Consider the following 72,089-nt stretch of genomic DNA (forward strand, 5'->3'; position numbering starts at 1 on the left):
CTGTGTTGAACCTGAAACTAATGACAGGCAATGGCTGCAACGCAACTTTGGCCACTACTATGTTCAAGCCTCCTTCAAGGATCTTGTGTCCTTAAAAAAGAATTTCAACGGAGTAAGTGATTAGTATTTGTACATCCATGAATTTAGACTTAATTAAAAATGCACCATATGGTGCTGATAATTTGATTTAAAAAAAAGTACATTTCAAAGTTGAAAATGGAAAAGTTAAACCCTTCTCTTTTGACTTTCACACTGGTAAACAATTTTCATTGCCATAAGTGCATCTCCATTAGAAGCAAAATATCCTAAGAAAAGTGTACACTCAGGTTTGATGTATCTTTGACAAGGAATATAATACAATTAATCAAATTAATCAGGAACAAAACTCATGTCAAGATAAATGGGTGAAAAATACATTGACAACTGGATTTTACAGTTAGGGATTCACCTAAATGCAACTTCCAACCTCACCATGTCCACAATAACACAAAAACTCCCTTATAAAACCCAATGTCCATCAGTTTAAGAGCATCTCCACAACTCAATATTCCAATGTTCTCAGTCTTTAGACATTTTTATCCATAAATTCAATTACAAGCATGATGTGTTTTAAAAGGTTTAAATCTGCTTTAGACAGACTTTATAATGTGTGGGACAGCTTTGACAGTAACTGTATTCATGTCCTAATGGTAATCTTTCTAAAACAAATTTAAAATGTGGGATGCCTGCGTGTGTTTAGTTGTAAACGAGTCATTATGTTTAGTCATTATAACACTTACCTTTATATATTCAAGAGTAAATGATGTTGTAATGTGGGAAGTTTGCAGCTGAACAAAATCTTAAGGTTGCACTTTTTATCACGTTATATTGTTGGTGTTTACTAACTGAACTGGTCCTGGTCACTTCTAGGTGGAAGTTGCAGATATTCTCACTCTCAGCCAGCTCAGCCAGCTGGCAGCAATCCCCACAGAGCTGAACGGGGCACAAGATGTGACAAAAATCATGGCAGTCATCAACCCTGCTGACTTTGCTGCTTTCTTTGACAAAGTATCAGCAGCAATTGAGGTAAACACACTCAGCACTGTATTTTTTATTTTTTTGTTTTTATTTTTTTACAATACTACTTGTTTTGACTCTATATTGTAACATTTCACCTGACATGGTTTGTTCACTTGTGATCATGGTCTTAAAAGAATCCCGCCACCAGCTCTGATGGACTGTTGGAAATATGATAAAGGGCCATTTCACTTTTTCATTTTAACATATTTAAGCCACCTTTAGCCAGGTGAAGATAGAATAAAAATATTGCAGTACTTTAATGAGCTCCATTTTTTCTGTTTGTGAATGTATGAAATAGGTCATTTCACAGCTTTTTTGTTTTGTTTTAAAAAATATCTACAATTACATTTCACTTGTGATAATGTAATATGGGGCAATTTCTCTGCTCTTTTTGTACATTATGCCTTTCATTATTAATAGTTCTTAAAATATAAAGTGTAATTTTTCTTAAACTTTTATTCTACTTGTCAAAATACAAAACAGATTTTTATTGTACCCATAACAAAATGTCCCCCAAATGTTCTTTCTTCATCATATTTCCCCAGTCCACTATTATAAACTGTGACTTTACCGTTATTTAGTTCCTCTAAACAAGCCAGTAACATTTTCACATTGTCACTTAAATTTGGACTTTTCGACAATTAAGAGTAAGCATCATGAAATTAAGAACATACATCTTCTTCTTTTTTTCTTTTTTTTTTTTTTTTTAAAGTAGTGAGTGTTTACACTAAAACGCATACTGTCTGATTAAAAAGAAATCTTATGTGGATATAATTAACAGTAGCCGCAGAAAAGATATACGTTTTCCAAATTATAGTCGCTTAAGATTATAAACACACACAGTTGCATACGTGATCATTAGCTGTGTACTAATAAAGTACACAGTTGAATTTACAATTTAGTAAAAAGACAATAAAATGCTTTGATAACGATACAAAATGGAAAAAATGTTGATTAAAAAGAAATGCCAAGGGACAAATAAAGTCTTTAAAATAGAAAACGTCTAACTAATAAGTGATATTGTGAAGACCATTCATTTAGATAATGTATTTACTAGTTTAATTTTCTGTCCGCGTCTAACATTTTTGCCTTGTAGTCTTCAAGTAGGCTCTTAGTCAAAGGTTCACAAAGAAATGTCTTCTCAGTGGCTTCAAACTGAGGGAATTTTATTTAGTGTTTAGGAAACCAAGACGTTTTGTATTGCGGCTGAATCTTTGAAGCTAGATTTAAACATATTTGTTTTGCTGTCTGCAGTCACCAAAAACTATCATATCGACAGCATGTAATGATATTATTCTGCTTCATACTTGACCTAATGTATATTTCTCCACAGGTACAGTCACCCAACTACACACAGGAGGAGAAATCTGCCTTCCTACAGGCAGTTTTGGACAAAGGGGGTCTCTCCTCTTCAGCTGTGAGCGACAATGATTTTCTGCTTTGGCTCAATGTGCGACTGAGGCCTTTGTTAGTTGACCTTTCTCCCAAACTGGTATCGGCGTTATTCAGCGTGGGGACAAACCGGACCTGCAACAGCAGCCAAGAGATGTAAGAGTTTTCAAAGCGCCCACATCAACAGTTTGTTATGAAAGAGCGAAATATTCAGTTTCTTATTAAATCAATCAGAACCATATTTGGATTTTGCTTTAAGTGAATTGACTAATGTGTATTTTAATATTTTGTCATTTAGGATTACGTTACTTAACACACTACAGAATACATTGAGCAACACCACCCAAAAGGAGATCTACAGAAACATTGTCCTGTTCCTCCAAGGTTTGTGATGCAACTAACACTTCATTTGAACGATAAAAAAATCAAATTAGGATCTATAAAATGAATTTCTTTTATATCTTTTTTTCCCCCCTTTGTATTATTTGAACCCAAATTGATGTGCATCGATCCATAAAACAGGTCCAGTGCCGCTGAAATGTTACAGAGGTGGAAGCTTCTATGTCTATCTCAGAAGCGTTTTCCTCAGTTTCGGCTTTCCAGATTTACCAACCTTCTTATCACTTCTGCCACCTGCGCGAAAGTCAGAGGTAAATGAAAAGAAATCAGCAACATTCACACAGAGATGGATGGGAAATTACAAAAGTGAAACTTCCCATCAGTGAAACAAAAGACCAAAGTGCTGACTGCTTTTTCTTCTTTCCAGCTCATGAATACCTTCAGCACCTCCGAACTGCGGCAGTTTCTCATTCAGTCCAGTGGGATTAATAACAGTTTGGGCATTTGTGATATTTTCAGCAACTACAACAGCACTGCCCCCTTCCTTGAAACTGTATGTCCCTCATTTAAATTACTGACCATATTTACATGTTGGAATTAGCATCCAAGTGGGAATCTGTTCATGTTTGTTAATGCCATTGCCTGTGTATTTGCATGTGTCGTAAACCCGCATTTAGGAGGTCGTTCCCGATGATCTGAAGGTTGTGATCCTCCGCTGTGTCTGGCCCTTGGCCTTGAGGAGCAAAATTGAGGTTAACTTGTGGTTTAACCTGCGGTTGAAGAGCTATTTAAGATTCCTCAACAAAGACCTCATCAGCTTCACTGAAGTACAGAATGCCTCATGTGTCGCCTTCCAGGAACTGTAAGACTACTCGCAGGGTCACCACCTTTACTGGAAAGTTTGGATGAAACTCATTTTGTATTGTCCATTTAACAGGGTCAGTTTCATGGGAAACAGATTCACATACACCAACTCAGACTTTGGACAAGCTGATGTGTACACATCCATCAACAGCTACTTAAGAGTTGGTAAGCTGCTTAAGAGTTGAAGCAAATGAAATGTTTTATATGTTTTGTTAAGCTTTGTTAAGGTTTATAATATGAGCTATCAGTCTGTTGCACACAGTTGCAGTGATGTATATTTAGACCAGAGGTGGGCAACTCCAGTCCTCTCGGCCCGCAGGCCTGCCAGTGTTTAGAGTTTCCCTGCTACAACACACTTGACACAAATCAGTGGGTAATTAGTAGACTTGTCTAGACTAAAGACTTTATTTTGCATTTTAATCCTTGTAGGAGCCGTTAGTGTTAAACTTTCTGCCAGGGGGAGCTTTGAACCGAATGGTTTTAGGTGTATCTGGAGCTGTTTATAAGTTGGGATTCAGGGTAGGCAAGTTCAGTTATGCAGAGCCGTAGTCCTGCAGGTTTTCAGGGTTTCCCGGTTTAAACACACCAGATATAAATGAATGAGTCACTGAGCAGAACTTGATAAGAAGTTGGATCAGTTCGATCTGAATTGGGTGTGATGCAGCATGGAAACCTGCAGGACTGAACTTATCAACCTCTGGGATAGGTGGATGGTGAGGATGACACAGCAACTGCACCAGCTGTGAGAAACTCACTGACAACAGTACATTCACAATAAAAGCTTTAAAGGGACTCACTTTAATCATTTAACCAGCAGATTTAGATTTAGCTTTATATAAGCTTTGAATTTTCTGGTAAATGGGAACACCTCCCAAAGAAGGCAAAATGTTCGGACATTTTTTCAGTGGGACACATCCCTGCCGTGGCTTAGATAGCCTACAATCCTGCTTTTGATGGATAAGAATACAAATATAAAATTTACTACAGCTTTTTACTATCAAATATTTTTTGAGTATTTTGCTGACATCTTGAATATCTGCTTTGGCCGCAGGGTCTGGAGCCAGATGTTACAATTCCAGCGATCCAGAACTAAACTCCACTTCCTGGTTTGCCAACTACATCGGCAGCTTTGTGACATTTATCACTCTGGATGATCTCACTGCCTTTCTCTCCACAACTCAGGTATTTCCTAATGTCATGTCTGTGGACTTTATTTAAAGCTTTAAGAACAGTTCAGAAGTCAAATTGAATAAGGTATTTACTGTATTTTACTACTGCAAATGTGAATCTTGTTTCAATTTTCTTCCTTTTGTCCAATCACTATTTTACCAATTTCTATCTACACTCATGTTCAGGTTAAATAGTTCATCTGGTTTATATTAAAATTAATCTTAGCTGAGTAAAATGGCCCTGAAATATTTGAAAGATGTCAACTTGGCATCTGTAATCAACAGATTTTATGTCTTGATCCTTTTTGAAAAGTGAAAAACAGATGTTTCATTTTTATTTTTAAAGTTGAATCTCTTCTTGGAGGACCAAACCAATCTGCAGCTCTTTAACAACACAGAGATCCCAGCAAATGTAACCAGCTACTACCTCTCACAGCTTTTTACTTTCAACCCATCCTTCAGTCTTGTGAAGTGAGTACCCACAAAAAGCCCAACACGACTTCATCAGTGAGGCAAACCAATGTGTTTCTGTCTTTAAACGATTTATGTACATTTTTAAACATTTGATAGGGCTTTAAAGTGTTTTAACTATTTCTTTCAGGCTTCCAGGATCTTTATTGTGCTTGTCTGACATCCCGACTTTGGCGTATTCATCTTTGAGTCCAGCTGATGCCACAATTATCTTGAATGAGCGGAAGAATTTCTGTAATGGAACAAATGATCCTGAGGTACCAGCTCCCATATGTACCCCCCTCCCGTCCACTTTTCTTCTATTTCATTTAAGATGTACCTTGGCTTTGATTTAACACAGAAAAATGTGGCAAATTAGTTGTTTTTTTTTTTTTTTTAATGTTTTACTGTTTATTAAACTATCTTGTTATTGGTTAGTCTAATATTACTGCTTCACATCTCTGTCCAAATTTGACAGAAACACGAACAGTGATGCAATAAATTTACCTTAAAACTCTGTTTAAAACTATCATAACGCTGTTCCATCATGTTAAATCAAAGAAATTCCCAAAGTCGATCCCTGTTAACAAGGGATTTTACAAAGCAAGGATTGATTATTTAACCCTTTAAAGCCTGAACTATGAAAAAAGGCAAGAAAAGTCTTTTTATTTGGCTCTTCAACAAAATAAACAAAACAAAAACATTTTTAGGGGGAGTAGTTATTATATTTTACCATGTGATTTGTTAACATTATTATAATCTTTTTGCTTCCTGGTATCTATAAGGGGCAGAAGGCAAGTATCAGACTGTGTTTAACAGAATTTTTCACCATAAAATGGTGCAAAATGTCTCAAACTGTTTGTATAAGATTTGTCACACTGGCCTTCATAGGATTAATATTTTGTTGACAATTTTACTGTAATCTTAAATTGGTGAACATGTAAAATCTTAAAATATGTGTAAATAATCTAGTATTTGTAATTTTGATGTCTTATATGAGGAAGATTGATGCTGTATATTTCTGCTGTAAATTACGTAATGAATGAAAAACTTAAACTGCCTGTTTTATTTGATTCTATAGATATCTGCTGCTCTGGCATCCACCATCCAGACCATCTCAACGCAGACATTTTTCAACCTTGGCAGCGCTAGTTCAGGCCTGACCACCAGCCAGATCACTTCTGTGTCGTCATCAGTACTGACGTCCTCTTTGTCCGTCCTGAGCTCAGTGACCACCTGGAGCCAGGGCCAAGCTAACATCATCATACAAAGCATTTCCTCAAGCTTCCAAGTAAAGACCATATCAATTTAACTTGTTTGTTAACCACTTTCTTCCAATGTTTCATGCACTTTTAGACAAAAAGTCAGTTGCCAGATTACAGAATATTTTACGGATTCTAATGTAATTGGCAGATCAACAGCGCATCCGCACTGCAGTCCCTCGGCACACTGGTTGTTGGAGTTCCTGCAGAGAGCATAAATAATATCGCAGCTTCTGAACTTCTCACCGCCAGCAGCAGCACCACCTTTGTTTCCAACATGCTGGCAGCCCCGCTTGTTGTCCAGCAGACCTTCGTCAACAAGGTACAAGTTAATCGTTATAAAGACCAGCTGTTATTGGCTAAGTCAGGGATTTTTGCTTTAAACATCTTCGGAGGAAAAGAGAAGTCACAAAGATCCCTTTGATCACTTTTTAGAGTTTGCAGATATTACCTTATGTTCGATTGCACAATACCCCAATGGCACATACATGTATGTAACATTTTACGTTGATGTGTAAAACTTTAGGTTTATATAAAGGAACTTAAATAAATTGTACAGCAAGATTTAACAGCTTTATTTCTGCATTCCTCATCAACACCCTTGGAAGTTTGTACATAACATAAATACTTTTAACTTGTCGGCAGATTATTTCTCTGAATGCAAGTCCAGCTACAGTGGTGTCAAATGTCCCCGATGCCATGGCAACCCAGATCCCGCCATCTTTGTTGGTGTTTTCTGGCACAACTGCAAATATCAATGTGCTAAACAGGAAGACGTGGACACGAGATCAGGTCAGCATGTGCTTGTGTCCACAAAGTGGCAGCATTTAGTATTGCGCCTAATAGAACATTTCTACCAGCAGTTAAATCTCGCTGTTTCTGTCACATTTTGTTTCAACACCCTCTCTTGTTGCTCTGTAGTCCACCATGTTCTTTGGGAATCTCGGTGAAACAACCTTCGACACTGAGCAGTAAGTGAATATATCCTGAAACTATTCGTTATTAGACGTTTTGGGGATTTTTTTTCTGAGAGGCGATTTTTAAATATTATATTTACTCTTTTTGTGGTTTCATATTCTCTCCCCCCAAAAGGCTTTCTTCTTCTATACTGCAAGGCTTCACATGTACATCTGCTGATAAAATGACCAAAAGCAAGATCCGCCAACTGATCCGTGCTTGCAGACCCAGAAGAGGCAGATCCAAGGTGCAGCTGACGGAAGCACAGGTAAAATAATGTTACCAAACCATTTGGTGATCATCATGACTGTTTGATTTTTAAATCAAAAGTAGAGCATTAAGACTTAAGAGTTATCCTCCCAATTCATGAAATAGTTTTCCATTTGAGTGGCATGTACAGGAATCTACATAAAAATCGATGTTTTCCCATTTGTACTTACAGTTGACTTGTATGTACAACCTGATCCGAGGGGAACTTTCTCAGAACTTCATAGATTATCCCTCAGAAATGCTTCTCTACTTTGAGTAAGTTGATGGTATATCTGCTGCGCTGGCCTCATCGAATGTCTCTGAGTGGGGAAAGGGTCCAATCTGTTTGCTGATTCGGTTTTTTATTTTAATTTTTTTTTTTTTTTAATGAATTTATTACAGAAACACAGATGTCCAGAAGAACAACTGCAGGTCGTACTTTTCAGCTCTGGGTGCTGCAGATTTTTCTGTGGCCTCTGCAGTTTTGAACAAGTCTCCACAGCTATTCAGTGAAGCCAGGTCCTGCTTGGTGAGTGTCATTAAATTGGAGAACTAGTTGGGACATCTGCTCCTATGGCAACAGTTTGCAACATATGATATGTGCACATCTAAAATGTTTTTGCTAGTTACATGCTAGTTAAAGTGGTGGAGCAGCTAAACTTAATGTATGTTCTTTGATTGTTTAGGGTATAAATGGGACAAGTCTGAGCAGGGACAACATCGAAGTATTGGGGAACATGACCTGCAGCCTGGATGGATCTTACATCGTGAACTCTGATCCTTACATCTTAGAACAACTGAAAGTGTGCAAGGACTTCTCTGACAGCCAGGTGGCTGCCATGGAGTCACTGCTGCTGTCTGGGAAAACACAATACGGGTATAACAGCTAGAGAGTTCTTCAGTCTACATTGTAATGTGATTTATTTACACATAAGGGATGCGTTTGCCAAAGGCTGGTTATAGTTAATATGATGAGGAAAAAGCTACTTGCAGTACATGGTGAATTTTTTTGCTTTGTTTGGTCATATACAGTCGCTAAGCATCTTTAGATGCAACACATGCATTAACATAACAGGCTCTGTTAGACAGTGAAGCAACTCAAATATCCAACTTTACTTTTCACCAAATATATGTATTTTTAAACTAATTTGAAATATTTGCATAACAAGACAACATGTGGATTCAGGCTTTGAGAGCCTCTCACAGGAAATGGAGCTCAGTGCCAGTGTTGTTATTGTGTGAAAACATCTTTGATATTTCACAGGCGACATTTTCTTCCTTTTAATGTAGAATTCCAAACAATACAAGCTTACTGTCTTCAACTTTCAGAAATACCTCCACCTGGAACGAGCAAACACTGGAGAACCTTGGGAACCTTCCTCTATACTTCACAAGAAACATTTGGGGCCGCTTCAAAATTGTACGTCTTCAACTTATTTTCTTGTTCTCGATGCTTTTTAGTCTAATAAAACACTTTTGCAAATACATTATGGAGAAAGACATGTTGCAGTTTTTTTTTCCCCTGGCATGAAAGATGTCTGTAAATCCTTTTTTCTCTCTCTGCTTTTGCAGTCAACAAAGAGAAGGTTCCTTAAAGGCTTCATGGTCAACTTAAGGAAAGAAAACACAAAGAAAAGGGAGCTCAAGAAGCTGTTTAAACAGATTAGCTCACTGGTGGCAAAACGAGGAGCAGGTAAAATAATTCATAAAGTTGTTTTTAAAATGTATTTCTAAATCAAACACAGAATATATCAATTTATTCAGATAATTTGTGATTTTTTGCTGCACATTAGATGCAGCCCTGTGCTTAAACAGCGCTCTTATACGTTCTTTCATTCCTGTAAGGCTGCAATGTGGGCAACATCACCCAGGTGACTGTCAGCGATCCTTCCTTCCCCTTTGGCTACGATCTAACACAATTTGACCTCTGCCTGGACGTCCCAGTTCTGAAGGACAACCTCAACTCTATCTGTGAGAAAGTTGATGACGATGACTTCCAGAAAGTCATCCTGCAGAAACTCAATCAGGTAATAATTAAGTTTTAGAACAACATGGTTTTTATGATATTTATGAAAATTATATGTTAAAACATCTGGGTCCCTAAAGCCTTAATGTTATCATGCAGTGGGAGTTGCTGCATGAGGGTGTAGGAGTTTTGGATGTATTTCAAAACGTTGTATGTATTACCACCGAGCATCAATCTCCGGCGATTAAAAGTGACGCCATGTGGAAGGGCCAGAAGTTGCAGTTCACCTCTCATCCACTAGGGGCTCCAAAACAATGCGAATTCCCAGAGGGTACTATGATAAGAAGGCCAGCTTCACAGCAGAAATAAACACGTTTACAGGCTGGTACAAAAAATATATCAAATCAAAAATGCTTTATTCATCTCTGAGGAGAAATTCAAGGTTCAAGCCAGCCTATCCAAGGTTAGACATACAGACATGTAACATTTATGACAAGTCTACAGAACTGAACTAAAGCTTAGGCTCCCACAGCCAGTTTTACCAGCGCTGCCTTATAACAGATAAGAACAGAGATACATTAGGATATGTTTAATAGTTCAGGTTGACCTTCATGACAACTGTGGGGGGGTGATTTTTCTTAACCCTCCCCCGTTTAGAAGTAAATTAATATTAAAATTTGGCATAATTGATGACCGGTGCAAGAAGGCAGAGTGTAGCATAATCGTTGTTTTTAGCCTTTTAACAGCATGATTTAGCTTTGTTCCACCTACCTCTTCTAGCTGGTTAGCTCCTGTTAGCTTTGGGTTAGCTCTTAGCAACAGGCAGGAATTTTGCTAGATGTTAGTCAATTACCCCCACACTCACAGTGTGTATTTTCCATGAGTGATGGCACGCGTGATGCTGCCAAGATGGCGAAGGTGGGAACCGCCCAATGAGCTTCTGTTCAGCTCTTCAGAAACCTTCAGGTGACGCCGTGGAGACGCCATCCTTCCTTTATTTACAGTCTATGGTTACATCTCTATCTCTGCTCTTCTAGGCATACCCATCCAGAGTTCCTGATGAGCAGGTCCAGATGCTTGGTTCGGTGTCTCGTATGGCTTCACTTGATGACATCTCTAAGTGGAGCATCACTAAAATTGGCACCCTGGCAGCTCTCATGCAGACATCCGATGGGACCTGGCAGACAGCACAGGTAGGACGAGTGACATGATCATAATTACAAAACCCAAGTTACCAACACTTCTATATGAATGTTATTCAGAGACTTGATTTTTTCTTCCTTTAAAACTGTTTAGGCAAAAGAAATCATCGAAAAGTATCTGAGCACATCTGGCAAGTCCCTGGGCAGCACTGAGCTGACCATCATCGACTCCTACCTGTGCTCTTTAAACACCAGCACGCTGAAAACCATCAGCTCTGACAGTATCAGGTTTGTGTCAGCATGGAGCATTATAGGATAGACTTGGCCTCTGAGTGTTTGTCTAACGCTGCTCTCCTTTTATCTCTCGCCCTGTCAGAAACGCCAACCTTCTGAATGTGACGCCGTGTTCAGCTGAGCAGAAGAGGGTCCTCTATGAGCTCAGTAACTCTTCCTTCAGCTCAGTTCGATCCAGTTCCACTAACTTTTACAATTTAATCAAGGCCTATTTAGGTGAGAATCAGCGGTCTTTGTCTGTTTAGTCATTTATCAACGAACCTCCCTCTCATTTAACTCCTTCCTTTCCGCTTTGCCAGGTGGAGCACCTCTTGCGGACATCGTAGCTTTGTCAACACAGAACATCAGCATGGATGTTGATACTTTCAGGAGTCTGCAACCTGATGTGATCACTGTAAGGACATTTAAAGATTGTGAATCTTCATGTAATTTTGGTTGAACAAACTTTATACAGCTTTACAGAGACAATGCTGCATCCTAAGTTTAACTCTGCTTTCATAGTTTTATGTGTTTTTTTTTTAATAGTTGTAGCAGTGTTACTGCACAGTAGGAGCCTACGTCTGTCAGGAAGTAAACCTGTCATGCTTTATTTATGAAGCTTGTAGTTCTGTCATAGTAGTTTAAGCATTGGGCAAGACCCTGAGCCCCGCATTGCACTGCAATATAGCACAGCTAGTATGCTACTTTAGTGAAAAGTACTTGCTGTATGAATGCTATGTAGTAATTTACAAACTAAAATTTTATTACATATTGTGATTCTTGTTGAAATTCGCAGGCTTTAACTGTGACCAACGTGCTAGGCCTCATGGGAAGCCATTTACCTGATCTGAAGTTGTTTGAGAACGATACCTTGATTCAGACCTGGGTAAACCTGCAGCTACAGTCAGATCTGGACAGAATGGGTGTGGGCCTAATCAGCAACAGGACTACAACCGTTACAGCCTCCACCTCGAGTAGCACCACAGCTCCAGTTATCTCGAGCAGCACCACAGCTCCAGTTATCTCGAGCAGCACAACAGCTCCAGTTATCTCGAGCAGCACAACAGCTCCAGTTATCTCGAGCAGCACAACAGCTCCAGTTATCTCGAGCAGCACCACAGCTCCAGTTACCTCGAGCAGCACAACAGCTCCAGTTATCTCGAGCAGCACCACAGCTCCAGTTATCTCGAGCAGCACAACAGCTCCAGTTATCTCGAGCAGCACAACAGCTCCAGTTATCTCGAGCAGCACAACAGCTCCAGTTATCTCGAGCAGCACCACAGCTCCAGTTATCTCGAGCAGCACAACAGCTCCAGTTACCTCGAGCAGCACCACAGCTCCAGTTATCTCGAGCAGCACCACAGCTCCAGTTATCTCGAGCAGCACAACAGCTCCAGTTATCTCGAGCAGCACCACAGCTCCAGTTACCTCGAGCAGCACCACAGCTCCAGTTATCTCGAGCAGCACCACAGCTCCAGTTACCTCGAGCAGCACCACAGCTCCAGTTACCTCGAGCAGCACAACAGCTCCAGTTATCTCGAGCAGCACCACAGCTCCAGTTATCTCGAGCAGCACAACAGCTCCAGTTATCTCGAGCAGCACCACAGCTCCAGTTATCTCGAGCAGCACCACAGCTCCAGTTACCTCGAGCAGCACAACAGCTCCAGTTATCTCGAGCAGCACCACAGCTCCAGTTATCTCGAGCAGCACAACAGCTCCAGTTATCTCGAGCAGCACAACAGCTCCAGTTATCTCGAGCAGCACAACAGCTCCAGTTATCTCGAGCAGCACCACAGCTCCAGTTATCTCGAGCAGCACAACAGCTCCAGTTATCTCGAGCAGCACAACAGCTCCAGTTATCTCGAGCAGCACAACAGCTCCAGTTACCTCGAGCAGCACCACAGCTCCAGTTACCTCGAGCAGCACCACAGCTCCAGTTACCTCGAGCAGCACCACAGCTCCAGTTATCTCGAGCAGCACAACAGCTCCAGTTATCTCGAGCAGCACCACAGCTCCAGTTATCTCGAGCAGCACCACAGCTCCAGTTACCTCGAGCAGCACCACAGCTCCAGTTATCTCGAGCAGCACAACAGCTCCAGTTATCTCGAGCAGCACCACAGCTCCAGTTATCTCGAGCAGCACCACAGCTCCAGTTATCTCGAGCAGCACCACAGCTCCAGTTATCTCGAGCAGCACAACAGCTCCAGTTATCTCGAGCAGCACAACAGCTCCAGTTATCTCGAGCAGCACAACAGCTCCAGTTATCTCGAGCAGCACAACAGCTCCAGTTATCTCGAGCAGCACCACAGCTCCAGTTATCTCGAGCAGCACCACAGCTCCAGTTATCTCGAGCAGCACAACAGCTCCAGTTATCTCGAGCAGCACAACAGCTCCAGTTATCTCGAGCAGCACCACAGCTCCAGTTATCTCGAGCAGCACCACAGCTCCAGTTATCTCGAGCAGCACAACAGCTCCAGTTATCTCGAGCAGCACCACAGCTCCAGTTATCTCGAGCAGCACAACAGCTCCAGTTATCTCGAGCAGCACAACAGCTCCAGTTACCTCGAGCAGCACCACAGCTCCAGTTATCTCGAGCAGCACAACAGCTCCAGTTATCTCGAGCAGCACAACAGCTCCAGTTACCTCGAGCAGCACCACAGCTCCAGTTACCTCGAGCAGCACCACAGCTCCAGTTATCTCGAGCAGCACCACAGCTCCAGTTATCTCGAGCAGCACAACAGCTCCAGTTATCTCGAGCAGCACAACAGCTCCAGTTACCTCGAGCAGCACCACAGCTCCAGTTATCTCGAGCAGCACAACAGCTCCAGTTATCTCGAGCAGCACAACAGCTCCAGTTATCTCGAGCAGCACAACAGCTCCAGTTATCTCGAGCAGCAGCACAGCTCCAGTTATCTCGAGCAGCACCACAGCTCCAGTTACCTCGAGCAGCACCACAGCTCCAGTTACCTCGAGCAGCACAACAGCTCCAGTTATCTCGAGCAGCACCACAGCTCCAGTTACCTCGAGCAGCACCACAGCTCCGGTTATCTCGAGCAGCACCACAGCTCCAGTTACCTCGAGCAGCACCACAGCTCCGGTTATCTCGAGCAGCACCACAGCTCCGGTTATCTCGAGCAGCACAACAGCTCCAGTTACCTCGAGCAGCACCACAGCTCCAGTTATCTCGAGCAGCACAACAGCTCCAGTTATCTCGAGCAGCACCACAGCTCCAGTTATCTCGAGCAGCACCACAGCTCCAGTTACCTCGAGCAGCACAACAGCTCCAGTTATCTCGAGCAGCACCACAGCTACAGTTATCTCGAGCAGCACAACAGCTCCAGTTATCTCGAGCAGCACCACAGCTCCAGTTATCTCGAGCAGCACAACAGCTCCAGTTACCTCGAGCAGCACCACAGCTCCAGTTACCTCGAGCAGCACAACAGCTCCAGTTATCTCGAGCAGCACCACAGCTCCAGTTACCAGTACATCAAATGGCACCGTGACAGCAGCACAGAACACCACAACTGGACCTGTGACCACTCAGGATCCTCCAGCTGTGCAGAATTTTACCAGCAGCCCTGCAACAGAACGTAAGAATCAAACCCATTATCGATGAAGCAAGCGAATCTTTTTCAGTCTGAATGTTTAGTCGTATTCTTGAAGAGGCAAGAAAATGTATCCTTTAAGATTTTAAGGTTGAATGATACAAAGAAACTGTAACTAACAAATAGAAATTAGGCCCATGCATATTTTACTTAACATGAATGTAAATTTTATCCAGGAGAGTATATCTGTTCCCTTATCACTCTTAGACACAGTTGAATATTTTATTTATATGAAATTTAGATGGAACTTTATGTTAAGGGCACAAATTGTGCACTTTAGTATTCTTTAGCCGCTACGTAACTCATAATGAGTAAATGTGTAAAATTAATGCATGAAGTCTGACATTGCCAATATAAAATAGTGTGTACACTTATATGAATACTTTTACACTTGAAAAAGGACCAGTTCATTTTATTATGTGTCTCCAGCATCATGTATGAAATGACACACAGTCAACTGCTTTCTATAAAAGTTCATTCAGATCAGGGGTTTCCAAACTTGGTCTTTGAGGGCCACTGCCCTGCAGGTTTTACATGTAGCACTGGATCAACATACCTGACTCAAATTAAAAGGATCCAACAGCCTATGAAGTTCTGTTCAAGGACTCTTTTATTTGAGTCAGGTGTGTCTGAGTAGGGACGTATGGAAAACCTGCAGGACTGTGGCCCTCAAGGACCAGAGCTGGACATCCCTGATGAAAATCAAAGCCGTTGATGAGCTTATCTGTGCATGATGTCATATAATTACAAGCTGAAGCCAGTTTGGTACTAATAGTAGCTGAACTGAATCTTGATACAATACATAAGAATATTGGTAGTAATACTTGACATAAATACAGTTGAGTTGAATAAACCTTAAGTAAATAGCACTACAGTGGTAGTACTTTGTGCAGCATATGTAGTAACTACTCATTTATGAGGAAAGGAGAATAAAGAACAATAAGTTTTCAAATGTGCATCATGGAGGATTGAAGGTTTTTTTTTTTTTATTGCTCTTGAAGAGGGTACAAGTATGTCACAGCATGTCTGACAAATTTTATCTTGTCTACAGCAAAAACAAGTAACTCGACCCAAACAGCGACCCTGACTAACACGACCACAACACAAGGTGAGTCCAGTTAATTACAATAAGTGTTAAGTTGTTGAAAGCAATGTAATGTAAATTTGATTTATTAAACTCACCACATGTATGTATAATGATAAGAAAACTGCTGTTAGTTTTAGACGTGTTTAACCTGTGTGTCTGATTTCCAGTTCCAACCACGAGTGGGGGAGCGGAGCTTGTTAACCCCCCTGCTCTCATCTTCCTGGCTGTTCTGCTGACAGCTCTTCTGCAAATATGATTACAACCAACCTAAACAAAACGTCTAAAATCAGCATCTTGAATAATAATAGCAAGTTTTCTTTTTGTTTATTTCTGTCACCATGAATATCATGCTGTTATTCGTATTTATGTAAATGTAAAAAAACAAGATGACTTGCAACTTATTCATTTGTTTTTTTTTTCTGTTTCTGTCTTGTAAAATTATTTAAATGATTTGTAACTGAACAAACACAGAAATTGTAGTATAACATGTTCATGTGGGGATCTGGGAGATAAAAGTAATCACTATTAATAAAGTTGTTTATGTTTATTCAATCCTTGAACTAATAAACTTTTCACATTTTTATTTCATTTAATTATATAATAAAAATGTATTTCTGTTTCAGAAATGAACTTATTAATAAATTCATGCTAACAAAAAGCTTGTGTGTGTGTGTTTGTCTTTGAAAAGATTAAAAAGACAATGCAAATTTCTAAATTAGATTTTTCTCCAGTATGTCTTCAGTTTATTTCCATTTAAATATAACTTTTCTAAACAGATTTATAATAGCTGTGGTCTTGGTTTAAATTTGGGCTTAAGTAAAAGATAGAAGCTTTTAAAGTTGTTTTTATTTGCATAGAAGAGCGTCTTGCTAGTTATGACTGAATTCTCATCTTAACTAATTTTACTTTTATAAAGAACATTATTTTACTAAAAACACTTTCGCTAAGATGTGATTTGAGTTTACAGAAGTAAAACTACAGCTTGTGATATAGTCTGAAAATTTTTTTAAAAAGTCACAAAAGTAAAGTTAGTATTAATTCTGCTGCACAAGACAAATGTTTTAATAAGGTGTTTTATTTGTAAAGTACAAATTTCTCCATAATCGCCCCAAAGTCAGATGTTTAAAAAAGACAGAATGAAGAAGTTAGCACAGTTGTGACAGGAATGTCATAAATCTGCAGCTACTAGTAGCTTCAACACATAACCATTCAATAAATCCTTTTGGATCTTCATCATCTCAGTTTAGGAAGGCAATATGTAAATATTACCTCCCCAGATCTAAAATGATCTGTTCAGACAAGTTGACAGTAAATATCAGAACAAAGGCTCTGTCTTAATTTTCCCACTCAGACTCCCACTGTGCCCCTTCTTGGTTTTGCAGAAGTGTTCTTGCAATGAGTCTGATGGCCATGTAGCCCTTCAACAAAAGAGTTGGGGGTTTAGATCATTCCTCAGACGGAGCCCTCTGCGCCAGGCGTCATGTTGGCCATGACTCCAGGGCGGCTTTCACCTCATTGGTCCTTTTACCAGTGCCCTTGCTGGTAACTTTAACTAAATGTAACTTTGTGTTACATTTTATTGTCAGAAAAGTGCCTTATAAATAAAGTTTGATTGGATTTTGAATTGATTAAGCAGACAGCTACTCATTCCAATTAAAATGAGAAATGGAGGAGTGGGATTGATGGGTAAGATCAGTGGTATCTGCTGATTGTAAAGAATAGTAGAACCCTTACTCTTCTGGGAAACTGGTCCTCAGAAACATCATCATGTTCCATTTAAATAACAGGAAGAATAACATTGATCCGATTTACCTGCTAGTTTATTGTGCTGTTTGAGAAATACTCTACAGAAACCATCTGGAAGGGGAAAAGTATGTTCAAATAATACATATCAGACAATAAAGGCTCCAAAGACAAAAGCAAACTTGATCAGTCTTAAGATGCGTTGAGCACCACTGACTCCCAGCACACCTAAAATCACCCCCAGTGAAAGATTTATATATGTACTTTAGCAAAACGGTCTGGCAAGGAGAAATAATACACCTGCTGTCATATAATGATACCTTTTTAATACTAAACATGTAATGATAATAAGAGTGGATTAGTCAGGATATGATGTAACACGATGAATGAAAAGCTAAAGCTAGACCTACTTTAGTCCAACTTGTATGCTTTACGTGAGTCTAATAGCTTGATAATAAATGCAAAACACATGCATGTTATTGTAATAAGCTGCTAAAAAGTTTCCTTTACCTTTTAAAAAGTGATTTGGAAAGTTCTTATGAAGCAGTTTTAGGGTTTAATTTTTTCTTACAATGATGGGAAATTTGTACTGAGCCACTATGGAGACCCAGACCAAGCCTATACTGGTCCCATTGTCCCCCTGTACATTAACTAAATGGGTCTCGTAGAATTGCTGGCTGGGAAATTTCTCCTAATAACAGCAGCAGATGAACAGAATAATGTTACTATTGTGAATGAACTCTTCCAAAGTAAGGTTGTGTGATTTTCTTTTTCAACCAAATGTTATTCTAATTATTACTATGGCTAAAAAGAAATCTAACTTCTCTTTGGATAGTAGAAATTTTGACTATCCACTTAAAATAACACCAACAAAACTTAAGATATGATGCAATGGCAACAAAAAAAGTCTGCACTGGATCCATTTCTTTCTGATATTTAAAGTTCATTTCTTGATACCAAACCTTGGTGAAAATACAAAACATAAAGTCATTTCACTGTATGTAACACATATCATCTGCTGTGTGTGTCCGCACAGAGATTGTTTATACCTTTCATCTCTAATTAGCAAAAAAACAACAACAAAAACAAAAACATTTTGTATTTGGTTTTTTCTCCCCACAGAACCCTTGAGTTCATCCTGTCTGTCAGTTCAGGTGTACATCGCCAGGTACATCCACTGCAAAACAAAGGAGAAACAAAAGAAACAGAATAATTAGTGTTTCATAGTCTTTTCTTATCATCTGAACCAAAGTTTAGAAGGTTCCGAAGTTTAAATGAGCACCTCTGGTTCACGAAGAGTCATGGTCATCCCTTCTGCCAGCTGCTTGAAGATTTCTATTTAGAGAAATGGATATTTTTAATTTCTTGTAAAACACATGCAGACATGCAGCAGTAACTTTACTCTTGACTGTATGTGGAGCAGAGAAACTGAAGATTAAGTCCACATAACTCAAGTTACAGAAAGATTTTGGGGTTATTTTGCGCCACATATTCTTTTTTTCCACTTTCTCTAATTGTACATGATGCATGCTGTACTGCTGGCTGCTTCTGCACTGAGGTGTATCTTCTTCTCCAGGCATTATTTGTACAGCCTAAACAGCAGTCTGTGCGTTGTATTTAAGTTACTGTACTGTTGACATGAGACCCAGCAGGGAGTCTCTCAACATCAGGAACTTTGGTTTTTTGTGAGAAATCAAGCTACAGGGGAATCTATTGGAAAAGCTGCAGATAAAGGACACATTAAATAGCAGGAATTTCTTTTGATAAAAATGATTTTTACTGTGAAGCAGTGATGTTTACAACTCCAGCATCTTTTATTCCACATTTTTTGTTCCTAAACTCTTGCAAACAAACTTGTCCTTTTCTCTGCCCATATTTAGTCCACACCAGCAGTTAGTCTTTCCATATTTCCATACACAAACCAAGGAAAATTTGATTTGATTTGATTTTAAGATTCTTTTATTTGTTTTTAAGTCTTTGAACAGCTTGGTACCACAATATTTTATCCGACCTTGTTAAGGTTCATCAACCCTCCAGAGCCCTTAGGTCAGCTGACCAGACGCTGGACGCTCCTTGATGAAAACGAGAGGCGATTGAGCCTCCGATATTGTAGGAAACATTACCTCTGTCTGTACGGTCTCCAAATAGGCTTTTAATTTTCAAAATCCTCTTAAAACCAACTTGTTTACCCTGGATTTTGGCTGAGCAGAGTTCACTGTTTCTGTTGTTTTTGTTTGTTTTTATTGTTAGTGATTTTATTCTTCTGCTGTTAATGGTTATCTTCTGGTAATTTCAGTATATTTTTAAGTTTTATAGTAAAATATATACTAGCAGAAAATTAAATACAGCGACACACACACACTTGCACACACACACTCCTTGACACCAATCAGTCTTGCCAAGTTAAATGACTAAATGCACATTAGAGTATGGACAGTTTGTATTTTTTATTTATCTGAGTTTCTCTTCCTTTATTTACATTCATGATTCCATTATAATTTTATTTTTGCGTTTGCTGTATCATTTATTTTGCAAGTTTACGGCAGCCACTGAATAGAGATGAAATGTTGTTCTCTTGTGTGTGAACAATGAAAATGACAGCAGAGAATCATTTCAACAGCTTTATCTCAGCACATTTACACATGTACTCACGCGACATGCAGTCAAAGCGAAGGATGAGAGAGATGAAGCTCTCCAGCGTTATGTGTCCTGAAGAGGCGCCGTAACGCACAGCCATCAAATTCAGCATGTCATCACTGGTGCTCTTTCCTAACCAGCACACATAATGGAGAAAAAAGGTTTGATTTGTATTTGGTCAGTTCTAATCACCCAAAGTCTTTAAAATCTGTTTTATTGTAAATGGTTAATGATATTTTTTGCCACAGAATAAAACAATAAAGAATCTAAACGTACAGCGAGATGTTAATTGAGCTTGTATTTCCTCTAATGTTCCTATGTATGCATTTCATCTGTAGCAGCTGAGAAGAACTGAAAGATGGCGTACCTGAAGCAATGACGGCACTTCTCAGCTCATTCAGCGACAGAGTCCCTGTTTTTGAAGAATCACAACGGTAGAAAATGTCCTGGAGAAACAGAGACCGCTTGAGTCTGGGAATCTTAACCTCAGTTAGCAGATAGATCTGCATTTAGTACCTCTAACTAAAACTTATTGAGAAGGCAACTAATAAAAGAAAGAAAAAAGCTTTCATTTGCTAATTTTACCTTGTATGTTTCAATCTTCTTCCAAAGTCGAACAAACTTCTCCCCGTTCAGTCTGCCGGTGATTGATGTCTGTTTAACACTTCAGGAATTAGTGTTTGACATGTAGCTTCACGCCTCAGCCTGAAGCACTACTGTATTTTAAACTAGTGAAAGGGCGAGCAGGTTATAGCTGGACCGCTTCTTGTGTGTTTTATAAACTACATGTACTCCTAATTTTTTGTCTTTAAGCAAATAAACAATTAAAAAAAAGAGGAGGGAGGCAGGAAGAGCCTAATTTCCAGTAGAGTGATTCAAGTGAATTAGTTGTAGTAGGATACATCCATGAGAGCAACCATGCTGCGACAGGCATCGATGCTGAAGCCTCCAGATTTCAAGTCTCCTAAATGAAAAGAGGATAAAATACTATGATGTAGTTGATGTTAGCTAAATAATATCTTATGTATTCTAAACCTGTTGGCAATAATCTCCAAACCTGTCAGAATTTTGTCATTGAGGAGCCTCTGGAGCTGCTCAGCGTCCACTTCTTCATACTGGAAAAAAGGAAAAAACAAACAAACATGCATTTACGTTTGACTCGTGTTGTTTCATGATGGTGGAGATTTGAACAGTTGCTACTCTGTATGTTCGCCCTGTGTATGCGTAGGTATTCCAGCTTCATTCCACACTCCAGAGACATGCATGTTCTGGTAATTGATCACTCAAAATTGTCGCTAGGAGTGAGTGTGAGCAGGAATGGTTGTTTGTCCTTCAATGTTGGCCCTGTGATGGACTGGCACCCTGTCCAGGGTGTACCCTGCCTCTCGCCCAGTCATGGCTAGGATAGGCTCCAGCTCCCAGTGCCCTTAATTAGACTAAGTGGTTAGAGAAAGATGGATGGATGGATGGATGAATAGACGGATGGATGGATGGATGAATGAATGAATGGATGGATGGACGAATAGATAGATGGATGGATGGATGTAAATGAACTTCCACTAAGAAATGGGAACTGATCAAAATGTTGCAGATTTTCTAAAAGACACACGTTACCTTGTCAGAGAACTGACGGAACAGGGTCCTCTTACTGTCCTCATCAGCTCCGATTTGCTCTGAAATCGCCTAAAAAAGGGTATAAAATATACAGACCATCTTACATCTGTCTGTGTCATCATCCAGTCATATAAGCATATTATTGGAAAAAAAAAAAAAAAGTTTAGAATGTAAGCCGTACAGACAAAAATGGATTTAGCTGGAGGGAGGTGGGTTTAGAAAATGTTTGATGGTGGTGGGAATGGGGGGGAGCACAGACTGGAGAAGGATAGCACACGTAAATATGCTCTTTTTAAAAGAAAACAGATTTTAGCAAGAAATTTTGTGGTTATTAAGTACAGTTTTTATCCTTTGTAACAGGTAAAGTAAAACTTAACAAAAGTATCTCTTTTCTTTTACCACAAACTGTTTACTTTTTACCTAGGCCGCATGTCTCCCCAGACCATACCTTTGGACAAGGACTGGGTTAATAAATAGAAACAAATAATAGTTTTCAGGGAGTGGTGTTAGGTGTTACCGATGGCCCTCAACGTACTCTTGTTGAAAGACATAAATGTTCTGCAGTTTTCTTGATGTTTGATCAACATATTCAACCATCAAATAGTCACCTGTTCTGTTTCCATATGGTCATGGTTTGGGCCACCTGAATTCTCACTGAAAGGAAAATGAGACATAACACCATTACTTTGTTTTTTTCTTTTTATAATCAAGTAGTTCAGCAATCATGATACTGTAATAACTTGCATTTAACAATAGTTTCCAATAACTGTAAGATTGCAGTTTTATATTTAGGGCTCATGAACACTTTAGTCTGCTTTAAATGAACCCTGATCTGCTTCCATGGATAGTAAAGTCTATTTGGAGTAGTGTGAACATGTATTTACACTCTGTTGCAGACCAATGAAGCAAACTCTGGTCTGCTTAAAAACCGGGGATTCTGTTCCCTTGCAAGTGAACTCTGGTTCAGTTTGCTTGCAGTGTGAAAGCGAACAGACCATCCAATGAACCAGAGAGGAAAATGGTGTTGGATGTGTCGTAGCGCAACATGTCAGATAATTTGCCACCTCGCCTGCTGCTTATACCAGACAGATTCAAGTAAAAGCCATAGTAGGTTTGAACACCAAAGGAAAACCAGAAACCCCAAGACTTGACAAAAACTTGCTGCACTATTTGCTTGTGGTGAACGAGCCATTTTTGGTCCTGGAAATGAGCTGGCTTTTCTTCTTCTTTTGTTTGTCACGTGTCATTTTGAAGAATATTGCCCCTTACTGAACAGTTATTGTGAATATGTGACATTGTCCAGGTGGTCTGGTCCACCTAAATAAAATTTAGCCAAACCAAATGAAGGTGTGAAAATTTTGTAAATTACACACCAAATGGAACCAAGTCACTCGGACTATCCTAATGTGAATGGCCCCTTAAAAGTCAAACATGATGGATGCGGACTATTTAATAGTTTTAATGCAATAATTACTTACTGGACATGCGTTTCAGCCTTGGAGATGATGGTCAGGATGAAAGAGGCCGTCTCATTGGGGTTGAATGTACATGGCACAATCAGGTATTCACCAGGTTTGAGTGTCATCAGCTCCATCACCTCACGTGCGTTCACGAAGGTGTTAGTCTGGGCTACAGGACTGTTTCTTCTAAAAAAATCAGCTGTAAACTTCCCTCTCAGTCCCTTGTACTGGAAATGTCAGTGAAATAGTTGTTTTTTTTTTTTTTAATGATGTCCTTGAAATTGTCATGTATGTGAACTGTGTTTTGAAATTAAGCTTTAAAAAACTTACTTCTTCAGTCACCTTGAAGAAAGGGAAAAATAAAAGTTTTTAAGTGACATTAAAAATCACAGATATGAAAAATATTAAGTTTAATCATTTTGGTTACGAGGCACCCGAGACATTTTGTACATAATCATATTTAAAAAACCAATACTATGTTGTCAATATTAACTTTTAAATATGAATCACATCTATTCAACTGGACAAACTAAGTGGGGGTAAAATGTTCGAAAAGCGTTAAAAAAGCAATAAATACCTCGAACACAGAGAATCCAATGTGGAGGTTTTGAACCAGGCGCCTGTTCCTCTTGTCAGGCTTTTGCATGAGCGACACCAGAATATTTTTATCACTTTGTGTTTCGGCGCATTCGTTGGATAATTTTTCAATCTTGATCCCATACTGTGGATTAGTCCAGAAGCTGTCTGGAAGGAAAAAGGGAAGATGATTTACAGTTTTGTCAAAGGCGTCATGAATCTATTTGTTATAAGATAAATTACATCTTATGCACTGAAGTCCAGGTAGTTTTACATTAAAGTGTTTTTTTTTTGTTTTTTTTTTTTTTTACAACTAACGGTATGTTCAGACCAAACGCGTTTTCAGTGTCAAAAACGCTGAACGCTCGACGCTGGTCATTAAAGTACCACGTTTGTGTCCGACGCCCAAATCGCTCCCAACGCTCCTGCCGCGTCTGCCGCTTGTGTCTGGAGCGAGCGGCAAACGCGGCGGAAAAGAGAGGAGGGAGGCGGCGCTTTCCTTCCGGTCAGTTTGAATGATGGCGAATTCAGTAGAGATATGGCATGGTTTTATTTGATAAATAAAGCTAGAGGACGTTGTCATAGGGCAGTAATACTCGGTGTTAATACAACAAGAGCCGCACTCAGCAGAGAGCCGCCGCCGCCCCCAAACAAAACGTTGCTAGGCAACATATCCTGCTACGTTGCCAAATCAGTAACATTCAGCTTTTTAGCAAGGAATGGTTATCCTAAATATTGCACGGAGTAATGGCCTCTCAGCCCCGTGTCATTCGGCCAGGTAAGATGGGGAAGAAGGGGGGAGAGGGGGGAAGAAGGAAAAAGAGGGGAAAGGAGGAAAAATGAAGAAAAAATGTGGAAATTTCTGGGACATAAACACATGTCTAGTGGCCTGGAGATGTTTTTACATGTTGACCCAGGTCTGTCATGCAGTGAACGGGATTTGAACTCGCAACTAGGTGCTGGGCCTGCATTGAAGATCACGTGACATGGCCTCCGTCAGATGACGCGGAGAATACAATTAATATGAAGTAAACCTGATATGTTTTTATATTGAGGGTTATCTTTTTGCAGACACACGCATCTGAAATTGTAAATATGAAGTAGTGAAAATATTTCAACACCTCATTTACTCGTCTATTAATGTAATTCTGCATTTAGCTCTAATTCAATGGTAATTTCTGTTAATATTTCTTTTTTTTTCTCTTTCTCAAAAAGGAGCTGAGGAACCAGAAGCGATGCAGAACAGGGAGTCACGGCAGGATTTCAGTGGCTGACCTTTTTTAGAATTTATTAACCTGTTAAAGTCCATTTTTATTGGCATGAAAAAAATAACATTGTGTGTGTTTATAAAATATTGTAGTTAATAGAATGTAAGGAACCTGTTCTGTATATGGAATACACACACACACACACACACACACACACTATATAAATATAAATAACAAGAGCCTTTATATCGGTATGATATGTGTGTATATTTGTGTAGTGGCACTTCGTTTCTCTTCTTTACCACCACTTTGAAGTCAGTCTAGCAACTTTGTATTTATATTATTATAATAATAATTTTAGATATTTATAATAACATTAGATATTCATATGTGAATTGAATTGTAATAAAACATTTTTTTCTTACTAGTCTTGATTTCATTTACACAATTACTCATAATCACCACAATAAACATGTCAAACTCACTGTTTAATGTTCAGTCATTAAAAACAATAACATTGCTTTTGAATAAATACCAAAACAAAAAATTAAAACTATTTACAATCAATTTACAACTAATACTGTGCTGTTTAATCTTACTCTTAACTTTTACAAAAATATAATAAAAAAACAATTTTAAAAATGAGAATATGTACAACAACCACAACTATTTACAATTACTGTACAGCAAGTACTTTAACTTGTATTGAGGATACTTCCTCTGGTTTCATCCTAGTTGTGTCCACTTGAAACTGTACAGAAGGTTCACAATAAAAAGGTTTTAAAATGTTTTTAAAAAAAACATATAATTAAAAAGGAGCAAACAACACAAGTTACTATAACACTTAACTACAAACTATATACATCTATTTACAAAGTGCTTATTTCTGCCCCTTCCTCATCTCCTCCAGCCACTGTTCCTTTGTCAGGCTTTCAGACTGGGGGCAGTAGACCCTCCCACGGTAGTGGCTATGTCCAGTCTCTGCTGTGCGAAAGAGGCCACACTTCTTGCAGGTGTTTGCCTGCACAGTCCTCTTGTATGGCCTCTTTGTTGTTGGTTGCTGGGTTGTGGCCTGCATGGTTGAAGGCATGACAACCTGATAGAAGAAAACAGGTTGTCCTGCCTGTGTGAGGCCCTGGTGAGGAATCCCAGGTGCAGGGGCTGCTGGGCCTGGGAAAGCACCTGGTGCCACTGACAACTGCCTCTTCACACCGCCTTTTGGAAGGATGGTGCATGGTGCCTGCCTTTGCTTAGCCTGGCCAGCCGTACTCTCTGGCAGCCGGTACTGATGTTCATCCTGTGCTGGCACAGGATAAGAAGGCAACAGTCTTGCATCCATCAGTGGTTCTTCAGCTACTGCAATCTCTGAGGGTACACCAGTTCCCTGAAGCAGGACAGAAAGCTCCTGCTTTTTCTGTCTGCCATTGTGCCACTGAATCAGTGTTCTGGTTGACCTCCACAAGCTGCATGTCTGTTCCCTGCATGACCCGGGCATTACCAACAACCAGCTCCCTGATTTTACGGTAGTCCCTAATAATTAAGGACCACCTTGACTCTGCTCCTTTGCCTTTTCTTTTGGGGGCTGGATGCAGACCACACAGTCTGATGAAAATGGTCTCCACCAACCTGCAGCAGTCAGGCCATTGTGCAGGTGCACTACTTGCACCTAGCACGCAGCGGATTGTGCTCTCCACCCCTGGTGTTTTTGAGGGCTTCTTTGGGGTTCGGAAGTGTCCACTCAGAAGTCTGTCTTGGTGCCGCGCTGAATAAACAACCCGCTGCTTGTCCCCTTCGCTCAGGTTCTGCCAGAGTCCTATAATTTGGTCCGCCTGCAGGTTGCTGAGATAGAGAGAGGTCTGCTCCCGAAGCCCAACCAAGTACTCAGCAAGTCTGTCCACATGCTGGTATCCAGGCACATTCTGGTCATCAACAGCCTGCTAAAATCATTAAGCAGAAAACAGAAAATAGTTTAAAACCTTTTAACAGTTTTAGTTTCAATATACGTCAACATGCAGAATGTAGAAAACAGCAGCGAATAACTGTTACTGACCACAGTTTCTTCAGAGGTGTCCCCAGCCTCAGAGATGCTGGGAGCCAGTGGGGAGGAGGTGCCAGGAGCCAGTGGGGAGGAGGCGCTGGGAGTCAGTGGGGAGGAGGCGCTGGGAGCTGCTGTGGAGGAGATGCTGGGAGCAGGCTGAACCTCTATATCCAGCACTGTGGGGTCATCTGTGAGGTCAGAAAAACCCTCATCGTCCTCATCTGCCGCCACATCATGCTCCTCCACCAAGCGGGCAGTCTCCTCTGAGTCCGGGTTCATGTCCTGCAGGGCCTGACCAGTCTGCCGGAACAGATACTGCACTCCTATGAGCTCACCTGAGACACAACAACATAAATAAAGCACAATGCAGATTGGAATGAGTAAAAACCAATCAGCTCATCAGAATCATAAAATACATTAAATATAAATATAAATTTCCCCCCTCAGCAACACAGTTTTTCTGTGAGGAGCTGTCAGAGAGATGCAGCTTTGTACTTTTCCTTTGGCAGGTCATTCTGTCATTACCTGTGTAACGTGAGGGTGGACAGAACTCTGGTGCCACCTTTCTGCCAAACAGCTTCTCGTAGTTCTGGTTGACAGAATGCAGCAGATCACCAGAGTAGCAGCACAAAGGAGACTTCTCAGTCGCCATGGCAGCAACGCGCCGGTCCTGGTTCCACCTGTGCAGACCTTCCAGCAGGTAAACCTGGAAATTCAGGCTGTTGGCACTGGTCCCTACAAGTACAATGAAATGCAACATGAAATATCAAAAGCATTTTTGACATAAACATCACATCAAATGAACAAACACGCATATAATAAGATACACATTTTAGTGTCACACACCTGGTATGAAGCGGTTTAGGTGCAGATGAAAAGACTCCAAGGAAGTAGAGCCTCTGGCACACCTAAAGACCGGCAGCCGCACACCTCCCTTGGTCAGCTCTCCAGTTTTAATGTAGAGCGCAACACCTGGTGGATCTTGGATGCACTTTACATGCTTCTTCTGGACCCGCCAGATGTGCTCCATCCTCTCCTGATCAAACAGAGGAACGCCAAGGGAGTCGTTGCCACGGGAGCCCATAAGTAAAGCAAACAGCTCCTCCAGCAGCTTAACTGTGGTGTCCACTCCTCGTGTCCTCCGTCTGCAGTGGAGAGCCAACTCCTCCCTGGTCAGGTGTCTGTTCACATCTGCAGATGACAGTCCCTGGTTCCGAAGCTGCTGGGCCTTGGCTTCACGCAACAGCGCTAAGTCAGCTGCATCCCACTCAAAAATGCACGCTGAGATGCGTGCCATGTAGAGTGGGTACAGCTGATGGGCATCAGTGGTGCATCCCAGGGCAAGCCGTCGCATAAAATGCCAGATGTCCAGCCGTACCAGAAGCTGAGGCCACCCGCTGAATCTAGCCTCCAGCTTTGTTGTCTCTGTAGCCTCAGCACAGCATCCACAGTCCACATACAGGACAACAGGGGGATCCACACTGGCCTGCTGGTACCTCCTCACCAGGTCACCAGCCATCCTGTCTAAACCAGCTCCCTCCTGAGCAGTCAGGACACTGATTAAAATCTGGCCATACTCATTTCCCACAGAGGTGAGCCAGAGAGCTGTCCCTTTGGCTGTCCCAGCCAGCTTCTTTGTGATCTGAAGCACAAAACATGAACAGAGACACACAATAAGATGGAGACATGTAGAAATCCAGCTAGTGGTTTATTGAAGCCTATTTTGCAGAAAATAAGATGATTCAACCTTTTTTGTGGAGTCCATCTTCAGAATGGTGCCAAAGGTTGATGTAATGTGCGCCTTGATGTCCTCCAGCCTGGTCAAGATGTCCTGGCTGTAGACGGACAGAAGCCACCTGCAGCTGGGCACAACATCTGGCTTTGGAGGTTCCGGGAACTTTACAGGCAGCAATCCAGGGCGCTGGAGGAAGCTCATGCACTCCGTGGTGTACCGCGATACACGTTGGAGCCACTCCTCTGTGTGGTTCTCCCTCAGCTGTTTCAGTACCCGGGTTGGGCTGTTGCCAAGGCCCCTCTCCCGCAGAAGCCGAATCACCCTCACGTCACAGGCATACCTTGGTCACAGATAAATATATCAGTAAGAATGTACAGCTTTGACTTGAACATGGAAAAAGAGAAAAAAGACACTACTCACTTTTGAGTCATGATGACCCAAAATTCTGACCTGTGAGCCAAGTCCAGCTGTTGGAGGACAGCCTGGCTCCAGGACACATGAGAGGCTTTACACCTGGCACAAGTCAGCGTCTCAGTGACCATGGTGTACATGCGGTCTATGTCCAGGACCCGCCGTGCCCTCTTGTGCAGCCCTGCTCCTGTCAGCTGATGCCCAGCACAAGAAGGATTGGGGCAGACCACCTTAACCTTCCACAACTTGTAAGGCATCCAAACAAGTAGTGGATGGGCAAAAAAGCGGTCTGGGGAAGGTGCCTGGTGGTAGAGGTGACTCGGCTGAGGTGGGTAGTACCACAGCTTCAGGTTGTCCTGGAGTTCCAGTCTGCCCTTCGCCCCCATCCTAAACAAAGCTTTGGATATCCACCTATGGTCTTCAGGTGGAAAGCCCTCTGCCCACAAACGGGGAAGCTGAGGAGTTGCAGCAGGAAAACAATGTGTAACTATACTTAGTTCTGGTAAAATACACTGCTGCAAAAGTATTCGTGTTTAAAGCACAGTGCTAGAACACTTACTGACACAGGAGCAGCCAGTGGTGTCTCAGCTGGTACTGCTGGTGCCTCTGTTTGGGAGCCTACGGCCTGTATGAAGTTTAAGAATCAGATATTAAAATCTACAGGATAAATCTCTAATCCTGTACATTGAATGAAGTCTAGAACTACAGATGCTCGAGCTGAAAATGTAATCACTCACTGATATGGCAGTGCTGACTGGAGGAGCAGGTGTCTCCTGGCGTTCTGTGACCTGTTTCTATAAAACAGAGTCTAAGTCACATGTATTAACAACACACTTTTACACAGTTGACTTTTGAACCCCCTTTACCTGTGTCACTTTCCTGGCCATGGCAAGGTTTGGCTTTGCAGCTGCGCTAAGTGAACCACCATATCTTGGTTTGGTAAACTGAAAGTTAAGAAGCAAAAGACTGTATAAAGACAAGCCATTTGATGAATCTATTGATAGTACATGTAGGAGCAACAACAACTAAATACCATAGACAAATTCAGTGGTGGTCGCTGTTTGTGGCCTTCAGCTCCCTTCATTTGTGTCAGCCCAGCAGACTGGGCAGCACCTGCAGCTGAAGTCTGTGACATCAGGGCACCCTGGACAGCAGGAGCTGGCTGGACAGCAGGAGCTGGCTGGACAGCAGGAGCTGGCTGGACAGCAGGAGCTGGCTGGACAGCAGGAGCTGGCTGGACAGCAGGAGCTGGCTGGACAGCAGGAGCTGACTGGACAGCAGGAGCTGGCTGCTGTTTAATGGCAAAGTAGGTTTAACACTGGTCACTTTGTGATGTCATATTTGTACTATACTACAAAACTACTGTGTTTTTCGCCTACCATCTGGATGTGGAATCCACACACACATCTCCTCACACTACCAAACAGGGACGTCTGCCCATGCTGCATCATTGGACATTTCTCAATCTAAAAAGAACATTTGAAGATTTATCTCCATGTTATTCAGTTGTGTGTGTTGTAGCAGAAACCATTTTGAATTTTTACTTAATCAAATATTTATTAATGTGTGAAAATCCGGTTTATGCTGTTGCATTTAGTACAAATTAAGTATAAAAGTAAACACCTGATAAAGACACACATACCCTCTGATACAGCCCGTACCACTTCTTCTGTCTGGGTGCTGGCCTGTTGCCCTCACCTGGAGGCCATGATCCTGTGGAGGCGAAGCTCTTGAGGCGTGCCATCCAGACAGTGTCGGGCATTGCTTTGTGGGACTTCGATGCCTTTGGTTGAAGATGATTTAAAAGTAAATGGTAACAACATAAGAGCTTATCAAGCCTATACAAAAACTAAAAGAATAAAAACCCATAATGATTATGATGAGACACTGTCCTCAATGACTAGACCTAACGTCTGGTAATGATTAGGTAAAATACTCCAAAATATGTCCAACCACTCAATCACCTCAAGCCTGGTTAATAATATCTGGGACCTGTTATTAGTAAATATGATTTAAAAAAAAAAAAAAAAAAGCTCTGTCAGACAGGCCAGTTGTCAATCAGCAGCTCCTATATGGAGGATTGTGGATATATTATTACTACTGGCTTTAATATGGTCTTTAGTTTGTTATCTTGTATGACCTTCAGCTTCCTGTTTGGTCCCAGTACTGATATATTCTATATGTTGAGAAATTTTGCTGGGTTTGTTAAAGTACTTCATAGACAAAAGTTAGCTTGGCATGGTTATCCAACAGGACTAACATACTGACCCGAATACAGGACAGTACTGATTATAAAATGACCCCTATTTTCCCACTTTTTTTTAAACGCGGTAGTTTATGCCGACGACCATATATGATGATGGTTAATCCCCATGATGTGATTTTTATTTTAAATGTCTTAAGAAGCCGAGGGCGAGAATGAATAGGACATGACTGAAAACAAAGCCACATCTAACATAACCTCGGTGTAATAAGCACGTAAATAATATTTTATAGACCAAAGTTATCTTAGCTTTAATAGCTAACAACTTGGTTAATCCCACATATGAAACGTTTTTCATCGACTCGCTCGGGAAATGGGAATGGGAAAAAAAGACACGACTGTGAAACCAATGTCGAGTAACATCGGCGTAAAACCGGGAAATTTTTATTTTTACACATCGATGTACATCATACAGCATTTTCATGAATGAGCCGATACTTACCATGTCGCTAAATAGACCGCTTTCACTCGTAAATTCTTGTTCACTCCGACTGTTCCCAAGAACTTCCAATTTACATACGGATTTAACCTTCGACCTCCCGTAACCTTTACCTTCATTAAACATTTTACATTGCGATACGTAACTTTCACGACGTCATTGGCCGTCAGCTTTCAACATTTCTCCAACGTGATTGGTCGGCAACTTCAACATTTTCAACATTTCTTGAACGTGATTGGCTAGAATCTTCAACATTTTCAACATTTCTTGAACGTGATTGGCCGGCAACTTCAACATTTTCAACATTTCCTGAACGTGATTGGCCGGCAACTTCAACATTTTCAACATTTCCCCCGGACCATTCTTCGGCAGCTGGCGCTCACCACAGGAATCCTCCAGGAGCTGCGAGCTGATCGCTCTGATTGGTTGACGCCCCGTGTCGAGCGGCCAAAGTTCAGCTTTGTCCATCTCTGGCTTTTGACGCGCGTTCCGCGCGGAACGCCGACACCCAAAACGCTCAAAACGCGGCGCAAGAAAGCTCGACGCCCCCTTGCCGCGCCTCCCCATAGACTTTACATGGAAACCTGCCGCTTTTGACGCTCAAAACGCGTTTGGTCTGAACACACCGTAAGCAAATACTGTTTGCAATATTCAGTTATTCTTTATGGGTTTTCATGATATTTGTTTAAGCATTCATCCCATTATTCCTCAGTCTCTGGGATTAATGGGATGAAGTAAATAAAAAAAATAAACATCATATGCATGTTAGAAGATGCGCAATAATTATTTAATAAGCTCAGTATGTAAAAGTATGATAATAAAACCTTGAGTCCCCACAAAATTTGCAAGGATTTTGCACAAGTCCACATTTATTGCAAGTACCGGGGTTATTCAAACAGCCTCCAGCTGTAGTTCCTGCAACCCATCGGCCCTCGTAGAACGAGGTCTTCCAGTGACAAGTGGAGCTTCCGTCGAGGAAGTCTGGGCACAGGCAGCAAATGTCGAGATCTGAGTAGAACCTGCAGAAGTCTTCCAGGGTCATCCTTTAAAAAAAAAGATGATTTAAAAAAACATTTTAAGTGCTGCTGGACTGATGTGACAGTCATGTGACAGTGATGCAGAGAAATACAAATGTGTTGCCTCTTGCATTTTAGAAAATGGATGTTACATTCTTACCAAAACTCTCCATCATCACGGTCTGAAAGACACATGTCTCGGTCCTGAGGACTCACAGTGTGCCACAGCTGCGACCTGTACAGACAGTGTGTGCAAAAAGGAAGCAGAAAGACAAAATTCTTAGAAAGTCTTCTTGGCATGGCTGTGCATTCACAGCTGTAGCATGTATGCAGGTATACTACTACTGTATGCATGCATACACATAAGAAACTGAAGCCATTTCCAGTCTAACCAGTCTCCAAGCTGCAAGTTCAGACTTTGGTTTTTTTTTTTTTTTTTTTTTTTTTTGCTGTTTTGCAAGACAGCTTGTTTGGAAAGTTTAAACCAAAGACAAAAGAGCATCTTTCTTTCACAATCTCTGTTGAATTAGTATCAAGACAAGTCTTTACTTCTGAGACCGGTTTCAAATTGTGCCTCACAAATTATTCATTCATTCATTCATTCATTCATTCATTTTCCGAACCGCTTATTCCAATTCAGGGTCGCGGGGAAGCTGGAGCCTATCCCAGCTGGCTTTGGGCGACAGGCAGGGTACACCCTGGACAGCACGCCAGTCCATCGCAGGGCCACACAGAGAGACGAACAACCACACTCATGCTCACACTCATGCCTAGGGGCAATTCAGAGTGACCAATTAACCTAACATGCATGTCTTTGGATGGTGGGAGGAAGCCTCACAAATTATTCAACTAAAATTCAAGACAAAAGGCAGATGATTGTCACAAAGTAACACTGAAAAAAAGTACATATTAGCTTGTTCCCATAGCCCCAGTGTAGAATGTAAAGTAAAGATCACATGGGATGTTATTTACAGGTATCCCATTTTAAAGAAATGCTGTTTAAGGTTGCAATATACAAAACTGATTAGCTTGGGAAACCCTGAAGACCAAGTGTGAAGCAGATATGACACATACGGAAACAAACTTCTGGGATGCAACGCATAGCTCAGTCATCAAAGAGACTCAAGTCTTTGCTCCTTTGCATTACAAGAACCAATTTGAGAAGATTGTAGCATGTGGTCAGGATGTCTTCTAGGTGCCTGTAGAGAAGATTTAGTGGACATTCTCCACTGTTTTGGAGGAAAGAATAATGACCGTATAACCCTGCTATGTCATATGTGTAGCCCGGTCTAAAATTTCATTACAGACCCAAAGGACTAAAATATAAATATGTTAAAACCCTTTATTAAAATGCATTAAATATTGTTAATCACAGTAAAACATAGTTAATTTCTTCTGTTAAAATGTGTTCATAAATAGTTATAAAAGTCAGATATAAACCAACCCAAGGTTTTGTCATTTAGTTTGGGAAAAATGCTATTCGCCACAAGTTTGTTTGGAACGTACTTATCAACATGTGCTTTTGGTTACCAATCAACTTGATGTGTTGTCAATATTGTATTCTCTGTTATCATATTGGTTGATGTAAACTCCATGGCCAATCACATGCATAAGGGCGGGATCTAAGACAGGAAGTGAAGGGAAACAGCTAGGATTGAGGCATTCAGCTAAAATGACGGGTGGATGTTACATTCTGAAATATTGTTATGAAGTTGTGAAATAACCAAAAACCACATGTGTATTGGAAGAAACCCTCAGAACTTTATTCTCTAATTTTTGTTTCTTTAATCTTATTTACTAAATATGATCTTTTGACTTTAAACTTTTTGTGTTATGTCTTAATTGCCTTACAGAATAACGGGTGTTATTGATTTCCAGCTACAGTTGTTATTCTGAGTGAACATAAACTAGAGTATTTTACATTTTCTCCTTGGGAGATGGAGGCACCGCCATAATTAAAAAACCTAAATAAGTGTAAATGGTTAAAAGCTACTTATTATTGTTTCTCCTGTTTACCAATATTAATTTATTTGTATTTAAGTAACGTACTCAGGGCCCCACTCATTGTACTATCACCAATCTTAACCAAAGGGTTAATATCTAGCTACTTGGGTTGGGTGCTACATAAATTGGAGGCACCCCTGGGATAACTTTCTTTTCTTCTGTTCAGTCCCTTGATATAAAAAGTCTATTGTAACTTTTAGTAGTAACTAAACATAACTTCAGTTTTCTGAAAGAGACTTTTTAAATTCATTCTCTCTTTATAAACGCAAGCTTTCTTAGCTAAACTATGGCCACTCAAAGTAATTTTTCACAACCTGATTTAGCTAATTGGTGCCGAGGTGAAGGGCTTGACCAGTCACATGCCATCCTAGTGCTTGGTATCCCAGAAGGGGAGGAAATATCTGCTGTTGAAGCAACATTGGAACAAATTAAAGCTTTGGGCAGAGTAAGAGTGAGAGGAAAAATGTTTAATGCTGAGAACCAAACCTTGACCATGCTATGCGAATGCCGTGAAGAAATTGATTCTACTAAAGTCCCACCAGAAGTGATTTCCACTATAGAAGGAATTAAATGGACAATCGTCATCTCTGAACCCAAAACCATCACAGACCCTTTCACAGAGAAATTGGACAAATTTCTACAGGATGAAGGGAAAACAATGATGACATTAAGAGATTATTTGCTCCCACCACTTCATGGAACAGCAATCCAGAGTCAATCATTTGTGCAGTAAGTGATGGTTTTCAGCCCAGGCCAAATGAAAGCAGTTCATACAGGCGTCTTAGGATCTTTTCTGGGCTCCATCCAACTCCAACTGGTGAAGAAAATTTGGACAGCTGGCTAGAGCAAGCAAAGTTCATGGTTGAAGAGTATGAGTGCTCAGACAAAGAAAAACGAAGAAGGATTATTGAGAGTCTCAAAGGACCAGCTTTGGAGATAATTCAAGCAGTACGCACATCCAATCCTATGGCAAGTCATATGGACTACATACAGGTACTGGAAAATACCTTTGGAACTTCAGAATCCGGAGAGGAACTGTATCTCACATTCAGAACTATGCACCAAAGACAAGGTGAATGCTTATCAGATTTCTTACTCAGATTGGAAAGATTGCTGAACAAAGTAGTGCAGAGAGGAGGTCTCCCAGTCAGTAAAACAAGACTTGAGCAGCTCATTAAAGGTGCAACTGAATCAGACCTTATGCTACTTCAGCTAAATCTAAGAGGGAAGTGTGGTGATCCCCCAGCATTTCTAAACCTGTTGAAAGAGATTCGTGAGGAGGAAGAGCGCGAAGCAGCAAGACACAAACTCAAAAAACCAGCACAACGACCGTATGTGCGGGCAGTACAAGTAGGAAGTGAAACCGACTCAAAAGGCAGTCAGCAACCTGATCTTCAGACAGAAGTTCAAGAGCTAAAAGCAAAACTCAAAGAGCTAAACAAACAATTACAGTCTGCAGAGTTGAGTCACAAGAAAGAGTCCAGAGAAAAGACAAAAGACAAGTCAGACACAAACCCTGAAGTGCAACAGCTACAAAAAGAAGTCAAAGAGCTAAAAACTCAGTTAAGCATGATGTCAGTAAAGTCAAAACAAAATACAAAAGAGAGATGCCAGTACTCTAAATTCAAATCTGACTGCAGTACAAAGTATGCTGCACCAAAGTCCAAGAGTAGTAAAGAGGCAGACTACTTTTGTTACAGATGTGGAGAAAACGGCCATATTGCAACGAAATGCACAGCCCCTGAAAACTCACAAAAGGTGATCATGAAGCTTATTCTCCAAGTACGAGGTAGCACTGATGGACAAAAAGACCGCACAGCTGATGAAGATGAGCGCGTTGCTCGAGTCAGTACTGCAAACGTCTCACCCCAAAGTGCAGATATTCCTGAAGGTCTTATTGGTCCATCATCCATAGCTCCCATAAAAGTAAATGACATCTCATGCAATGGTCTTATGGATTCTGGGTCAATGGTAACAATCATTTTCGAGGATTGGTACAATGCCAATATACCAACAATCCCTATACATCCCATTTCCAGTCTAGCTATCTGGGGTCTATCAGCCGAGTCATATCCTTACTGTGAGTATGTAGTGGTAGAGATGGAGTTTCCCGAGGATGTAACAGGTGTGAAAGGGCCCGTTAATGTCCTAGCTCTCGTTTGTCCTGAGCCACCACAAGGTCATGAAACCCCTGTAGTTGTTGGTACGAATGCTTTTCTGTTCTGCCGCTTATTCCAGCTGTGTAGAGACAGTGGTAGTGAATGTAAAGTCAGCTCCAAGAGAGTACAAGCAGTTTATGACCAAATACAAACTCAGTCTTTGAAGTCACAGGCAGCAGACAACCCTGTAGGACAAGTCAAATGGCTAGGTCCTGGACCACTTACTATTGCTTCTGATGAAAAGTGTTATGCCACTTGTAAAGTAGAGCAGAAGGTTACTAAGCCCAGAGATGTTGTCCTGGTTGAGGCACCAGCCATGCCCCAGTTTCCATCTGGTGTGTTAGTGCAGCCAGGTGTTGTCCCAGAGAGTGACATAGACGAGAATCACTTTGTTGTTCTATTGCATAAGTCAGAGAAACCTACATCGATTCAAGCTGGCACAGTTATCGCTGAAATGCATGTAGCAGATGTAGTCACAAACCCTAAAGCTCTAGAGTCTGAGACTAGCACTTTAGATCCCGAACTCTTTTGTTTTGGTGATTCACCTGCCCCCGAAGAGTGGAAGAAAAGGCTACAGCAAAAGTTAGCTGAGAGGCAAAATGTGTTCTCCTTAAATGAATGGGACGTGGGTTTAGCTAAAGATGTAGAACATCACATCAGGCTTAGCAATTCTACTCCTTTCAGAGAGCGATCATGCCGCTTAGCTCCCGCAGACATTGAGGATGTAAGGCAGCACTTACAGCAGCTGTTAGTTGCAGGGATCATTAAGGAGTCTCGAAGTCCATTCGCATCGCCTATTGTGGTCGTACGAAAAAAGAATGGCTCCATCAGAATCTGCATAGACTACAGAACTTTGAACAATCGTACCATCCCAGACCAGTTTACTGTCCCACGGATCGACGATGCCTTAGACTGTCTTTCAGGCAGCAAATGGTTCTCAGTCCTGGATCTCCGGAGTGGATATTATCAGATTCCCATGTGCGAGGAAGACAAGGAGAAGACTGCGTTTATCTGTCCCCTCGGATTCTATCAATTTGAAAGAATGCCGCAAGGTATTACAGGAGCACCTGCCACTTTTCAGAGGCTTATGGAGAAAGCCGTTGGCGATATGCATCTTCTCCAAGTCATCGTGTACCTTGACGATATAATCGTGTTTGGCAGAACCCTCGAAGAACATGAGCAACGTCTTCTAAAGGTCTTGGATTGTCTTGGAGAATTCGGTCTCAAAGTGTCAGTAGACAAGTGTCAGTTCTGTCAGTCCCAAGTGAAATACGTTGGTCACATCGTTTCAGAAGCTGGCATAGCCACCGATCCAGAAAAAGTGGCTGTTGTCAAAAACTGGCCAGAACCCACAAACCTAAAGACCCTTCGCTCATTTCTTGGGTTTTGTGGGTATTACCGCAGGTTTATTGCAAACTGCTCAAGCATTGTCCGTCCTTTGACTGAGCTAACAAAAGGCTACCCACCTACACAGAAACACAAAAAGGCACAAGGCAAAGATCCATCCAAGACTTACTTCAAACTGTCAGAACCATTCAAAGAGTGATGGGACCAATCCCGTCACCAAGCATTTAAACAAATCATTGACTGTCTGACCAACGCTCCTGTGCTAGCATTTGCAGATCCCACCAAATCATATGTCTTGCACGTAGATGCTAGCATGAATGGCTTGGGTGCCGTGCTTAATCAAGAGTACCCTGAGGGCCTCAAGCCAGTTGCCTTTGCGAGCCGAAAACTGAGTGATTCGGAACGAAACTACCCAGTACATCAACTCGAGTTCTTGGCACTGAAGTGGGCGATCGTGGACAAGTTTCATGACTACCTTTATGGAGCCAAGTTCGTAGTAAGAACGGACAACAATCCATTAACATATGTGTTGACTACCGCCAATTTAAATGCTGTCGGACATAGATGGCTTGCAGCTTTAGCCACATACGGCTTCAACATTCAGTATCGGCCTGGTCGTCACAACATAGATGCTGATCTATTATCACGACAGTACACCCATGACTCTGAACAATGGACAGATATTCCACAGTCTGCCATAAATGCTATTTGCAAAAAAGAGTTCAACAGTGAGACTACTAAGTCTTTGGATAGACTAGTGGACCAACTTGGCGTCCTTCCATCTGTGATTCCAGAGGCTTATGCTTTTCCAGTGAGTCTGAAATCAACCACATTGGATCAGTTAACTACCAAAGACTTGCAAGTTGCTCAAGATTTCGATCCAGTCATCGGTCTCATCAAACAAACCATCCAAACTGGACAACCACTAGTTCCATCGAAAAATCAACCACCTGATGTAACTTTGCTCAGTCGTGAGAGCTCCAAACTGGAACTCAAAGACAAACTACTGTACACACAGCGGAACCTACCCAACAAACAGCTGGTTTTACCAGAACAGTTCCGAACCAGTGTAATGAGATTGTTACATGATGAATGTGGACATCTTGGTGTAGAGAAAACCACAGAATTGCTCAAGGATCGTTTCTATTGGCCTCGAATGAATGCTGATGTGGAGAAATACATAAAAACTTGTGGACGCTGTATTTCCAGAAAAACACTCCCGCAACGTTCATCCCCACTGAATCAGATCACTAGTAATGGCCCTTTAGATCTAGTCTGCATTGATTTCATTCAAATAGAGCCAGACAGCAAAGGAGTCGCTAATGTACTAGTAGTAACTGATCATTACACCAGATACGCTCAGGCATTTCCTACAAAAAACCAAAAGTCAGTCACCGTTGCCAAAGTCTTGTGGGAAAAGTACTTCGTTCATTATGGACTACCTGCCAGAATACATTCGGATCAAGGCAGAGACTTTGAAAGCCGCCTTATAAAAGAACTCTTATCCATGCTTGGAATTAGAATATCACGTACCTCGCCGTATCATCCACAAGGTGATGCTCAACCGGAATGTTTCAACAGAACACTTCTCTCAATGCTTGGAACACTTGAAAACGTGCAAAAACAAAATTGGAGTCAACATATCAGTCGGTTAGTACATGCGTATAACTGTACAAAAAATGAGTCTACCGGATACTCTCCTTACTACTTAATGTTCGGACGCAATGCCCGATTGCCCGTCGACCTTTGTTTTGGTATTGCTCTTGATGGTGATTCGGAGATATCTCACCTACAGTATGTTGATAAAATGAGAAAAGAACTCCAACAAGCTTACCATCTAGCTACAGAGAGTGCAACCAAGAGTCATCTGAGAAATAAATCACGTTATGACCAGCGAGTAAGAGACCAACCTCTACAGGAAGGAGACAGAGTCCTGATAAGAAATGTCGGCCTTACTGGAAAACACAAACTACAAGATAGATGGAGATCTACACCATATATTGTCATCAAAAAGTTACCAAACTTACCTGTATACAGAGTCAAATCAGAACAAGGAACTGGAAGTGTCAAAACTCTACACAGAGACCACCTACTACCAATCGGTTACCTTGTAAGGATTCCCAAGAATTCTGAACAAACTAAAAGAGTCAGAACACCAGTTACCAGGAGACAACATGCTCTTAGACATCAAGCACCTGACCAAAATGCTCAAACATCTGATGTTTCTTCAGAATCTGAGTATGAGTATGCTTACGAGTCTCCAACCTGTGACAATGTCAGGCGATCCTCATCACCATTTGACAGACTCCAAACAGAATCTACTCCCTCTGAAAGTTCCCCCTCATCTGAGAATGAACAGGATCTGGATGAAGGACAATCTGCCAGTTCACAAGAACAGGAATGTCGGTCCTCAAATGTGGAAGCAGAAACTAATGGTACAGCTGAAGATACTGACGTAGAGTTACGAACTTATACAAGCCCTAAAATCAGAAAGTCAACGCGTGAAGTGAAGCCAGCCATCCGCTTGACCTATGATAAACCTGGAGGCCAAACTGAGGAACCTGTGACAATTGTGCACCAAGGCATGGTCATTCAGTAGAACCTCAGTACCAGAGGAAATTCTGATCCAGTAAAACTGCCTAGACATCCCAGAACTTGCCCCTATCAATCTAAGTCTAAACTGTATAGTTAGATGAGGACATCTAAGCCTTTTAGAAGGGGAGGATGTAGCCCGGTCTAACATTTCATTACAGACCCAAAGGACTAAAATATAAATATGTTAAAACCCTTTATTAAAATACATTAAATATTGTTAATCACAGTAAAACATAGTTAATTTCTTCTGTTAAAATGTGTTCATAAATAGTTATAAAAGTCAAACCAACCCAAGGTTTTGTCATTTAGTTTGGGAAAAATGCTATTCGCCACAAGTTTGTTTGGAACGTACTTATCAACATGTGCTTTTGCTTACCAATCGACTTGATGTGTTGTCAATATTGTATTCTCTGTTATCATATTGGTTGATGTAAACTCCATGGCCAATCACATGCATAAGGGCGGGATCTAAGACAGGAAGTGAAGGGAAACAGCTAGGATTGAGGCATTCAGCTACTGCGTTTGCCTGACGAAGGATGTGAAGTTAAGCTACAGGAAAAAATGGACAGAAAACATTGTGGATGCAGAGTCTACATTGCTGTTTGGGACTATATAACCCTGTGATGAGTGACTACTCGGATTTATTTGACTTTTGTGCTTTTACGAAATGTTTAAAGTGCATAAGTGTGATGCTAATCGTGAATTAGCATTTTAGCATTTTACCGCGACTTAGTTCCTACTCTGTATGTAAAGTATATGAGCTTGGATGAATATATGAAACTAATTAGAGACTTTTAATGCCCAGTGAACCGAGAGGAATTCTCTGGACTCTTCTGTTGTGGATAAAAAGAGAGAGAATCGAGTTTCACCGAGTGCATTTCACACAGCCTGTGAAGCCGAGCCGCCAGCCCGGTTACAGAGAACGACCTGCATGATGACCGACAAGGTTTTAACCATCCATTGCCCTTGAGCATAAGGAGTTGTGAGTAAAACCAAAGCACCTTCACCTTAATCTTGGTTTGTGAACCAAGGAAACGGCCATTTTTCTATTTTTTTGGCCCAACGAACCCGAGCGTCGTATCAGGCCTGCAACAATTGTTTATTTGAGCGTCAAAGACTCTTTAATTCCTGGTATAAAGCTGGACTTGATTTAATTGGACTCGTGTGTGGGTGGATGTTACATTCTGAAATATTATGAAGTTGTGAAATAACCAAAAACCACACGTGTATTGGAAGAAACCCTTAGAACTTTATTCTCTAATATTTGTTTCTTTAATCTTATTTACTAAATATTATCTTTTGACTTTAAACTTTTTGTGTTATGTCTTAATTGCCTTACGGAATAACGGGTGTTATTGATTTCCAGCTACAGTTGTTATTCTGAGTGAACGTAAACTAGAGTATTTTACATTTTCTCTTTGGGAGATGGAGGCACCGCCATAATTAAAAAACCTAAATAAGTGTAAATGGTTAAAAGCTACTTATTATTGTTTCTCCTGTTTACCAATATTAGTTTATTTGTATTTAAGTAACGTACCCAGGGCCCCACTCATTGTACTACCACCAATCTTAACCAAAGGGTTAATATCTAGCTACTTGGGTTGGGTGCTACATATGGTTTATATTGGACCAGTGTATCTCAGAGATTACGCCGCGGTTTCCGTGGGCAAACGTGTAATCAGTGGTTCCCATGAGAAAGCTGAAGTCACAAAGCCTAAAAAAAACATGGATTTAACGTTCTGCAGGATACGGTTGGAAAAGTTCTCAAGAGAGTCATTTCTGAAAAAAACATAATCTCTTCATTATAAACAAGTAAAGTCTTGCCTATATCACTTAATAATGTGAAAAGATTTTAAATTTGGTGTTCACAAGATTTGAACATGTAGTGCATTTTCTCCACCCAGATTACTGCCTGCAGGCCGTTCCTTGCTAATGGATTCACTCAACAATAAGCCCTGTCAAAACTCTCCATCTCCCATGTTACCTTACCTTGCACAACCAGTTTGGGATTATGGTTATAAGACAAGTATTGAGAGATTTTTCAAGGCTCTGGTCCACCAACAAAAAGCATGTTTAACTTGTGAGCAATGTGAGGAATTTATAAATCCCTCTGAATAAACATCTGAATAAACATATCTGATAAACATACCTTAACAGAGTAAAGGAACAACTATGAACGAGCTGAGCATGAAAGGAGTCAGTGTTTGGAAAATGTACTCTATCTCTGGAATGCAGCAAACTGGAACAGTTTGGCTGGAAAATACTTTATAAAATTCTGTCTCACTTGTCACTCCAGTCTCCATTCCACTCTCCTCTACCCCACGGGTTCCATAAACGGACCAGGTTTACAGGCGTTCCTCGGCTCATCATCTGTAACCAATAACCACAATAGAAACACCTCTGTAGCCATTTTACAACACACTATCACAAGACATGCTTCACAGCAACAGCAGAGGCAAATTTCTAGTTTTTTTTTTTCTCAGAAAAAAAAGAAACTTCCTACATTTTTCAGTTCCTTTTCAATCAATACATGAATTTACCTGCTTCACTCCTGTGACAGTATAAGCGTGGCCTTGGACCAGTCCATTTGGTAGCACAGTGTTGGCAGATGTCTCCTAAGGTATATAAATGCATGATTTTGTACATATTTGCTTAATAATTTAGTCACTCTATCAAGTGACAAGTACCTAACTTGTGACAGTAAGTACATAAACATATATATGTACAAAGTTTAATGATTTCTGAAAAGGTTGTTTAGAGATCTTCAGAATCTATTGGAAACTTAACTAAAGAGGTCAAAGGTTAAACTTAGAATATCAAGATGCTATGAAATGAGTTCAGTGGGAAAGTTTTAGATAAAGTGCAAATATATCAGGTAATTAAAGAAATGCTATTAGCAAATCCCTCTTTTATTTAACATTATAAGACTGTTAGAATTGTTGTGAGAAGCTTCTGACATTTGTCATCAAATGCCCTTTATCATATTTGATGGTCATAGACGTATTAAACTGAATTTACTTCATGAGAATGTCCTTTCTCAGGTGTTGAACACTACTGAAATGGGTTGAAGTTTGCCTCTCAACAGCAAGGTGATGGCAGTTGCTTCATTTTAGTCTCTCAATGTGATTTTAATGCTTGTATGAAATGTGCAATCAGCTTGACATGAGCATTTACTTCCTAATGCTAGTTCCTAACAGTGGTTGTGTCACTGAGGAATAATACAGATAACAGCCACTATAGGCCTATTTATGCTCCATGCAAAAGACAGATTTGGAACATGTCATCCGTATTTTGCTCAATTTATGTGTGTAATTTGGTCAATTTTCAGGGCCCTTATAGATCCCCTGGAAACCGTAGTAACACTCTCCAGCAGTATAGCTGATATTTGATGACTGCACAAACTTCCACCATCACAACCCGGCCAATTATTTATGTTCCTAAATAAAAACGTATATTCATGAGCTTCTCAACGGTCAGCATGTATACTATTGACTAAAACTGACATTGAAACTAGGAAGTGAACTCTAAACTCTACGCTGCCCTCTGGTGGATGTATAGCCTAACAACAATACCAACATAAAGGATGTATGGAAGTACATGTGATGTTTAAAACAGCCGTACCTGTTTAGGCATGTAAAGGAAGCATGAATGTGCCCTTAGAAAGACTGCCTGCTTTATGTATAATCCTTTTATAGCCCAGGTCATCCCTGCAACATGCAACATCTGCTTGATACTCCCTAATCACAAACAGCAATTTTCATATATTTGAAACCCTCCCCTGTTCTGCTCATCATGCTGTGGCAAGTCATGCTTTTATTTGCCTTCAAGTGATTTTCTGATTGACATTTTTACATTCTTTAAAGATTATCCTTTATGGAACAGGCCCGTGAAAGAAAGGTGCTTCAGGAAGGTTTACGGCATCATGCTTACGCCCTGTGGTGTGCCACATCCCATCAGTGACTTCGACTGACCAGCTCTGCACATCAACTCCCACAGGTTTTTAGGAGGGTTTGATAGCTGGACGCAAATGTGGACCCCACCAGTGAAATCCACCAAAGCTTCTGATGGAGTTCCGGCATTCATGTCTGAATAGGAGCCACACACCCTGAAACAAAAATGTGATAAGTGTTATCAAGAAACAATGCAATAACCCACAAAGCAGCAATTCGGTTGCATCCTGAATACTTTGCGTAGGCTTTCTCCAGCAGCGCAGGCCAGAATTCAGTCGGGTCTTTGGAACGGACAAAGATAAGTCTTCCATTGATCGTTGGTAACTTGTCATCAATGACAACATCAACCCATCTCCCAAATCTCCAGAACTAAAGAGACAATGAAAGGAATGTAGAATTTAGAGAAATTTAGAGAAAGGCAAAACATTGTTTTTGCTGTGTGCTAACAGAACTAAATGCTTGTTTGCAGGTTCTGTTTAACAGATAAACTTAAATCCTTTTTCTGCTTTCTTGCCCAGTGCAAAATTATGTTACATTTTAAATCATAGGATGGGTGCCCACCCTGGACATCAAGCTCCTAGGCCTTGCTGTCATTGGATAGTAAGAAGATGGTTTGACAAAGTGGAACCTGAAATCGCTGCATCCTCTTCATCAAAAACAAATTCCTCCTCTGTTAGCAGAAGCCAGGGAGCTAACAACCTTCACAATGTACATCCAGTGACAGATTGGGTGAAAGATTCACAGTAGCATATTTAACATAAGTTTATACTTCAATATCACACAGTTGTAATATAAATAAAAATGATTCAACTTTAAACATCAGTTGTTGTAAACAGTCACTACAAAGACTTATACATATATGGGAGATGGTTGGTTGTTGCATTGAAGTTGAAGAAGCCTCTGACTGAACACACTTTGTGTTTAATCACAATGCTTTATGGAAGGCTTGTAGCGTTGTCCATTATGTTAAGTTACTCAACTGCAATGTTATTTAGCATGATTTGTTTTGGACAATCTAACATTCCTGGTGTAAAATTTTACATTAATTCATTATACATTAATTCAACATTCACTAGATAAACAATCAATTTGGAAAAGAAATTAAACATTGTTGTGCAGCTTGTCTTTTAAATACCAGCCGGAGCCTATACAAAACTCCTGTCGCCTGTTTCTTAAAATGACAGTAAATATTTTAGTAAAATATTCATTCTAAAGATATGAGATTAAATTTTTACCCTGAAATGGAACATCCCACAGTAGTCCTTATCAAAACTTTGCTCGAGGGGAACAACTTGCTTCAGGATGTGATTCTGGAAGGTCAGAGCTCCAATAGATGCAATAAACCAGCAGTTTCCTAAGTTTAGAAAAAGATGTTTAACTTATCAACATATTTTATATTAATGTGTTTAGTTTGGCTGTGGACACACATGTTAACACAGCCAAGAGGCAGAAAACTCACTTCTACAAAGTCTTTAAACAGATTTTATATGTGAAAAAACTTGACCGATATTTGGTTTATTGCACAAATTGTAAATACAGTTTACAGGGTTTAATTATTGTTTTTCTGTTTTTATACATTTATTTTCTTGTCTTTTTTAGGAGCAAATTGTTCCTTACATCTGTGGTTTCCAAACTTTTTCTGCAGGGCCCCCTTTTCATTGATGGCAATCATGTCAAGCCCCCCCTACCCATCACATGAACCAAACATACTAAGATATGCATCATTAATTTAGTGGCTGTATTGGAGGTAAGTATTGTTAAAAATGTTATTTTTATCCATTCTTGTACTTTAGTGTGAAACATTTTAAACCTGGAATCTCTGCAAACTTCTTCAGGTGAGCCATGTTTTCAGTGAGATGGATGCTGCTTCAGTAAAACAGCTTCATGTCTGATAGATGGTGGTTTAGATCCACCCAGTCCATTGCGCCCTGGCCTGCAATGGACTGGGTGGATCTTGAGTTGGTGGCCTCTGTTGTCATAAGTGTCCCTGTGTGGATGGATCCCTAAGATTGGTTGGAGTGTTGGTTGGAGTGTTTTATATGCTTTATCTATGTGGGTGAAAAAAAAGTGAGTGTATGTGTTAAACTTTGGCTAAATTCTATGTTTTTGTATGTGAATGTGTTTTTATTTTAACCTTGTTTTAGCTTTGCATTTTATTCTGTAAAGCACTTTGTGCTACTTTTGTTTGAAAAGTGTTATAAAAATAAACTTTGATTTGATTTCAACAGGCTTTTCTTCGTATTCAGGATGAAAAGTCCCCAAGTGGTTTTGATTGGCTTCATAATTCATACAAATTATTAGACGATAATATTTTAAATCATGCTAAAGACTGTGCTCTCTTCATTACCTGCCATTGATTATTACCTGGTCAAGCAGGGGTTAGACATGCTTCATCATATTTTCTTCTCTATTTTTAGTACTTGAAGTCTCTCTTGTTGATTTATCATCATTTCTCATCACCAACTTGTCCGGTGCCAAAACTCCAAGGTTAATTCAGCCTTGCTGTGATCCCCTGTGATAACCCTGGGCTCCCCAGTTTGGGAACCACTGCCTTGCATATGTTTACATGTTGTTTCTGTGCTTTACTGATTTACTGCTACAGTTGTCTGTGGTGCAGTAAACACAGCAATCAACGTTTAAAACCAATGGATTTTTGTTTCAAATGTTTGGTTTTGTTTTTTCTTTACTTCCACAAACTTTTACTTGTCTTGCCATTTTTTTTTTCATTTTTTGTTACGAATGGTGAGCAAATAAAATGGCAATTTTCCAATAACTTATCTGAATCACATTTCTAAACCTGTTTTCTGCCTCTTGTCTGAACTTGCATGGCATATATGAAAAGCGGCTTCAGGTTTCTCAGTGAATGAGGGGATTTTCTTACCAACCAATCCTTGACCGAAGTCAAACCTGGAGACCCCATCAACAACAAAAGCTGGATTAGAAACAATTTTCTGTAAAAGAAGAGAAGAAGTTGCATAACATGGCACTCACGCACTTTATTTAATCTGACAGACGGGTTTTGTGCTTAGTTAAACGTGCAACAGATGTTGCCGTGTCTGTGGCTGTAGTCCCAGTTTCAGTGCTGGTGAAAAGGTTTGGAGAGATCAAAAGCCAAATCACAAGTAGAAAATTCAGAAAGTGGAACAGCAACATTGGAAATGCACAAAAAAGCAATGGCTCAGCAAGGTTGCAGGAATGAATGACAAGGAAGCATTTCACAAGAATAAAACAACAAAACAAAATGAATAAAGCGGCTGGGATGAGAATCAGCACTCCAAATCTGAGACCACGGTCCTCAGCCGGAATAGGGTGGATTGCCCTCTCCGGGTCGGGAGTCAGGTCCTGCCCCAAGTGGAGGAGTTTAAATATCTCGGGGTCTTGTTCACAAGTGAGGGAAGGATGGAGCGCGAGATCGACAGACGGATCGGTGTGGCGTCTGCAGTAATGCGGACTCTGCGCCGGTCTGTCGTGGTGAAGAAGGAGCTGAGCCAGAAGGCGAAGCTCTCGATTTACCAGTCGATCTACGTTCCTTCCCTCACCTATGGTCATGAGCTGTGGGTCGTGACCGAAAGAACAAGATCTCGTATACAGGCGGCTGAAATGGGTTTCCTCTGCAGGGTGGCCGGGCTCTCCCTTAGAGATAGGGTGAGGAGCTCAGTCATCCGGGAGAAGATCAGAGTAGAGCCGCTGCTCCTCCGCATCGAGAGGAACCAGTTGAGGGGGCTCGGGCATCTGGTCAGGATGCCTCCTGGACCTCCCTGGTGAGGTGTTCCAGGCACGTCCCTCTGGGAGGAGACCCCGGGGAAGACCCAGGAAACGCTGGAGGGATTATATCTCTCGGCTGGCCTGGGAACGCCTCGGGATCCCCCCCACAGAGTTGGCAAATGTGGCCGGGTAGAGGGAAGTCTAGGCTTCCCTGCATAGGCTGCTGCCCCCGCGACCCGACCCCGGATAAGCGGCAGAAGATGAAGATGAATAAAGAAAAAGATTTAAGGAAAATTCTTACACTGATTTGCTTCTTTTGACAGACTCACCGAAGGCCTTAGCCACTGCACTTGAGCCAGGTCAGAGGGGCTCAGGATCCCCTGGCCGATGGACCTCCTGTCAGGGGGGAACATGTCGTCGATGTACCTTACCCGCCGGATGAGGCAGTACTCCTTCATCTGCTTGAAGTCCTGGTTAAGGAACTTCTCAGGGTTACTGATCGTTCCATAGCCGTCTTTCATGTGACGAGCATTGATGATGTTCATGCACACACCTGGAGCAGGCATTGCTGGGCCGTATGAAGACTGCCGAAACCAAGCAGGAGTCAACCCATTTTCCACCAAACCCATTTTAAATATGACCTAAACAATCATGCATGGTCATCCTTTAAAGCAAAAGCAAATTTGCAGGTAAAACAGCCTAGTTATGAATTTCATCACACTGATTCATTTTAACTTTGTATGTCTGAATATTTGGTCCAGACATCATCAGGATGCACAAACAGCCACTGCTGGTGTTATTAAAAAAATAATATTAGAAACTAAAGAATAAAAACTTAGTCAAACATTCAGATAAACTTGACTTTGTCAAATGTAAAAATGTGAAAACTGAAACATTACCTCAAGTCCCAACCCTCGAGAGCAGCGCTGCAGAATGTGGAGATCAGTATGTGGGACGAGTTGAGTTTTATAATGTCAGTGAGAGCCTGAGGCTATTACTGTAAAAGCGTGATACTGGTCTTTAAGCCCTACCTGAGCTGGGTTTTTAAGTGGTGCAGTTGCCAATTGTGTGCAGGCAGGGAGAGAAGAACAGGGTTGAAAGTTGTCCAAACAAAGCATACCTCACTTACAGCAAGCTGCATGTCTTTACAGCATAAATGCATTCAAACACTGAAGAACAAAGACTGTACATGTCAAAGGAAGATTGATTTGATCTTTTATTTGGCTCAAAGACACTTAGGCTAAGTAAGCAGCACTTTTTCAGTCTTGCAAGGTTTTAAAGGTTGGAGTTCATAGTTACTTACATAACTGAGGCTTCTCAAACAGAATAAAAACAGGAATTTTGTCAAGTTTGCAACTAAACCTAAAATTTTTTGAATGAAAAACATTTTCTGCATTTACATTACATCTTTTTTTTATTTTTTTTTTTTATTCAGTGTCGCCCTGTGCTGCACACACTGTTGGTTTGAACAAGACTGTTGAAATGATCGTTTAATAAGAGAAACAGATTATTTTCTCTCATTGTGTCTTTTCAGTGACAGCCACTGTGACCAAAACAACATTATATCTGTTCATCTTTAGGATATTTACCAAAACAATTGTATAAACTATCCCCAGAGTTTCATCTGAAATGCAGCCTATTGCGTGACACCAGTGTTTCTCAATTCCTGTCCTCAGCCCCCCCTGGTCTGCATGTTTTATATCCAAACCTACTTTAACACACCTGAATATAATAACAGGCCGCAAAGAACTTGATAAGGAAGTTGAATCATCTTACTCATGTGTTTTGGACGAGGATCATGTTTAAAACATGCAGGGCATGGGGGCCTGAGGACTGGAATTGAGAAACTGTGTTACATTATAATTAACTGAACAATGTAATATTTGTGTTTTGATAGCAATTACTTTATAAATGGCATATTTGGGAATGTAATAAGTAAAATTAGTAACCTATTAAATGCATAAATTTATTTTTTCAGAAATGTGTCATTCTATAATAGATTAAATTTCATTCATTTATCTACTTTTCCATTATTTTCATCTTGGATGTATCTCGGATGAATTTCATGGTTGTCTTGTCTGAGAGGTAATACTGCTTTACGCGCCTCTTTTTGTAACAGAACGACGTGTACTGGGAACAATTTGGGCCTTGTTAATGAAATCATGACTTCTGAAACACCCGTCAGCAAACAAGATAACTGAATAATTTCTGAAATGCCTTAAATCACAATGTGTAAGAATAAGAGTTACTGACATCTAGTGGTAAATAAGAGAATAACAAGTTGTGAATGGATGGTGGTCTTCAGTGGCCAAAATTCTTCCAGACAAACATGTTTTCATCTGTGAGTGGATCCAGTATCTCAAGTGCAGCGTGATTGTACAAAAACTAACTATTTCTTTTTTGTACTTTTTGCATTGTCTTCCTAAGGCATGACAATTTTTTTTGTGAGATCAGACTGAGTATGGTGGTGTGGCGGTTACCACCGCGGTTACTCACAGTGAGAATGTTGCTGGTTTGAGCCTCTGCTGAGGAACATTCAAACAGTTCCCTGTTGTGGAGTTTTCGTCTTCTCCTGGTGTATTTGAGTTCTCTCCAGGTACTCCTGCTTCCTCCCACTATCCAACGATATGAATGTCAGATTAAGTAGTTTCTCTAGGAGTGAATATGGGTGGTTGTTCATTTCCATGCGTTGGACTGGTGATCTATCCAGGGTGTACCCTGCCTTTTGCCTGCTAATAGCTGGAATCGCCTCTAGCCTCCCCACAATCCTGAACTGGACTAAGCAGTATATAAAATGGGATGGCTAGATGAATGGATTGTCTCACTCCACACCATGGAACTTTACAAATGAATAACTGGATGAATTTTCTACTTTCTTTCCTCTTTTCATTACCTTAACATGTTTCAGCTTCACCTGTAGCCTTCCTTCAGAAGGGTCCCATGATCTGGTTATTAGGGGTTTTTGGGGGGGAGTGGACTTAAACTTTGTGTTGTCTTTTATGCTTTTTTTTTTTTTTTTTTTTTTTTTTTTTTACACCATCGGTAATGCTTTTAATGTTTCATGTAAACCACATTGAATTGTCTTGTACATGAAAGGTGCTATACAAATAAACTTGCCTTGCCTATGCAGTATGGACCCGGTTCATGTTTTCCATTTGTTTTCTTTTTTAACTGATGAAATCAAGCACTACTGAGTAAAAGAAAGGTTTGCGTACAGATGAATTAACCAGATTTCTACTCTTGGTTTAATTTTATGCACAGCTAGAGATTTTTATCCTGCAAGGAGTCGATACTGTGGTGGAACTGCTTCCTGACTAATAATTAACATCGACTGCCCTGCCGTGAGGATGAGTGTAAATTAAATAAAGCCATAAACCGAGCAGAATAAAGCCTCCTGTTGTCATAAAGTCTACTTGTGCAGGGTCATTGCTCTGAAACTGAAACCCTCTTTCTTGTCGTCTTTCTCTGTGTTTAGCCAACAGTAACAGGAAGCAGGAGGATTAAGCTGCAGTTTACCACAGGCTCGGCTTATTTGAAAGTAAATTTACATATTTGGTTCGCAAACATAAGGACATACACGCTGGTGTAGAAACCAGTCTGTTTTGTCCTTGTTGAATCTGCATCTGGATCAACAATCCCACCCACAGTTGTCTTTTGATCCAGCCAGGTAAGAGCCTTTTTTTCCCATTTTAAATCAGTATAATGAGATTTAGAGTGGAACTGCATACTGTTTCAGCATATGGTGCAGTCCTGAAAGCTGCTGGTAAACCATGCAATGTATGTCTACATGTGGTTTTGGACTGAAGAGGCCATATTTAATAATGACAAAGCGACGCATTATGTTTTATTTGCATTTTATTTCCATGCCTTACTTGTCGTCAAACAACATTTTACCCCTGTTTAACTTTCTCTTTATTCTTGCTTGTCACCTTTTTTACTCTTTAGTCACTAATCAGAGCTATGAACGCTTCACCTCCCACTCATTATGTTGCTTGCTGTCTAACTGCAGTACTGCCGTTCTGCTTCAGTTATCGCTCTTGTTTTTGCTAAACAACCTGGCTTGTTGTTCCTGTTTCAGGCACACAAAACATTATTATTTCACACAGTAAGGCACAATCAAGCGTCACTATTAGAATATTGAACTCTTATATTCTCTTCTCTTAAAAATGTATTTTTCTTGCATTGCGTGACTGCAGTGAGAGCTGAAACACTGCAGCAATGCCTCCCCCCGGTGTGTGTCTGAACATCATGGAGGCCCGTCACAAGCAGGATGGTTATGGGAGCATCACCAACCCCAGCAGGTTTTTTGGCCAAGACTACCAGCAGCTCAAGGAGTACTGCGTCATCAGACAGATAACGTTCATCGATGACACGTTCCCACCTGAGCAGAGCTCCATCGGCCAGGGGATACTGAGCGCTTCCGAACTGGCCCGCGTGGAGTGGCTGAGGCCAGCGGTGAGGGATATGAACAGGAGAAATGAAAGCTAGGATCAAGTTAGCATAACTTATTGACCAATTGAGCATGCAATGTTGGGAGCAGGAATAAAAAACTGTTCATGGCTTAAATCAGGCTTAAAATCACAAACTGCATGAGTAAAATTAGAATATTCTTTCTCGATAATTTACCTTATTTATAAAATTATTCATTCATTCATTTTCTGAACCACTTAATCCAATTCAGGGTCGCGGGGAAGCTGGAGCCTATCCCAGCTAGCTTTGGGCGACAGGCAGGGTACACCCTGGACAGCTCGCCAGTCCATCGCAGGGCTTTATAAAATTAATCAGCTCTAATTTTAGATTTGGTCTTCATAACTACTTTTCATGGGTCCACATACATAAAGGCCGCCACATTTTTTGCCACTGTTTTTACTTTGGCGTCTCTGAATAGACAAACATTTCTGAAGCTTTGGCTAATAGGTGCTAGAGCCAAAAGTAGTTACCTGTAGTTTAGTCACCTGAAGCCACCCACAGATTAATTCATGTTTACAACTGGAAGAATTGTGGTCATTGATGGCCACCATCTATTCACAGCTGTACTTGGCATTTCCAGTAATTTCTATACCCATCTTTACCACTAGGTGTCAGTGTTTTATGAACTAGAAACTGATTTTCTCCTCTGACATCTCATACAATAGATGTGTTCTTGCCTAGTGTTGAAATGTCACTTCATGCACTTTCCAAAGCTAAAATCTTTGAATGCGTTAAATGGGTTTTCTTTAACTCTTTATTTTTCCTTCTGTTCCAGAAAATTGCTTCTAATCCATCCTTTGTCATCCATGGGATCTCCAGGTTTGACTTTGGTCAAGGAATACTTGGTGATGGAACTTTTTCATTTTAGAAATGTTTTACTTTATGTCCTCCCAATCTTCTGACGACATCATTTCTGTTTTACAGGAAACTGCTGGTTTCTTGCGTCTATCGGAGCTCTAACTTTCCAGAACAACATCTTCAGGCAAGTTGTTCCTGTTGAACAAACGTTCGACGAGAACAACTGCGGGCTGTTTCACTTCAGGGTAAATATTAACAAAACGACAGGTTATTGTTTATAACACACCAGGAAATGATTTTGGGCGGCTGTAGCTCAGGAGGAAGAGCAGTTGTCCTTCAACTGGTAAGTTGGGGGATTGATTCCAGGCTTCCCCGGAAATGCCGAAGTGTCCTAGGGCAAGACACTGAACCCCAAACTGCCCCCCGATGTGCCTATTGGGGTATGAGTGTGTTGAGTGAGTGTGTGTGCGAATGGGTGAATGTGACAAGTAGTGTAAAGCGCTTTGAGTGGTCTGTATGACTAGAAAAGCGCTATAGAAGTACAAGTCCATTTACCATTTTTTTGTTTTTGTTTTTTTTTTTCATTGATAGGCTGTGTGGACAGATTTGATGTTTCCTGTTGTTGCTAAAACTGATGGACAGAAGCTATTTGAATGATTTTTACATAATAGTCTGATTAAAGCTGTAAACTGTCACATTTAATTTGATTTGGATGCGAATGATGAGGCTGATGATGTGAATGTAGCCTGATCTATTGTAGATCTCTGTTCAGCTTCACATCATTCCTGGCAGCACTTTGGACCAACCCGGATCTTTCTATGTTTGTTTTTGAATTCTTTTGTGACATATCTGTACATTTAATGGTTCATGAATACGCGTTCATCCCTCTCATCCTCAGTGCTGAACCTGCTAAAGGGATCATTTATGACAACCTGATTCAGTGATTTGCTGCAGCTTGGCAGCAGCTTCAGAAATCTGTAGAAAGCTTTGTTTGATTTAGAGCTTTTGTTATTCAGCTAGCTTTGTTTTAGCCAGAGAGATTAAGATCATAGGGGACAAAGACTTGCTTTCATTTATTTTACAATTAAATGAGTAAAATACCAAAGAGGTTATTGCGTAAGCTGTCCATGTAGCTGATTCATCTTGTCTTGTTTTTGTACTTTTTAAAATTTGTTGTAATTATTCCCCTTCCAACTAAAGCTAGCTAAATGATATATAACTTGCATGATATGTTGACTCCCAAGACACTGTTAGCATTTAGCTCTGTTAGGACTGCACACAATGAGGAATAGGAATATCCAGCCATAACAAGACACAGATATAGATATACATAAGGTTGCACGCTGAGCACTTTGTAGAACACCTCATGCCAGCATGACCAAACACGACACCATGGATTTATGGATGTCACAGTCACAGGGGCCAGATCTTGTTTAACATAGCATCTTCTAGAGAAGTCAAAAGCTACGAGGAAGTGGCGACAAGAGGTGGCGGAGATCTTATGCTTATATAACTAAAAACAATCCACAGCATCCTAATAAATACTATCAGCAGATTTAAGTTCCTCATTGGAAGAATTTGATATAAAGTACGGCCATAGCTACACAGTGGGATGTATGACAGGCAGATGATGGAATTCAGGGTCTCACTGAAGGTCTTTTATTTGATGCAGTGCAAAACATCCTGGCAGGGATGCTTTACTAGGCGTGAGGTGAGCCCCTATCGGGGTAGGATGGCCATACAGAGGATGTAACAGACATAAAGGATGAACACTGGCTAAGCTACAAGAGCTGACCAGATGAATAAACCTCTGAAGAACAACAGACATATTTACTAATGTATGCATGTGCTTTTCACAAAGTAAAGTAAATTCTACATCTTGGATCTTCTTTGTTTACTTATATTCAGTTCTGGAGATTTGGAAGATGGGTGGATGTAGTTATTGATGACAAACTGCCAACAATTAATGGCAGATTAATTTTTGTTCACTCCAAAAATCCAAATGAGTTCTGGCCTGCTCTGCTGGAGAAAGCATATGCCAAGTAAGGACACTGCTTATTACGTGCATTGGATTTTATCTCTGCTCTGTTAGCATCTGTGCAATATATCAAAATCCACATGTTTCAGGGTTTGCGGTTCCTACACCGACATGAGCGCTGGAACTCCTGCAGAGGCCATGATGGACTTCACCGGTGGTGTCCATATGTCTATTCAGTTGTCCGACCCCCTGCCTAAATTATGGGAGTTGATGTGCAGGGCTGGTATATCAGGTGCACTGATGGGCTGCGGTACACCACAAGGGGTAGGTAGAAACCTGCAACAAAGATGTTGTGCTTTTTTTTTTTTTTATAAGGTATAGATACTGGAAATTCACTCATTTTTATTTGGAAAAGGTTTTCTCCCAGTTATCAGTTTGCAAAATTTAGCTGCTGTTTGTTTTTCTTTACTGAATAAGATTATACCATTCTGATACTGTATGAAACACCAGCAATCAACTGATCGGTAGAGCTCAGCACAATAGATGGAAACAAGGAAGCAGGAAAGGCAGCTGTCCTATTAAAGAGCTTGAGCCATTAATAGGTAATCCTGAGACATTCTGGTGAATTTTATTACCTGTGAATGCCAAAAAGAAAAGTGATCAGCAATGAGCTCAGGGAACAAACTGCTCAACAATCTGGAGGGGTTATATGGTCATTTTAATCTTTAAGTCGTCACTCTTCCCAGAACTGAAAACTCCAGATAGTTCACCAAAATTGCAGATTGTGGAATGTTAGAAGATACTCTGAAAAAAACAACCACACCAACGACAAAGCTAATTTAATATTTAATGTTAAAATTTATGGCAGTACTGCAAGGAAATATTTTTTTATTGTTGTTTATATTACAAAAAAGAGCACTAAGAAAGATGTATAATGTTGGCTACAGATACAAATAGACTTTTTATGTTATCTGGTTGATTGTAAATAAAGGATTTAGTTGAGTTGCAAACATCAATAATAATGTATAAAGCAAAGAACAGAAATTTACCTGAGTAATAACAAAGTTTATTTGAATTAGAAGAGGAGGGCTGCATACGCTGGCTGGATTTTAAACCCAAATTTGCTGGATTAACCATGAAACAACGTGTATTTCTTTTTCAGGCATCAAATTATGGAATTCAATGAATGGTAATCTGAGAAGTTTTACATTTGAGAAAATGTTTAAAAAAAGAAAAAATGTCTTAGAGAATGATTGGAAAAGTTAATTACTTTTTGTTATTTCCTTTTATCTCATGCGAGTGTTAGTGGTGTTACTTTTGCCACCAAATAGAAGGTGATATATAAGAGATGGGCTGGTGCTTATAGTTTTCTTCTACCTGCTCCTTTTCTTTTGTGGTTTTGTAAAAAGTAACAAAAGATGTGAACAAATTTACTTATAAAAACCATGAATAGAATAATTTTTTTTTTTAATTACTTGCATGGTTTGGCTGCGTGGTGGCATGGTGGATAGCACTGTGGCCTTACAGCTGAAGGTCGCTGGTTCGATCCTCAGCTGGGTTTGGTCAGTGGCCTTTCTGTATGGAGTTTGCATGTTCTCCCCGTGTATGCGTGGGTTCTCTCCGGGTACTCCGACTTCCTCCCACTGTCCAAAGACATGTATGTTAGGTTAATAGGAGTGCATGTGAGCGTGAGTGGTTGTTTGTCTCTGTGTGGCCCTGCAATGGACTGGCGAGCTGCCCAGGGTGTACCCTGCCTTTCACCCACAGATTGCTGGGATAGGCTTCAGCTTCCTTGAGTCCCAGTTAGGATAATGACTGACTTGCAGGGGGAGGTGCCTCTCTAAGAACACTGCAGCATAATTTAACACAGTCAAGTTTCTTCTAAACAAACTCAACAAAGACTTCTGAAAAGTCCTTTGAACAGATGTGACCACAGCGGAAATGTTTGGTCGTTAAGTGTGGCATCATGTTTGCTGTTAACCAAACACAACATATCTGTACAAACACCTCTTACCAACACGGGGGTGGAGGGTTGATGATTTGGGCTTGTTTTGTTGGCACATGGACCTGAATATCCTCCTGTCACTGAGTCAACCATAAACTCCTCTTAACAACAAAGTAGTCTTGAATCAAATTTGAGGGCATCGGTCTGACAACTAAAGCTATGTTGAAATTGTATCAGTGTTGTTATGCTTAACACTGCAGCGTATTTACAAGACAGGCTGAAAAAGAAAAGATTGCAACATGCTGCAATCAAAGTCAAAGTCCAGACCTTAATCTGGATGGAATGTTGTGTCAGGACTGTAAGATGTTCATAAAAACATCTGCAAATCTCAATGAACTCAAATGACTGTCAAAAGAAAGTGGACCGAAGCTTCTGCAGAACAAAGTGAGAGACTGATAACGTCACCACCTTCTGTTGAATCATGGGACTTAAGTTACTAAGACTTAAGTCTGTGTTTTGGCCTAGTTTTTGTTAAATGACGACAACAGGCATATGTCTTGTACTTTTACATAGTTTTATTTCCATGTTAGAATTTTAACAAGTGAATTGGATATTTTTTGTCCTGTTTACCGCTTATGTTTTTTTGTCAAACGGCTATTAAAACAGATTGCTGGTCTTTGACCTCATCCCAGTGTTTATGGATTGAGCAGGCAGGGTTAAATGTCCAGTTCTGGTTCTGTACTAAGCTTAGCTAATCATTCTCTGGTCGATGTGTAGTAAAAGCCAAACTTTTACCACATGTTCAAGGAATAAGAAAAACATATTACCAGAAATGCTAAATAAGGCATAATTACTTTAGAATTATTTATAACTTATTTTAAATGTAAAAATTAACACTGTCAATGATAACAATAACAATGTTAATAAAATGTCATATAACAGTTGTACAAACTCTGATGTGATCATTTATGTATTTACAGTTGTACTCATATGTATTCATCCTCTTTCATTAAAGAAAAGGCTGAACAGTCACTCAAATAACTGGAAACTTAAAAAAGGAACAATGACTGAAAATTTGCAAAAATATAATTTAGTATTATAAGATACTGTTTTTTTCATTTAATTGAGTTGAAGAAAGAAAAAACAAACAAACAAACAAATTGGTCCTGGACAAATTAGAGCACTTTTCTGTTGAACAGTGGGACAAAATACCTGTCAACAGGTGCAGAAGTCTGACTGAGAGGAACAGAAAACACCTGACTGGAGCGGAAACATTAAAGGATTGTTCAATAAAATATTAGTTTATGAGTGATGTAATATGTAATAAATTATCTTATTTATTTGCTTTTTTTAAAAAATATTTCTATTGAACCAGAATTAGAAAATAATGTAATTATTTTCATAAAATTTTTATTTATTATTACTTCAGTCAATTTCAGCTTATTTTACTGTTTTGTTTTTTCCCTTCTTTAATGAAAGGTTATGAATAAATATGAGCACAACTGTATATATTTTGTGGATGTCTTGCAGGAGAAATTATCCTCCTCTTACACCGTATTACCGAATGGATTGGTCCAAGGCCACGCTTACACAGTGACAGGCGTCAAACAGGTAAAAACTTCAGCTTTCAATCTCAATTATATCTGAAAACAATATTGATGAAGAGGAACATATAAATAGAAGCCATAGTCTGTTGTGGGGTCATTTTTTTTACATTCATGGTAAACATTAAAAATCTTTCTATGGTGATGATTTTTGCTCAGATGATGAGCAGAGGGAAGCTCGTAAACCTGGTGCGTTTGTGGAACCCCTGGGGAAAAGGAGAGTGGAACGGAGACTGGAGTGATCGGTGAGAATGACCCCAATGACCCCGTTTGATTCATTATTACATATCCTTATCTGCCACATTATTAGGTACGTCTTGCTAGTACAGACTCCCTTTTGGCTTCAGAAATTTGGAATAAGGAAACATTCTTCAGAGAGATGCTGACATGATAACATGGCCAGTTGCTGCAGATTTGTCAGCTACACATCCATGATGAGAATCTCCTCCACCACACCTCAAAGCTGCTCAGAGGTGGAGACCATTGGAGTACAGTAAACTCATCGTCATGTTCAGGAAAGCACTTTGAGATTGTGACGTTCTGCATTATCCTGCTGGAAGAATCCATCAGAAGATATTTTCTCTGGATATAGAGGGATGGAGATGGTCTGAAATACTCTGAAATAGTCACATCAACCTGTCTGAAACCACCAACATTTAAAGTCTCTTAAATCTCCTTTCTTCTGAAATTTTAATGCCCAGTCTGGATCTCAGGAGATCATCTAGACAAGGGGTACCCAACAACCCTACAACAACTGCAATCCAACAGGTTTTCCATGTATCCGTGCTCCAACACAGCTGATTCAAATGAAGGAGTCTTTGTGCAGAACCGGATAGGCTGTTAGATCCATGTAATTTCATTCAATTGTGTTAAAGCAGGAATAAATGGGAAACCTGCTGGATTGCAGACCTCATAGGACTGAACAGATTAGACCATGTCTATACTGAGTTGCTGCCATTTCATTGGCTGATTATGTATTTGTGTTGACGAGAAGTAAACATTATAAAGTGGCGCGTTGCTATGGAAAGGCTATTTTGTGACAATTGTGACTGCAAGTTACAACAAACAGTTCTTTATAAGCTATTGCTGCCACAGCTATATGGCTTCATTCTGACCTAAATTCAGTATAAAGATAAAACTTCAGTCAAAAGAGTCTCTTTCTTTACATGAATAACTGTCCTGCAGGTCCTCGATGTGGCAAACAGTGAGCTCTCAGGATCGGGAACAGTGCCTCTCGTGGCTGATGATGGGGAGTTCTGGTGAGAAAATATCACCAAATGACAAAACCGATGTAGAAGGTAGCAGCAGAAACATAAACATCCTTTCACAAAGTAAATTTTCAGCTAAAACATACATAACTAATGTCAACAGGATTACCTTGGAAGATCTCTGTAAGTTCTACGTTGATCTTGACATCTGTGGGACAAGTCCAGATTTCCTGGATGAGAGCTCTTCCTGTCAGTGGAAGACCTCCATGTACGAGGGTCGGTGGGTTGCAGGAACGACTGCCGGAGGCTGCATGAATAACAAAGGTATTCTAAACTTAAATAATGCTTTAACCTCTCGTATAGCTTTATAAAGGTTTAAAGAGATGTAAGTGAGCCATGAAACAAACCGAATGGCAACTGATGCAGAAAAAGCTTCAAAGTTATGACAGAAATTGTTTAAATGTTTTGCGTAAATGACAAATTAAACCTGAGAAATGCAGAATGTAAACATTTAGTTTTAAAAGGTAAAGGAATGGCTGGACTTCAGCAGCAAGAAATAACAGCTTAAGTTTTGCGATCATGAACTGAAGCATGCATGGTTTAGCTGTGATGCATGTTAAACGTTTAGCGAGACTTGATTCCCTTGTGTAGTTTACAGCAGGGGTGCCCAAAGTCGGTCAGCGATTGTTGCTGCTCTGCGGGTTTCTGATGTATTCCTCTTCCAACACACCTGGCTTCCATTAAATGGACCCAACAGCCAATGAAGTTCTACACAATGATTAGTTTGAGTCAGGTGTGTTGAAGCAGGGATACATGGAAAACCTGCAGTACAGGTTTACAGAATATCATATCTGTTGAATGCATGTAAACTCCATGGATACAAATGTTAAAAATTAAACCACAATAGCTCAAATTTTGTAACACAACAGTGGAATTCAGCATTTGGTGGGTTCCAAGTCCAGCTGGAATAACAAGTAACTTTTACATCATTGCTTTGTTTATAAATCTTCCAATGTGACACAGTGGTCACAACCATTTTTGTCACTTTCTTCCTTTTGTTTAGTTAAAATTTGATGAAATTTCTGCAGATTTAGTCGTGTGTGTAAAGCTGTAACAACAGAAAAGTGCAATAAACTGTGTTGAGAGCAAAAAGATAAGATAAAATAGGAAACAGCATCTTATCTTAGATCTGAGTTCAACCAGTTATAGACAAGGTGCAGTCTAGAAAACCTGTACTGTTATCATGATTTTTTGCATGTTCAGTCAACTGCTTCATGTTCCATGTTATTATAGAAACATTATCTGCATTTGTTGACAAAAAAAAAAGGCTCAATTCAGCTCTAGTTCAGCCTGCCCTCATTTGTTTTTCTCATTCTCTCATTCTCATTTATTACTATAAATCATTTTCTGAAAATCCAACTCGTTCCTTTGTTTGACTTCCAGACAGCTTCTGGACTAATCCGCAGTTTCGGGTGGAGATTTATGGTGAATATTCAGAGAAAGATGGCGAGAAAAACACACTTGTGTCTCTGATGCACAAGCCGGACAAGAGAAATCGACGCCTGGTGCAAAACTTCCACATTGGATTTTCTGTATTTGAGGTAAATATGGTTCTGTACTGGGCAGCACAGAACCAGTGTGCATATATTGGGCACAAATCGTGAAAACAAAAAGGTTTGTCAATATTATTGCAAGGTAAGTCCAATTTACAATTGTTTTGATTGGCTGAGAGATTCAGCAGACCTGCAGGTTTTTGGGAGTTTGTTCCACATCTGAGGAGCATAAAAACTCAACGCCACCTCCATGTTTAGTTCATATTCAGGGAACAGGAAGTAGATCTGACCCTGATGACCTGAGGGATCAGATTGGTTCATACCAAACCAGAAGATCCTGAATGTATTTTGGCCCTGAACCATTCAGTACATTATGAACTAACAGCAGGATGTTTAAGTCCTTTCTTTTAATCAGTCTGAGTTCTGATTTTTTTTTTTCATTTATTTATGTCTTTTTTAAATTTTATTTCTTTCTTCAAACACGTAATCGGATGAATGCTGTTCTGATATTTATCACTGTGATGGTTTTTCTTGTTATTAAGAAATTACTATACTGGAATCATTTTACGTGTCTGTTCTCACTGATTCCTGCCAAATCACGGCGTGGTTTTAAAGAATTGCATGTTGATATATGAAGAGACCACAAAAAATTGTGGTTTTCTTGATTGTTTATGGGCCGGTCTGAGCCACAAGTAAATCGATTTGTCTTTGAAGCCATCCTGTCCTCCAGTAGCAGGCGACAATGGAACAAAAACAGTCCTGTTACACCAGTAAGGGTCCAGCAACATAGTCAGTCCACAACAAGTGAAAAAAATGAAAAGATTTTAAAGGATTAAATTAAATGACAGAAACTGGATTTCGTACCAACACAAACACAGACTCTGGGGATGAAAATAAAGCATCATCCCACATATGCCTTCCATAATAAACTCCATATAAAAGCTGTCATAATATGATGACGATACTGAACAGTTTAGGTTAAACATTCTGCAAACACTGAACACTAACGTACTGGCTGATATGACTACCCTTTATTTAATCCAAATTCACATGGACGACTTTGATCTATCATTATTATCATTTCTAAAATCGTTACAACACTGCAGATTTTTGCCTTGTGACTATAGTTATCAGAGATGTTTAATACGCGTACTATTGGTTGGTGTTGATCAAATAAAAGTGATATAATCATGCAGATTTAGCTGATGGAAGCTAACTGAAAGGAAACAGGGTACATACAGCATGAATAAATATAATTTTGTCCCCATCTGGTTTTCACCAATACCACTTATTCATATAGGATTTGATCACCTGCAGGTGCTGCTGAGCATCAGCTGCTGTGAGGCCCTCAACTTTGTCCTGAAACTATTTTCTTTTTAAAGAATCACTCTCCTCTGATGATGTTTTTTTTTTCCAAATTCTCTTTTCTAGTTTTTTTCTACTGATTATCACAAGCAAAACAAAAACTTTCTCACTGTTAGTTTCAGTTGGTGGGTCTATTTTTAGTATATATATGTCACGTTAGCACCATCTGCTGCTGCTTTAACCCATCACAATCCAGCAGTCTGGTCCAGACAATGAACCACAAAGCCCAGCAACCTGACAACTGTTCTGTAGTTTTCCCGAACAGCCTCTGATCTAAGTATTTTTCAGGCAGTAAAAAGGTAATAATACATCCGTTTTAATTAAAATATAACAATTAAACGTATCAGAATTATTCTGAAAGGCTTCAGAAAGAAATATTTGTGAATATTGACTCACATGGGATAGTTTTCAAAGGAAACAAAGAAAATAAACAGGAAATGAGACAAAAAACCATTGAACCCACCATGGATAAAATACAGGATTCAATTTCAACCCATTATTTGTAAATTACACCCAGTTAAAATCTAAATTCTTTTCTCTTTCTTTCCAACATGGACAACTTGCCACTGATTCCCCTCAAGGTGACTGAACAAGTAAGAAACTTTTACATCTCACACATTCGTTCCAGCACATCTATAAGCCAATGTCAGGAAGCTGAAATATCTGTGTTGTTACTGCAGTATAAGGCCGAGAGCGGGAAGTTCCCAGCCTCCTTCTTCAGCCGCCACGCGCCTGTTGCCCAAACCAAAACCTTCATGAATGCACGTGAAGTGATGGAGTCGCTGAAACCTGGAGAGTACCTGATTGTTCCGTCCACCTTCAGTCCCAATGAGACCTCCTCCTTCCTCCTGACCATCCACTCCAAGATCGAGACCCATTGCCAGTATGCTCACGCTCTCAGCTTCGGTCTGCAGACATATGACGGATGTGATGAAGATAAAATGTCAAGTTATTCTCATCATCGATGTGTTTTAAACATCTTTTTCTCTGCAGTGAAAATTCTGCCGACCATAAACAAGATCCAGCTGAAAGGGTTTGTCTGAGATCCTGTTCAGAAAATGTGTGTTATGTTTTGCAGTTTCATGTGAAATATGTTTCTTTCTGTGAACTCTCAGGCCAGGAAAAGGAAAAATACACAGGAGGATGAGAAGAAGAAAGTCTTTTTCCGTCAATACTCTGACAAGGTAAAAGAGAATTGTGAAATAAAGAGAATTCAACCTGTTTAAAATATTTTGTGGAGACAAGGTTAAAAAGGTGCAGAACCACGGGGTCCGGTGGGCTTTGAGTGTGCAAATGCCACTTGTTTCAGACGCATTCAAAGGCCGTAATGTGGTATGTCCAACAGCTGCGTTATGTTTAGCTTGTTATGTAGCTCTGCGGTCCAACGCTCACAGAATTTATCCTGATGCTTCTTAATGCAATCCACTAGTTAGTCATTTCCAGCTTTCGCAGTCTGGGACTGAGGATGGCTGAAATTGTTCTGTTAACACGTGAGTGATACGAAAAGCTCAATCTGTTATTCTTCCTAGTATGAAGAAGTGGATGCTGAGCAGCTCCAGCGGATTCTCAATGAAAATATCCTAAAAGGTGAGGATGGTGAAAATCTCCACTCTGCTGCAAAGTCACACCTGTAAGCTGCTCTGATGCTTTTTCTGTTTTCTTCAGGTGACTTAAAATCTGGAGGGTTCAGCATCGACGCCTGTCGCAGCATGGTCGCTCTCATGGATGTATCCTGTTGTAACACATCAAACCATCAATTTTCTTAACCACTTTGTCCAATTCAGGGTCACAGAGAAGCTAAAGTCTAAAGCTAAAGAGGCAGGGTCCACCCTGGACAGGGCCAACACAGAAAGACAAACAACCACACACACACTCCCTCCTATGGACAATTTAGAGTATCAATCCTCAATCCTGGTCTTCAAGCGCCGGTGTCCTGCAGGCTTTCCAAGTGTCCCCGCTGCAACACGGCTGATTAAAATCAATGTGTATTTAGAAGACATGTGGAGAGCTTGGCTGAGTCTGTCTGAGGTGTTTACCAAGAGGGATATAAGAGGACACCGGCCCTCGTGGACCAGGATTGAGGATCCCTGATTTAGACTAACCAACCTAACATGCATGTCTTTGTATGGTGGGGGGAAGCTGGAGTGACTGGAGAGAACCTACAGACACACAGGGAGAACATGTAAACTCCACACAGAAAGGCCACTGTTCGAACCTCCCCACCAGCCGAGGCTCGAACCTTCTTGCTGTGAGGCCACAGTGCTAACCACTGCAGCACCGTGCAGCAATGCATCAAAAATTATCATCACTTCTCATATTTATCCTTTTTTATTTTCTTTTTTCTTCTGATACGTCAAAAAAATCATATCAATGGGTGCTTGAAAACAAGATAATAATCATAATAATTATGTCCAGTGCGTAACAAAGTGGATCACAGTTGGATGCTGAAGAGATGTGGATTTAACATGGTTTAATCTGTACATGATGATGGTCTGGTTTTTAAGCATCTTCAGATGCTAAAACTCTTACAGTGTTGATGCACCTTAAAGTTTCTGTCTTAGATTAGGGGTGCCCAAATTCAGTCCTTAGGGTTGCTGTCCTGCTGGTTTTCCATGTATCTCTGTTCCAACACACCTGGCTTCCAATAAATGGATGCAACAGCCGATGAAGTTCTGCATGATGACTGATCAGTTGAGACAGGGATACATGGAAAACCTGCAGGAATGTGGTCCTCAATGTCTGGAGCTGCACCCCTGTCTTAGATCATGTATTGCCACCTGCTGAAGTGTTGGCGCTTGGTTCACTGTGGGAAGACAACAAGCTAACAGAGCTAGCATGATTCAGGATTACTGATATTGCTGATGAATGCTTCAAACATCTTTAGAATCATGCTTGTGGCATCATGTGACACCAATGTTGCATGATGGACAGTTAATACTGTCTGGAAAACACCTACACTCACAGTGACGTTTTATTTAAAGCTCACCAGTTTCGCTGTGAACATGAAGAACCTGCTACTCTTTTGTTGATACAAGACAACTCGTTTAATTCCTGTGCAGACATGATGCCTTAATGACACGCTGGAAAGACATCAATCACAGGCAAGCTGAACAGTGAGGAGTTTGTTCGTCTGTGGAACAAAGTTGTTGCCTACAAGGTAAAGGAAAATAAGAAAATTACAATAAATTATTGCAGCAAACATGTATTCACTGTTTGGCTAATTAATCAGTGTATCACTGAATTAAATGTGCACGTTATCAATCTTGTTTTCTTTTTCCAGGACATATTCTATCTCACAGACGTTTCGAGAACAGGAACGCTGTCTCTGAGTGAGCTGAGGAATGCATTGGTAGCTTCAGGTAAGTAGATGTGGTTAGGGTTCATTTATTCCCTTCATAATGTTCCTATCAACCCTGTGCTGCTATAGAACACCTCATTAATAGTTTTGTTCTGCAAAAGTAATGCAAACTGGATGGTAACACTCCAAAAATCTCTTCTTTAACCTCACAATGAGAAAGCACTGGTTATCTGGAAAGCACAGGTAAAGCTGAGGAACACTAGGGGAAAGGAATCTTCCTCTCTGTGAGGAGTCCCTCCCAGATCCATTTGATCAAAGAAAATGCACCAACTTTCAAGCAGAATGTAAGATTCGTGTCAGAGAAAACAAACAGCTCAAAAATGTTCAGAACTTTCAGGATCTCAAAGTGAATGTTATCCATCCTCAATCGCACAGAAACTTCTACACAACCTTACAGACCTCTGCCGAGGAGCTGAGGAGCTGAGTCACATGCTGCTAAAGACTCTGACTCTTTAAGTCATGTTTACATAAGAATTTTAATTCCCCTTTGTGTCCAAAAAAAAAAAAAAAAAACCCATTAAAACCTCTTTAAAAGGCTTAAAATGACTTTCTAAACACCTACTTCTCTATGAAAATGGTCAATCTGAATTTAACTTAAATCTGAATTAAGTGGCTGGTTTTTTATGATTATAAATTGTAACCAATAATTCCTTTATATTTAAATCCAATCATTCTGTTTCCTTGTCCTGCCACAATTACATGTCAGTGTGTGTTTTGGTTAGGTATGAGGGTCAGTGATGACATGCTCAATCTCATGGCTCTGCGTTATGGCGCTTCCTCTGGTCACATGACTCTAGAGAGCTTCATCAGCCTCATCCTTCGCCTGGACTGCATGAGCAGTAAGTCCAGTCAAACTTATCGCATCATGTCTGTAGATGTGAATGTAAACCATCCCCTAAAGTCTTCTTTCCCTTTTTTAAAGCTTCCAACATTTGTTAAAGCTCACATTACAGTTTTACATTCTGTTTGTTGCTCAACAGAAATCTTCAGACAACTTTCTGATGGAAAAGCAATGAGTCTTCGGGAATCAGAGGTAATAAAGCCCCCTTCATTAACCAAACTGAACATTTTCCAAAGTAAAAAGATAAACTAGTTTTCATTAGAAGTGTTTGCAGTTACACTGATTCAGTATTTGCCAGTATCCCCATTTCTACAATAAGCTTTCAGTTTGATTCCACTCAGGACCAAGTGACCAATAAAAAACAATAACATGCCACTTTGACGCTATCATATTCATTCATATCAACACAAACTTACGTTTATTAATGTTAAATTAGCCCTGCGATGGATTGGCAACCTGTTCAATGTGTACCCTGCCTCTCGCCAAATGATTGCTGGGATAGGCTCCAGCTTCCCCGCGACCCTAAGTTTGAGCAAGCGCTTAAGAAAATGGATGAATAATGTTACACTATACCACTGGTTTTTATCACAAAAGTGCATTAACAAACTTCCTGTGTTTATTTCCAATGGATGTACATTTCAATGTACACTTAACCCAACAGGGAAGACGTGCCCACATTTCATCTGGAAATGCAGAAGACGTTTCAAGAAAGGTTTCCTATTTGTCAAACTGACAAATAAATCAAACATGTTCTTCTTTTTTATTTTAAAGTAGCACTATGTAACTAAAATATATGTTTCTGACTCATTTTGTTGGTACAGTGGCATTTATATTTACATTCCTGGGGTACTTGTTGCCCAGCTAGGTCTCAAGGCAGAGTAATGTTGCTTCAGAGTTACATGTTATGCACTGCGTCACCCGCTAGCAACTGGATATCAAGACACTAGTAGTTTAGAGCCCACACCATGTCTGATTCATCAAAGAAATGCAAAAGGACATTTTCAGAAGAAAAGGGAGGAAAAATAAAGAGAAAGTGTAACTGCTCCCAAAGATTTTCATTTGGACCAGAGAAAGCCACACTTCAACTGATGTTTTAGTTGGCATTTATTGTGTCACATGCACCATGACCGACAAAACCACTGTGAAAAACTAAAGAAAAGACAAATATAAAACTTTCATTCATAAAACAAAATCCCATACAAACCCAAAATATACAATGAAATAATAAACAATTACCGTGTGCGCCTTAGGCATCCTTAGACTGGCAAGCTGTCCAGGGTGTACCCTGCCTTTCACCCACAGACTGCTGGGATAGGCTCCAGCTTCCCTGCGACCCTTCATCGAATTAAGCAGTTAGGAAAATGAATGAATAAAGTTTACTGATCTAAAAGAAACTTTAATAAAAAACACAAAGAAAAAACACGGGTCTAGTATTGATCAACATGTTGTAGTAAAACAACATTGGGGGAGGGGGATTTTGATTACTGTTCAGGTGTTGTAAAAGAAAAAAAAAGGCAGGTCTAAACATTGTTTTGATAGTAAATCGTTGGATTGACTCCACAAAGTATGGCTGTTACTGTACTCCAACAGTTAATGGAGATTAAAAAAAATACATTTTACTCTTTATTTACTCACCTGTACAGACTTGCCTCATACTTTCATAATCATGATTATGAAAGGGTTTTTCCAAGTTTCTTCATGAGGATTTACATGAACACTTGACACAAGCAGTCATACTAATAACCCAGGAAAGATATTTTTTTGTTTTTAGATAAGAACTTCACTTAATATTGCAGTCCTAAAACAAAAAAGAGGAGTTACAACTGATTCACAACCTTTAGCATTTGGGCAAATGTTAAATCTCATTAAAACCAACCTGTTACTCATGAAAATGTTTAAGCAGACAAAACAGAGGAGTGTTTCACCCTTTTTATTTACAGATTGTCAAAAAATACATATTTCTTAGTCAGTATTGAAATGATGTAACAAATGCATAAGGATGACAGAGATTTTGGTAAAAGTCAACATATTTCAGTACAGTGAGAGCTTATCAACATTTATCAATCACACCAAACAAACATCAGAACCAAAGTTAGTTATGAAAAACTTTGTTCCATTCTTGTTTTTGATGATGTGTAAAATAAAGAACTCAAAAGACCTTTGTAGTTACAATAAACCCATTTCCGTCCCTAAAGCTTTAGATGGTTTTGTGCTGCATTTACATTTATTAGTACTTCGAATGACAAATTTTAAAGCTATGAATAAAGCATATCACAAAAGTCTTTATTGTGTCCAGACAAGGGTGGGCGTCCAACCGTTGCACTGGCTAAGTGTACATGGCGACGTACATCCACTGCAGATAAGAGGTAGATTAACACAATGCAATTGTTAAATAAATATATATGCTAATGTAAATATATCTGAATGGCATTTTATGCAGTATAAGCTAAATACCTCTGATTCCTGGAGCCTCATTGCTTTTCCATCAGAGAGTTGCCTGAAGATTTCTGGTGAGGGACAAACAGATTGTAAAACTGTAATGTGAGCTTTAACAACCACAATTTTCTCCATTTGACTGGACTTACTGCACATGCAGTCCAGGCGAAGAATGAGGCTGATGAAGCTCTCCAAAGTCATGTGACCAGAGGAGGCGCCATAACGCAGAGCCATGAGGCTGAGCATGTCATCACTCAGCTTCATTCCTGATAAACACACATGGTGAGGGGTCAGAGGCGTTTGACATCTTTATGTATTCTTGTGATTGTTCGACACGCGTTTTATGTTTGACTCATTGGCTGCCCGTGTTTTGACGACTGTTCGAATCCAAATGTTACCTGCCAAAGACGTTTGCCATTTTAGGGTTTCTCCAAATGGAAAAGAGATTTGGCCGAGCGTCTGCATCGGGTAGTCTTTGGGGGAAAACAATCTGAGTGCACTTCCAACACATTACTAACAAACTCTAAGTGCGTACCCTGAAAAGACCCCAACGCACACACTTGGCCAAGTTAGGTCTCCATATCTGCAGTCACAGAACTCAATGTTTCTCTTTCTACCTAAAGATGAGTCAAAATGCTCCAAAGCGCTGGCAGTTTGGGACTTTCTGCTGTGACAATGACTGGCAGCAAATGACTTTATTCACGCTGACAATGTGAGCTATAAGAAGTTAATGGTTCTTCATATAGACAATTCCAAGATTGTTTTCTTCTTGTGAGTCCTGACTTCCATGCAGGGTGGAATGAGCTTTTGTTCATATTCACATGACACCTCCTCCAACTCTTTAGTTATACTAAATATGAACTGGTGTTCAGCCTAGCTTGTTGGAGACCAGAGTATTTGTGGCAAACATGTTCTTGACTGTTGACTGCCTAAAATTTCTTGTGTTGTTTTGGGTTGCTCCGGCAGATCAAATCATGAAACTGATTGGTTTTTACAAAAGGGTATCCATTCCATCTCATAGATTAACTTTTTTAAGGTATCTTCCATGTAAAATAACTTCTAAATTACATCTTCATTGCACATTTTCAGCTATTTTGGTTTGTTTGACCAAGAAGAAACAACCAATAGTGATCAATAAATATATGCTTAGGTTGTATATTCAAGATGAATGTTATGTTTCCCTACCTTGTAATTCACAACTTTGTTCCAGAGTCGCACAAATTCCTCACTGTTTAGTTTCCCAGTAATTGATGTCTTTGCAAATGTGCAATCAAAGAAACACACCTCCACTTGTTTGGACATGCATGACCTTCAGTATGAACATGTTTGTTTTATGGATGTACTTATCTGCAGTGGGAGTTATTATAAAGAAATATGCATTCACTACAACAGGATACATCCATGAGAGCAACCATGCTGTGACAAGCATCGATGCTGAAGCCTCCAGATTTTAAATCTCCTAAAGAGAACAGAAAACGCATCATCCAGGCAGCAGTCCAAAGCTCAAGGTGTTGTATGACTGAGAATGAAATCTGTGGAGTGTAAGCTTTTCCAGTCCAAACCTTTCAGGATGTTGTCATTCAGAAGCCGCTGGAGCTGCTCAGCATCCACTTCTTCATACTGGAAATTCAGTCATTTGTGGTTAATCAATAGCAGAAAGCATCCATCAACGATCAATAATAACAAGATGCACAGTTACTGGAAATTTCTGAACTCTTGTACGGAGAACTGGCATTGCCAAAAAGAAGACAGAGCAACACGGAAAATAAAAAAATAGTAAATAAATAGTTTCTTGTTTTGGAGCATTTGGTTTTTCTGA

The 72,089-nt window shown here is 40.2% G+C and overlaps 3 protein-coding genes across 3 annotated transcripts in view; 1 reads left to right on the forward strand and 2 right to left on the reverse strand.

Moving 5' to 3' along the window:
• Positions 1–18,707: 18,707 nt before the first annotated feature.
• Positions 18,708–49,280, reverse strand: LOC306772127 (calpain-1 catalytic subunit-like; the record flags this gene model as incomplete). The annotated part of the gene is made up of 20 exons (XM_079261540.1): positions 18,708–18,734; positions 18,840–18,892; positions 20,210–20,326; positions 20,562–20,640; positions 20,780–20,848; positions 21,097–21,158; positions 21,252–21,309; positions 21,809–21,877; positions 22,417–22,462; positions 23,287–23,495; positions 23,846–24,012; positions 32,821–32,981; positions 33,115–33,189; positions 43,344–43,429; positions 43,600–43,674; positions 44,990–45,164; positions 45,245–45,378; positions 46,245–46,363; positions 47,891–47,960; positions 49,044–49,280. 20 exons carry the CDS (start codon positions 49,278–49,280, stop codon positions 18,708–18,710), a joined length of 2,088 nt encoding a protein of 695 aa, XP_079117666.1.
• Positions 49,281–52,932: 3,652 nt separating this feature from the next.
• On the forward strand, positions 52,933–68,086 carry LOC306772128 (calpain-1 catalytic subunit-like; the record flags this gene model as incomplete). Its single annotated transcript, XM_079261541.1, is given in 20 exon segments — positions 52,933–53,169; positions 53,960–54,029; positions 54,109–54,227; positions 55,891–56,024; positions 56,110–56,284; positions 59,436–59,516; positions 59,669–59,754; positions 60,695–60,744; positions 60,747–60,768; positions 60,881–61,041; positions 62,161–62,318; positions 64,286–64,518; positions 64,629–64,668; positions 64,751–64,819; positions 65,165–65,222; positions 65,301–65,362; positions 66,724–66,792; positions 66,916–66,994; positions 67,716–67,832; positions 67,974–68,086. Coding segments are annotated over 20 exon segments (2,133 nt in total).
• A 2,074-nt stretch (positions 68,087–70,160) lies between these two features.
• LOC306772129 (calpain-1 catalytic subunit-like) overlaps positions 70,161–72,089 on the reverse strand; it is a gene marked incomplete at both ends in the record, with an annotated part of 273,362 nt that continues 271,433 nt past the window's right edge. Inside the window, 2 exons of the mRNA XM_079261542.1 lie at positions 70,161–70,187; positions 70,289–70,341. Coding sequence (XP_079117668.1) covers positions 70,161–70,187; positions 70,289–70,341 — 80 coding nt within the window. The remainder of the gene's footprint in view (positions 70,188–70,288; positions 70,342–72,089) is intronic.

This window comes from Telmatherina bonti, assembly GCF_933228915.1.
Source record: "Telmatherina bonti genome assembly, chromosome: 22".
Taxonomy (NCBI): domain Eukaryota; kingdom Metazoa; phylum Chordata; class Actinopteri; order Atheriniformes; family Telmatherinidae; genus Telmatherina; species Telmatherina bonti.